The 55195-nt window shown below is 43.5% G+C and overlaps 3 protein-coding genes across 10 annotated transcripts in view; 2 read left to right on the top strand and 1 right to left on the bottom strand.

Annotated features, from left to right (window-relative positions):
• Window positions 1-11316: 11316 nt before the first annotated feature.
• On the top strand, window positions 11317-22350 carry LOC310895554 (uncharacterized protein; the record flags this gene model as incomplete). Its single annotated transcript, XM_083827023.1, has 3 exons — window positions 11317-11390; window positions 14253-15190; window positions 15806-22350. The coding sequence occupies 3 exons, from the start codon at window positions 11317-11319 to the stop codon at window positions 15895-15897; spliced, it is 1104 nt and encodes a 367-aa protein (XP_083683149.1). The 3' UTR covers window positions 15898-22350.
• On the bottom strand, window positions 22092-47219 carry TRA2A (transformer 2 alpha homolog). 6 transcript variants are annotated; one of them, XM_083825410.1, is made up of 9 exons: window positions 46950-47210; window positions 38118-38430; window positions 37704-37837; window positions 35935-36106; window positions 32206-32394; window positions 24624-24739; window positions 24010-24117; window positions 23226-23293; window positions 22092-23055 (listed from the first exon to the last, which is right to left on the bottom strand). In XM_083825410.1, the coding sequence occupies exons 4-9, from the start codon at window positions 35965-35967 to the stop codon at window positions 23045-23047; spliced, it is 525 nt and encodes a 174-aa protein (XP_083681536.1). In that variant the 5' UTR covers window positions 35968-36106; window positions 37704-37837; window positions 38118-38430; window positions 46950-47210; the 3' UTR covers window positions 22092-23044. The 6 variants fall into 6 exon arrangements, with proteins under 6 accessions (XP_083681536.1, XP_083681537.1, XP_083681533.1 ...); XM_083825411.1 differs by lacking the exon at window positions 46950-47210 and adding an exon at window positions 45703-45988; XM_083825407.1 differs by lacking the exon at window positions 38118-38430 and having other exon boundaries at window positions 46950-47219.
• A 4702-nt stretch (window positions 47220-51921) lies between these two features.
• Window positions 51922-55195, top strand: part of CCDC126 (coiled-coil domain containing 126) — a 13689-nt gene continuing 10415 nt past the window's right edge. Inside the window, exon 1 of one of the 3 annotated variants that reach the window (XM_083825413.1) lies at window positions 51922-52056. The gene's annotated coding sequence lies outside the window, so the exon portion shown is untranslated. Of the gene's footprint in view, window positions 52079-52120; window positions 52494-55195 lie in introns of those variants that run through there. The other 2 variants (XM_083825415.1, XM_083825414.1) reach the window with 2 other exon arrangements.

Raw genomic sequence — 55195 nt, 5'->3', positions numbered from 1 at the left:
GCTAATCTGTTTTGCTGCAAGATTTATTTTTTTTTTTTAAAGAAACGAAGCTTGGGAATTCACAATAACAGGACGCATCGCTTGGCCAACATCACAAAATGCTTCACAATCAGATGGTTGGGGGAAAAAAACCCTGCTTATTAGCAATCCCTTTCTTTTGATACTCTGAAAACATCCTGCTAATAAGCTGAAATATTTTCTGTAAAGCTAAATAATGTATAGCTTTGTTTGTCAAGAAGTGTGGGTTGGTTAGTGGTTTCGTGAGTAAATCCAAATCTTGAATGCCAAAAAAAAAGGGCAAATCAACAACAAAAACTTGCTCACGTTGCTGGATAAATCCCCGCTTCCCTTTGCGCACGAGCACGCTCCGGACCAGCTTGGCACCCCAGACCCTCACCCTTTGGAGTGTGTACTTTTACAATTTGAGGCGTAATTCCCTTCGGCAGTCCCAAACCCAGCACGCCGGGATGCTCCTAGAGCTACCGCCTTTTCCAAACCACCTCCGCGGGCAGAGCCGCGCCGAGAGGCGGTGCGTCTTTTATTTTTATTTCATTTTCCATTTCATTATTTCATTTCATTTTTTCCCCCCCCCCTCGAATTCCGACCGCGTCCGCTCATCGCCCACCCAAACCGAGCCGCGGAGAAAAACCACGGCGAGCAGCGGGAGGCGCGGAGCTCTGAGCACTCCGCGAGGCTTTCGCTCCATCAACGAGCAGCCCCGGAGGAGCTCCCCGGTGGGCTCCGCACCGCCCGCCGCCTCGGATTTTGGGGGGCTGCCGGCGGGGGCGGCTCCCTCCGGGGGGTGGCGGAGCGGGGGGGACCGGGGACGCGGGGCGGGGGTCCCCCCCGCCCCGCGTCCCCGGTCCCCCCCGCTCCGCCCGGTCTCGGTGCCCCCCGTCCCCGCCACCTCCGCCCTCGCCCCCCGGTGTGGGGGCGCGGAGCCGTTCCCGCGCGGCCATCGCCCCCCGTGGCGGGCGCGCGCCGGGGCGTGGCGCGCCGCCGCCGCCGCCGCTTTCCCATTGGCTGCGCCCCGCCGGCGGGGCGCCACTGGCTGGCGGGAGGGCGCGCGCCGCGCCGCCGCGCCGCCCCATTGGCTGCCGCGCCGGCCCCCGCGGCGCTGTGGCGCGAAAGCGGCGGTGGCGGCGGCGGCGGCGCGGGAGAGGAGGGGCGGGGGTCCGGGAGGGGAGGGGGCGCGGGTGGGGAGGGGAAGGGGGATGGGATGGGGATGGGGACGGGGACGGGGACGGAGGGGGAGGGCGGGGAGAGCCGGGCCTTTGTCACGCGGTAAGTGGGGGCCGCGCCGGTGCCGCTCACCGGGGAGCGCGGCGGACAAAGGGGCGGCGGGGCCCGGGCGGGGAGGCGGTGGCGGTGGTCCCGCAGGTCCCGGCGGTCCTGCAGCCTCTGGCCTGGGGATGCCACCGGGACCGGCCGCGGGAAGCGGCGGCTCCGTTCACACCGCGTTCGGGCACCGGCTTCGCCCGCCGCGGCTCCGGACCGGGAGCGGGACCGGGAGCGGGGCCCCGGCACCACCGCTGCAGCCGCTCGGAGCCGCCGGGAGCCGAGCTCGGGGCGCGGGGACCGCGGAACTGCGGCAGCCGGAGGGCTCGAGGGAAAAAGCCTCGCAGCCGGCTCCGTTCGAGCTCGGGGGGCTTGGTTCCGTTTGGTTCCTTTTCTTGTTTTTTTTTTTTTTTTTTCCCCAATAAAAAAAAAGAGCTCCTCTACCCATCTGTGTGATTCTGCTCGCCGGGATTTCTTCATTTTATTTTATTTTATTTTCCAAGGGACTTTAGGGTAATGTTGTGATACTAAAATATAACGCGAACAATATTTGTACCTAACCGTGCCGGTGGTGGCTGGGGCTTGGGATGAATCCGCGTGCTCTGGCTGGGAAGCAAAGGCTTCAGTTCTTCATGTTGCCCAGGGATCTCCCCACTCGAGCGCTGGTTGTTGGCTTTATCTTGTTTGCAGCCCCCAAACAATTGCAAACTGGTCTTGCAAAACCACAAAACGTCTTCACGCGCATTTAAAGCACAAAACCAACTCGCAGTCTCGTTTGAGTACACCAGACAGAAAACTTTTTAATCAGTGTTCACCGTGCTTGGTGCAGCTGGATTCAAAATGGGGCTTTAAAAATTGTGCTGCCGTGATATTTCAGCCCGATACCTGAAATCTGAGATCCTCACCGTGGTGGCGGAAGGAGAAGGTAGAGAAAATATAAATGCATGATGTGCGAGCCGGCCAGGCAGATTCAGAAGTTTATTTGATCAAGTGACAGGAGCCATCGCCAACATGGCTTCCCCTGGCCACAAAGTGTTGTGTGGGGCTTTCACGAGGAGCGCAGGGCTGGAAACGAAGGCGTTATTTCAGGAGGAAGAGTGCTGCTCACTGTTTGAATGCGTTTTAACTCAGCTCAGGTGGTTTTTTGTTCTGTTTTTGTTTTGTTTCCTTTGGTTGAGTTTTGGAGAAATCAGGCTGCGTTCCTTGCTTGGCTCCCCTTTTGCTCAAGGAGCTCTTTTTTTTTTTTTTTTTTTTTTATTGCCATGGGGGGAAAAAAAATCCCCAGAAAGGGAGCAAAATGGGTCAGCAACCCAAGCGTGAAATCCCTGCGGAGAGAACAATGCGAGCCTCTTCTCCAGGGGCTGTTGTGCCTGGCTGGGGCAGGGGCGATGTCCCCAGCCTGTGCCAGGGGCACCTGGTGGGAGCTCCCCCAGCCCCTCCGTGGCTTGCAGTTGTGGGAAGGGAGAGGTACTTCTGGGTTTTTAACGCCTAGCACTGCCTAGATTTTGATGCCCAGAGTTTCTTCCAAACAGACACTATTTATTAGTAATATTTTTTTTTAAAAAATGTCTTCATTTCTTTCTCTACAAATTTTGGTAGAACACTGGCCTTTGAAGAAAGACTGAAACATTTTGCTTTTGATTTAAAAAAAATAGATTTGGGGTAAAAAAAAAGTTATCTTGTTTTATTAAAAACACAGTTAGCGCTGCTACCTGCCAAAGTTTCATAGAGTTTTCTTTTTTGTTGTTTTGTTTTAAATTGGTTTAATGTCTTAAAATATATTTATTCTCTAGCCTGAGGTTGATAAGAATTCAATGCCTTCCAGCTCAAGCAAGAGTTTATTTTTGATTTTGATTTTGTCTTTTTACGAATCCTATCAGGAATAAGTGTTCCCCTATCAAGGTAACACTCATGAAACCAGCTGCTTGAATTAGCCATTAGTGCATGTGCCCTCTGAAGAACATGGTCACGATCCTTTGTGTCGAAAAATGCGTTTTCCCTTCCCAGTATATGTTTTATCAGTTGCCCCTTATTATTTTTCCCAAGATCAGAAAGCAACCTAATGCTAAATACAGTTGGGTTTTTGTTTCTGCTCTGGTCCTCAGGCAGTTGAGCCCATGAATTACAGAGCCTATGGCAGGCTTAAACTACCTGCAAGGCTGAAGGCTGAGCTGCAGCATTATTGGCTCCTCCTGCAGACATTGCTGCTTATATCCGAATCATTTCCCTACGTCATTTCAGTTATTCTTTATCTGCTTTTGAATAAGTTAAGCTCAGCCTCCTGGGTTTCTCACAAAAGCCATGCCGTGTAACTGTTTCCGTTGCAATTCACAGATTCACAGATTCACAGATTCACAGATTTTTCTAGGTTGGAAGAGACCTCAAGATCATCGAGTCCAACCTCCGACCTAACACTAAGTACTCCACTAAACCATATCCCCAAGCTCTACATCTAAACGTCTTTTAAAGACCTCCAGGGATGGTGACTCCACCACCTCCCTGGGCAGCCCGTTCCAATGCTTAACAACCCTTTCGGTAAAGAAGTACTTCCTAACATCCAACCTAAAACTCCCCTGTCGCAACTTTAGCCCATTCCCCCTCGTCCTGTCACCAGGCATGTGGGAGAATAGACCAACCCCCACCTCTCTACAGCCTCCTTTCAGGTAACTGTAGAGAGCGATGAGGTCGCCCCTGAGCCTCCTCTTCTCCAGGCTGAACAAGCCCAGCTCCCTCAGCCGCTCCTCGTAAGACTTGTTCTCCAGACCCCTCACCAGCTTGGTCGCCCTTCTCTGGACTCGCTCGAGCACGTCCATGTCCTTCCTGTAGCGAGGGGCCCAAAACTGAACACAGTACTCGAGGTGCGGCCTCACCAGAGCCGAGTACAGGGGCACAATCACTTCCCTCGACCTGCTGGCCACACTGCTTCTTATACAGGCCAGGATGCCGTTGGCCTTCTTGGCCACCTGGGCACACTGCTGGCTCATATTCAGCCGACTATCCACCAATACTCCCAGGTCCTTCTCGGACAGGCAGCTTTCCAGCCACTCATCTCCCAGCCTGTAGCTCTGCTTGGGGTTGTTGCAGCCCAGGTGCAGGACCCGGCACTTGGCCTTGTTGAACTTCATGCAGTTGACCTCAGCCCATCGCTCCAGCCTATGCAGATCCTCCTGCAGAGCCTTCCTGCCCTCGAGCAGATCGACACACGCACTTAGCTTGGTGTCATCTGCAAACTTACTGAGGGTGCACTGGACGCCCTCATCCAGATCATCAATAAAGATATTAAAGAGGACCGGCCCCAGTACCGAGCCCTGGGGGACTCCACTAGTGACCGGCCTCCAGCCAGATTTGACTCCATTCACCACAACTCTCTGGGCCCGGCCATCCAGCCAGTTTCTAACCCAGCGAAGCGTACGCCAGTCCAAGCCCCGAGCAGTCAGTTTCTTGAGGAGAATGTTGTGGGGAACGGTGTCAAAAGCCTTACTGAGGTCAAGGTAGACCACGTCCACAGCCTTTCCCTCATCCACCAAGCGCGTCACTTGGTCATAGAAGGAGATCAGGTTCGTCAAGCAGGACCTGCCTTTCATAAACCCATGCTGACTGGGCCTGATCGCCTGCTTGCCCTGCAAGTGCTGCGTGATGACCCTCAAGATAATCTGCTCCATGAGCTTCCCCGGCACTGAGGTCAAACTGACAGGCCTATAGTTCCCCGGGTCTGCCCTGCGGCCCTTCTTATAGATAGGCGTCACATTGGCTAGCCGCCAGTCAACCGGGACCTCCCCCGATAGCCAGGACTGCCGATAAATGATGGAAAGCGGCTCGGCCAGCTCCTCCGCCAGTTCTCTCAGTACCCTCGGGTGGATCCCATCCGGCCCCATCGACTTGCGCACATCCAAGCTCCGTAGCAGGTCGCCAACCATTTCCTCATGGATAGCGAAGGCCACATCCAGCTCCCCATCCCCTTCCACCAGCTCAGGGCACTGGGTGTCCGGAGAACAACCGGTATTGCCGCTAAAGACTGAGGCAAAGGCGGCATTAAGCACCTCAGCCTTTTCCTCATCCTTAGTAACTAGGTTTCCCCTCGCATCCAGTAAAGGATGGAGATTCTCCCTAGTCCTCCGTTTCGCGTTGATGTATTTGTAAAAGGATTTTTTGTTGTCTTTAACGGCAGTAGCCAGGTTGAGCTCCAGATGAGCTTTGGCCTTTCTAATTTTCTCCCTGCACAGCCTCGCTACATCCTTGTAGTCCTCCTCAGTGGCCCGCCCTTTTTTCCAAAGATTATAAACCCTCTTTTTTCTGCTAAGCTCCAGCCGCAACTCTCTGTTGAGCCAGGCCGGTCTTCTTCCACGCCGGCTCATCTTTGGGCACGTGGGGACGGACCGCTCCTGTGCCATCACGATTTCCTTCTTGAGGAGCGCCCAGCCTTCCTGGACTCCTCTGCCCTTCAGAACCGCCTCCCAAGGGACTCGGCCAACCAGCGTCCTGAGCAGCTCAAAGTCAGCCCTCCGGAAGTCCAAGACAGCAGTTTTACTGGTCCCCTTCCTGGCCTCGCCAAGAATAGAGAACTCTACCATTTCGTGGTCACTCTGCCCCAGACAGCTTCCGACCACCACATCTCCCACCAGTCCTTCTCTGTTTGTGAAGAGAAGGTCTAGCGGGGCACCACCCCTGGTAGGTTCACTGACCAGCTGCGTCAGGAAGCTATCTCCCACGCTCTCCAGAAACCTCCTAGACTGCTTTCTCTGTGCCGTGTTGTGTTTCCAGGATATGTCCGGGAAGTTGAAGTCCCCCACGAGGACAAGCGCCGACGATTTTGCAACTTCTGTCAGTTGCCTATAAAACTCCTCATCCGTCTCCTCATCCTGGTTCGGCGGTCTATAACAGACCCCCACCAGGATGGTAGCCTTGCCGGCCTTCCCGCGGATCCTAACCCACAGGGATTCAACCTTATCATTCCCAGCCTGGAGTTCTACAACATCGAAAGATTCTCTAATGTAGAGAGCCACGCCACCTCCCCTTCTGTGCTGCCTGTCCCTCCTGAAGAGCCGATAGCCAGGCATTGCAGCACTCCAGTCGTGGGAGCGGTCCCACCACGTCTCCGTGATGGCAACCAAGTCGTAGCCTGCCTGCTGCACAATGGCTTCCAGCTCCTCCTGTTTGTTACCCATGCTGCGTGCATTAGTGTAGATGCACTTCAGCTGGGCCATCGCCTTCTTCCCCGGCCTAGCCATTGTTTCCCCCGGCACAGCTCCGACAAGCCTTGTTTGAGCCCCGTCCCCCTTCTTACCTAGTTTAAAGCTCTCTCTATGAGCCCCGCCAGCTCCTGGCCTAGGATCCGTTTTCCCCTTGGAGATAGAGACCCATCTGGGGCCATCAGGCCGGGTGCCGAGTAAAGCTCCCCATGGTGAAAAAACCCAAAATTTCTATGCTGGCACCAGCCTCTGAGCCACCTATTAACCACATGAGCTTTCCATGTCCTCTCCGTGCCTCTCCCTTCCCCCGTAGGGATGGACGAGAACACAATGGGTTAGCTTGGTGTAGGGTTCATATTTTTAGGGATAAAATGGTAGGGAACTTTGATTATGAGATCTGTTCAGATTGGTATTGTCAGCATAAAATGGCTGGCACAGTGATACTATGGAAGGAAATACCTATCTTTTTTTTTTTGTCCAACTTAGGGTTTTCTGACAGTTAATTAGTCAATGAAGTTTGACCTTTTTTTTTTTCTAAAACATTTTTATGTACAGCCCAGTTATTGAAGAAAAAATAAAATAAAATAAAGTAACGAAGTTAAGTAACTAAAACTTCTCCAAAAATAATTATTTAAGTAGGAGAAGAGAGATCTGTAAAAACAAAAATAGTCTGCATCCCCGTAAGGCGTAACCTGTGAAAATAAATACAAGTCTTAGTCTGACAAAATCAAAGAGCATACATCCAGCCCTGCTCTCATGCTAATTAATTCCTGTTTCAAAGCTCAATTTACATCTCAATTGAGCGATCCTTGATACAACTGGGGGGAACATAAATATATCCTAAACTAAGTAGGAATTTCTACAAACTTCAGATTCAAGTTTTTCTTTAAGAAATATTTTTGGTCTCACTGCAGATTTTTTTTGTTGTGTGTATATATATGTATTTGCAGCATTAAACAGTTTAGCCAAGCTTTTAAATGTTTTTGAAGTCTTACTTAAACCAAAGTTTGAAAATCCAGCAGAAAAACAGAAAACAAACTGCACATTTAGGTAAAGCCGTGCCTGCAGGTCTAGTGTGAGGCTACTTTTTGTAAGTCTGCTCTGAGTCCATTGTTTGAATGTATGGTCATTTTGTGGGAGTAAAACCGAGCTCACAGAATGTGCACAGGCACAGCGCTAGAAGGGGGTCACAGAGGCCAGAGAAAAAATTCAGCTTTCTTGCATCAGAGCTGTGATAAAGCCCCAGCCTATATGTAAACATCCACTGAAACTTTCTGATAGGCAGCATTTACAGGCAAGGCTCATATCTACCTTTCTTGCCATAACTTAGCAATGTAAAAACATAGTCGATTTATGCTAGCAACGAAAAGCCAAAATTTGTTTATTTTCGTTCTTTGGATGAAAAAAAAAATAATTGTCTGCAACAGTCTACTTTTTTACACTAAATGATGGATCTGAGAAAATTCAGAAGTTTTTTGTACCCCTTTGCTTCAGCATTGTTTGGGTTTCTAATACTAACAACGCTGAAATCCTGATGTTGAACTCAGGCATGGTTCTGGTCAGAATCTGATCTTAGTTTCTTCTCAAAACAAAAAAATCCAAATGTCAGTTTTGATGGTAATGAAATGTAGACCTAATTGAAATGAGTGCTAAAGCTGCTTAATCAAACCATGAAATTCTGGAAATTTTAGTTAAATTTCTTGCAGCACTGGCAAGACAGTAAAAATACAGAACTTTTCTTTCAAAGTAAAAATAAAATAAAAATAATCGAATCTGTATTTTGAAGGCTACGAATAAATGAAGACCTTTCATGTCAGTGGTATATTTTAATTGTGGGATCGAATACAGCATGTTTATGCTCTGACTTTTTCAGTTTAATTGCGCCCTTAACGCTGCCTTCGGCTTCCAGTAGCCAAAACTTGCCTAAATGCTGCTGGTCCTTGAAATGAGGCAGCTTTCACCAAGCTGTGGCTATTTCCTCGGGGAGCGAGAAGCGTGTGGGCAGAGCCTGGTGGCCCAAAGCTCTCCTGGCCCTGCAAGCCAAAGGCCACCAGGTGCCCACTGGGCTCCTTCGCCAGGCGGCCCCTGGCCTAGCGGAGAGGTTGCACCATGAGCTACGAGCAGGGCTGTGAAACGCTCGTTTTGGGAGAGCCAGAGCAAAGCCAGGCAGTTTTTTGGGGTGAAAACATCCCCATCTCGGTATCTGGCTTCCCACACGTCCTGCTGGGGCTCTGGGAGGCTCCCCGCTCGCCGGGGGGTTGCTCATGGGTGTCCTCCTGCGAGCACCGGGTGCACATCGGGTGTCAAAGTCCAGTTGTCTCAATAATTAGGAAAGAGGGAGCAACCCTTTCTTTCCCACTAGAAAACTACGTTTCTGCCCCATGCATGCCTTCAGACAGCTTGGGAACTCTTCTGAGCAGGAAAAAAATCGTGGCAATCTATAGCCTAAGGGAAGATTTTGTTTTCTCTATAAATTATGAGTGAAAAAGGAGTGAAAAAGATATGAGGTTTTATACCTGAAATCCCCACAAGAACCCTATCCCGTTTCCCTCTGCTGCAAATAAAGTTGCGATTGATTATTTTTATTCTCATACAAAATGCTGGGTTCTGTTTCGTTGCGTTGGTGGTGGGATTTTTTTTTTTTGTTTGATTTGTTTTTTTGGGGGGGTTGGTTTGTTTTAAATGCTGGACGCCTTGTTGCAAACCACTGCCATGAGCAATCGTATCGGTGCCCGCGTTGTCTCGTCCTCAAGCTCCAGCAGCGCCCAGCGCAGCAGCGCAGCAAGCCAGGGCTTGCACCGCAGCTCTGCAGCTGTAGGTCAAGCAGGGAAGGCGCTGAGCACCTCGGAGATCTGGTTATCAAATGACTGTTGCTGCTTGTAAACATCCAGCATGGAAGATCCATACACAGAACTCAAGAACCTGTGCTAGCTCCTGGCATTGCGTTCAGAACTGTTGAATTCCTGAATTAATAAAGCTGATCTTTCCTTTTGGGTTTGCACCGCATGTTGTGCCCGTGGGGTCTTTCTCCTGTATTATTTTGTTTTTTTCTAATGTGTTAATTTAATAATATTTTTTTGCTAACGTATTTTCTGATCAGTTTTTTTCATTCATTTTTTTCAAAACAAACTTTATCGATTATATCTCTTTTTTAATTGTTCATGTTCTTTTTATACACTTTAAGGGTACAAACTTTTGTAAATCTTGCACAGGTACCTCTAAAATTAAGAAATACTCTGAAAGTCAAGAAATAATTACAACAGAGTAAAACAAAAGCTTTTTGTTTTCTTTCGTTTTGTTGTATGAGAGATGAAATATTTCTTGCAATTAAATTCTGAAATACAGCACTTGATATTTTGGGGAGAGCCATTCTTTTCCATAACCCTTTTTATATGATCCCTTCAACAAATTAGGAATAAGTTTTAGACATGGCAAAATTCTGTCCTTATGACCGCACTAGAAATCACCATCAATGATGAATCAAGTGAGAGATTAAAGCCTTTCCTTGCCTTAGAGTGAGAAATTGCATCATATTTAGTTGCTATCTCAAATTCAGGTTTGTAAGAAACTCAATCCAACTGAGAAAACCGCACCAGCAGAAAACAGACTGACACAAAACCCTAAACCCATTTCATCTGGAGGCAATGTTCCCTCTCAACAACAAGATGTTGTCCTAGCACAAGAATGGGTTCCCATATAGGAAATTTCTTTTTTGAAGAAGTTCAACAACTTTGAGAAAGACTCAACAGAGCCGTGCTGCCAGAAGTACCCTTGGTGGAGGTGGTGGGGCTGCATCTGACCGGAGCCACCAAGGTCTGGCAGAAACACGGAGATTTGCTGGCCACTGCGGCTCGACGGCACCCCAGGGGTGATGCTGCCTCTCCTCTGACACAACCCGAAGTGGAATCCACAGGGAAAGGTTCTTTAGGAATCGGGAAATTATCCTTCTTCTCTTCATCACGTCTTTTTTAAAAATAATGATAATAATTAATAATAAAAATAAAAGAACACCAACAGTGCACCCATGGGGGCAAACCTACACTGTTACAGCGGGTGGTAGGTGGCTTCAGAGATACCATCTTAATTCCAAAATGCACGTTTTTTATATTCCAGTTTGACTTTGGAAGTCCTTCAATAGGGGCTGGATAGAAAAGAGTGCTAACGGTTAAAACCCCAGAGATTTAATGAGCTTTACAAGCCCACAAGGTGGGTCCCACAGACACATGGCCGAGCCAACCGATAGCGTGAGGGCAGCAGAGGACCTTGCTGTGACAAACACCCCATCCCCACACAGCTGGGCTTTTTAATAGAAAACTCTTTGGGGGGAGTTGGGTTAACCTACCTCCAGCTGAGTAAGAGGGGCATTTACTGCAATGATCCTACAAAAAATAAAATTTTTTTTAAAAAAAAAAAAGGGGAAGCTTTCAAAATAGTTAGGTGATGCTTCCCTCTCCTTGGTTTTTGCCTTGGAGTTCAGCTGGTACAGGTGACAATTGATGAAGGAGGCTGCTGGAGCGTCACCGAGCCAAGGGGAAAGACACCTTTCTGTCTTGGCAAGGGCAGGGAGGGAAGCAGCGCTACCCCAGCAGGTGTGCGGGGTTCAGGTGGTCCCTGACCCCTCGGGAAGGCAGCAGCAGCAGCTGGGGGGCAGGAGCAGCTACCCAAGGCAGCCGGGTGGCTTCAGAGCTGCTGGGCACTTCGTGTCCTCCCCTCTGGGCTCCCGTCCCCTCCAAAAAGCATTTTGGGTGGTTGCTCTGCGGGGTTCTCCTGCACTAAGATGGTCCCTGGGGTACAGCCTTTCCCCCAAACTTCCCCCAGCTCCATGCCCCAGGGCCGGGGGGGACACGGGATGGGGCAGCCACCAGAGGTGCACCCGGAGCCCTCTGGCCAGAGCTCCTCCACGGGAGCTGCAGAAGACCAGGAGTAAAAACAGCAGCCATCATCGGTTCAGTGCAGTAGCAGAAGGGAAGGCACCAATATTTTCCTTTGCGTTGACCTCACAGAAGGCGCCCCAACCTCTCTGCAAACCACCCCAAAAGGTTTTAGCGCGTGCGTGCTTTACATTAACAATCGGGTCTATACATATTTAAATAGGGACATCATTAAGCTTGTGCCTGTTCAGACATATGCCCCTAGCAGGGGTGCTGGCTTCTCTTGTTTTCTTTGGCTGTGGTCTCAAACAGGAGATAGCAGAGCCAGAGGAAGAGTGTGCACATGTGTGGATTCCCCCCCAGAAAGTGTATTTTACATCCCCACATCGGTAAAACACAACGTCCTTCCCAAGTGCTATAGGTAAATCTGATCCTGGAGAGAATGGCAAACTAGGCAATGATTTTCAGAGCATTTCCTTTTCCTCCAGCAAAAGCCAAAGGGAAAAGGGCAGCAGCCATTGAAACAGAGCAAATCACCCTGTGGCAGCTGTGCCCCCAGACGGGCTACATTCAGCACACCCGGATTTCTGCCACCCCCCAGATTTTTCTTTTTCCCTGAAATGCAGCTCTGCCCTCCCTGGTGTCTGCACATCCACGTTTTCAGGGCAGCAGCCTCCTTCCTGTCCAGCGCAGGTGCGTGATCCTGAACTTTGGTGCCTGTTTGCCCAGAAGCACCATGACAGCCCCCTGACGATGACGATTTTCAGCCCCAGACCCTGCCCTCCTTTGCCCAGCTCACAGGCACTGCTTTCCTGTCTCATCCACTTCTCCTTCCCACCCCACTCCCCTTTCCAGCTGCTGACCCTAAGCTCCCTCCCACTTGCCCTCCTCCAGCTGTAGCACCCTGTGCCCCCGCTCCCCACCTGCCTTCCTCCCCTCTCCTCTTCACCAAGCCTCACCGAGTGCCTTCAGCCCCCCTGCAACTAGCTTCTGCCCTGCATCCGCACCCAGGGCGCATGGCCGCAGCTTACACCTCCTGCCGCCCCGGCTGTGCCACGGGTCAGAAGCTGAAGCCTTTTATCAGGACTCCTACAAGCCAGCCACGTCTCGAGGGCACCCCAGCTGCAGGCTTCCCCTTGCATTAGCTGGTGCCACGCTTGTCCCCACCAGCCCTGATATAACTGTGCTTTAGGCAATAAACCACGCGGAAGGGGCTCTCCTGGTGCAGGTCTCCTCGCCAGGGAGGGTTTGGGGGAGGGCAGAGAAGCCGCCAGGGGTCTGCAGGAGGATGTGGTAGCGGGGACCCCTGGGCCAGGCACAGCACAGGGCTGCTCGCCGCCGAGAAGCTGGCTGGGTGCTGGGGGAGAAGCAGCACGGAGCCCGGGCTGAGAGGAGGAAGTTAAAAGCAGACGAGATCTTTGTGGGTTTGCAGTAACTGGTGTCTGACAGGAAGAGCGAATTCATGCCGGCATAAAGGGAAGAAACAAGGAGGAGGGCAGCAGTGAAAAATCCATATTGTTCACTCAGAAACTTAACAGTCGCCTGACTCCAGAAGAAAAACAATGAGTTGGTTGCAAGGAGAAAAATCAGGCAGTTTCTGTAGCTCTCCCCAACTTAAGGTTTGTTCCTTATTCACTATCGTCAACACTTCGAGATTGTGAACATCACCCTGTGTTCTCTGCACATCTCCGCTCTTTTGAAACTTTACAGGTTCCACAGGTATTAATTCAAACGTTACCACTTTGTACCCGGCAAAATAGCATACAAATGGATTCATCCCACAACAGCTTCCTGTGAGGAGAAACTTCACTGCGGCAGGAGGCGAGAGGAGGTGGCAGTGGGACCGAGGGGCTCTGAGAGGGCTTGGCAGGACGGGTTGTGGAAAACACTGTGATCAAGCAGAAAACTCCAGGAATATCCACTGTCAGGTCACTGCTTGTCCGGGCACAGCACCTTCTGCACCTTCATCCTGCTCGGACCCACCTTCCTCCACGGGCAGGGCTCTCGGCAGGTCGTTCCCTGCCGTGCCCAGGGGTTTCCTCACACTGCTTCTTCAGTAACTTCCACAGCTAACCCTGGGCTTCCCACCTCTCCCTGTTGCCTTCAGCCATGCAGTGTTTTCCCCTCTCCCTGCTGGTCCAGCACCGTTCAGCAGGGCAGCGAGCAGTCCCCTCCTCATACCTCCTTCCCCCCTTTCCTTTGGGGCATCTGCTCTTCTCCCAGTTTCTGGAGCTGATGGATAACATTCGGCTTTTGCCACACACCCAGCAACCCCTGCCTTTCTTATCCCCCCCTTGTAAGTGACACGTTTTCTCTCATCTTTGTCAAGGAGGACCTGGATTTGAGCACAAAGGCAGTGCCAATTTCGGCAAGGCTCCCTCTCGCTGCAGCGGAAGGCTGTCTCCTCAGCGAGGGAAGGAGATGAGAGCAGAGCTTTCCCTCATTAGCTTTGATCTATTGCACCTGGCGAAATTTGGGAAATTCTCGGGCAGCTCTTCACGTTTCCCCTCGCATTCCTCGTGATTAGTAGAAGATCTTCCACGGGTATCATCACCCGGAGAGCGGGCTGGCAGCGTCCCTCAGCGAGCGCCCGCGCTGATATTCCAGCGGCCAACTCGTAAAACTATCGCCGTGGCCAGCGATAGCTCATCTTCCTCACCCAGAGAGAAGGCTGTGGCCAAAGGACCCCGGTGTGGAGCTGGAGGAGGTCAGGGGCCGCTTCTTGCCCGGGGTGGCCGCTCAGCACGCACCCTGCACTGATGCACGCAGCGTTAGCAGCGCGGCGAGCGGGACGGGACGGGACGGGACGGGACGGAGGCACAGCTGCTGCGGCTCAGTCAGCCCCTCCTGACGTGCCCGCCGTGAAAGGCAGCGGGGCTGCGGGGCAGCGCTGGTGGAACTAATGAGCTAAAAGTGGAACACAGGAGGGGACGGCAGCAGGTGGCTTCGGCAGGCGGGAAAAACGAAGGTTTCCATTTCCACATGCCGCGGAGGACGGCGCTAGCTATGTGGGTAGGTATTTGAGTGGAAAGCCTCCCTGCCGCTTGCCAGGCTGGGGGCGAGCAGGGGCTGCTCTCGGGCGCTGGGAGCCTCCCCGTGTCTCCCCCAGCGGCCCCGGGCGGGTGGCCGGTGACGCCTGGGGCTGGGGCCACCGGCGGCTGCCTTGGCTCCGCCGGGGGAGCTGGTGGGACGAGAGCAGCCCTCTTGCTTTTTTTCTGCTAAGCGCTGCGACCGGAGGCTGTCTCAGCGGCAGCAGCAGCAGCTGGGAGTTATGTCTCTCCTTCAGAGCCCACAGAAGGGAGCGGGTTTCACAAGGGGACAAAAAGCCCTCCAGGGACACCACGGGAGCCGCAGCGATCCTGCAAAGGGGTGTGCGGACGGTGCCACGGCATTATCTGGGGAAATCGCCTGCAAGCGGCAAGCGCGGTTCCAGACTTGTAAAAGCATACGCACAGAGCACTACGTGGAAACTTTCCTCCTTCCTCACACTTCTGCCCACAGAAACAACACGTGAAAAGTTTTTCGCTTCTGTAAACACACATACCTCACAGAGGGGATATCTGAAATCTCGGGGTTTGGGTGACTTTGCCTCGCACCCCATAACGGCAGCGGCTGGGACCAGAGGAGCACCTCAGCCAACGAGGGAAGCGCAGCGGTGGGCAGCCACCAGATCGGTTCTGCTCAGCCGCCGCCAGCCTGGCCCAGCTCATCCTCGGGGTAGCGTAGAAGATTTGGTTGGAGAAACAGAGAGCAGAACTGTCTCAAAGGGTGTATTAGTCAATCGGGATTGCTTTTTTAAAGAGGGTTGTGCCTACCACGCCTTGGAAGGGCTGCGTTTGGAAATCGTGCTCGGTGAGTTTTTCAGGGCAGGGAAGGGGCAGGCAGAGGGGAGGGGAGCTCTGGGGAGGATTCCTGCGGGGCTGGGACCACGTGCTGCCACTCCGGGCATCGCCGCACTTTATGTGGTCCCAGCCCCTCTGGTTACGATGGCCGAACCCGCCCGGTTGTGTTTAAGAGCCTGAATAAAATAAATGCTGCACCCTGTTCTGCCACACATCGCAGCCAGTCGCTCTGGTGGGGCAGGAGAAGCTGCAGGGGCCTCCCGGCAGAGCAGCAGGACGGACTCCTGTCCTCGGCCTCATCCTCTCCGTCCTCCCTGCACCTCTGCCCCAGCAGGCTGCCATGTTCCGCAGGGGTTTACAGAAACCGCACACATTGCAGCAGAAAGGGAGTCCCCGTGAACATTCCCTTAAAGGATGGGTATCACCTGGCCCAGAAAAAGCCAAGGGTGCCTTTTAAAAGGTTATAGAGAGTGAATTCAGGCTGGAGCCAGGCGTGCTCCTGCTCATCCGTTCTTCCCCCACCCTGGATGTTCCACCCCTGTCACCTACTTAATCCTCATGATTTCCAGTTAATTACTCCTCCCGTGCATTAGAAATGCCACACACACGTCCCCTTCCTACACAGCAGAGCAAGGCCCCCGGAAGCAGGACACCGAGGAGCGCGACAAGGGAGAGCCGCGCAGCGCCCGCGGTGGGAAGATGCTGGGAAGAGGCTGAGGGAGGAAATAATGGGGCAAGGCCCCGCCTGCTGCGGGGAGTTCATTTACAAACCAGGCATGTCTTTCATACGCCTGGCAATTTCCAGCTACCTGCCTCCATCAGTTAATTAAACTGATTAATGATATTCGTCGTCAGAGAATACTTTGCCCAGGGATGTGCCTTTGGATGAAGCCAGGGCCGGCTGCCTCCCTGCCGCCTGCAGCGGAGGTGCCCAGTTTCTCCGGCCTCGGAGAGCTCAGCTGGTTGTGGTGAGACCAAAGATGCATTAAAAACCAGAAGTTTAAGGGCGGATTAGCACATCAACGTGGATTCTGCAATACTTTTTCTTTTTTAAAGCAATGGTATGGGAGTTTTGGTGTGCATCTCCAACTGCTCTGCAACGTGCAGCGGGCAGGCACTGGAAAAGTGCTTGTCAAGAAGGTACGGGCTGGGAAATGGGGTTCAGCCTCTCCCGCTGACTGAAGCAAGCTGTGTTTTCCTTCATTGCCTGCACCCACGGGAGGAAGAAACCTCTCGGTGTTGTGGTTCCAGAGCCAGATCCTTGAAAACATAGCCTGTCCTGCGACATCTGCTTGGGACCAGGCAGACGGGTCCTTTAGGACACCCCCGTGCAGGTGTGGCCACTCCTGTGCCTTCTGTGTCTGTCAGGGCTGCTTTAGCCTTTACAAACCTGTCTATAGATTTTAAAATTGTTTTATGGATCCTCTCCCAAATTGCCTGTTGTCTTCCAAATAAAAAAATGATGGAAAAAGGGTAATTATCCTCATCTTCATACCCAGAAAGCCAATATGAAACTCTCTGCCCACAGTTACCCACAGAGGCTGAGGCAGGAAATGAACCCAGACCTCTTAAATTCCCGGCACATCAGGCGACTTTATCCCAGCAGAAACTTCCCCCTCCAGGGCATACTCTCAGCTATATCAGCCTCTGGTCCAGTTGTCAGCTCCACTAAGGTTTTGTCTTTTTGTTTTTGAATACCTGTTTTTCTCGTCTCCTTTCTAAGACCCCTCAGACGGCTTGTTGCACGGGCTTGTTCCAGCCTCAAGTTACACACACTGCATTTAACACTGACTGAAAATCCAGACTTTGAAAGTTTTAAAATAAAATGTGGGATAATCCCTGCACTTTATGTTCCACTCTGAGTGAGAGATCAGGGCTGGGTGCTTGTTTTTAGCGAAGCTTTGTGCTCACCACCTTTTCCCTCAAGCACCAGCAGCTAACACAGCGGGGCCAGCAGCCCCTGCCCTGCTCTCGCAGAAAAGTCTATGTCAGCCATTTTAATTATTACTTACACTTATCTTAAACTTGTGAAGGACACAAGGCAGGTTGCCTCTAGCTTAGCCAATCACTCTTTTCTACTTGCTCTAAAGAGCCCGCAGGCCTGCTAGGTCCTCCTCTCTGTCCTGATGCAGTCCACCAGGAAGAGGTTCAGATGTACAAGAATGAAAGGTTTTAGAACATGAAATGCGGGTTATAACCTGTTTTCTCTGCTCTCATTCCCTCTTTTCTGGCCAACAAGCAAGCATTCAGTGCACTGTGCCTGTGCAGTGGAGGTAGAAGGAAGACAGTGAGAGCAGGGGTACAGAGCAGCTACCTTGGACCTGGCTGCTAATGGGAAGCTCCATTACCTGTTCGTTACCTGTAATTAACCTTCTGCTAAGGTGAATGCCTCGCTCAAAGGAAGAAAAACTGTTAGAGGTGTTCATGCCCTCTAGAATTACATACATAGTTCAGTAGAACTGAAGATGTATTTGAAGGACAGTTAAAGTCTTGGCGTGTTTTTTTGTTTGTTTTTAAAAGAGACCAGCTTCTGAACATTTACTACACGATATTGTTAAAACCACAACCTAAAAATGCAACCTGGAAGTTCCTCATAGCAGAGAGGATCCTCAGCCAGGAGGAATTCAACTGTAGAGTGACCATGGGATTTCACAGCTGGGATTTTTCAGTGCAATACAGATTAGCTTTTGGTTCTCAGGATTTTAGGCTGTGCAATTTACCAAGCAGGAGAGAGTGGCTGCCAACAAAGTTCTCCATTCTGTTGCCATTCTGCTACAGTCTGCTTCGTGTCAACATATTCCAGCAGTGCATGTGAGATAGCCATCAAACCAGTTGAATTTTCCCTGATGAAGGCATTTTGTGTATTTGTTATGAGATTAGATGCTGCACGATATTCATAAAGATCCGCCTTGCCAGTATAGCGGAATCGCATATCTCCAACCATGCTTCAGTGAACAACAGGCAGTGGCTTTTTTTTCCCTATGTGAATTGCTACTGTGAGAGCTGGGTGTTTATTTCCACAGAGCCTATGAAAGAGAGCTGAGCTTTTGCAAATTATTGAAGCCTAAGAGCATGTAGGGTGTAAATATCAGTAATATTTAGCTGTCCTTCAGGTCCTTTTTATCTCCGTGAATTTATAAGGTTTCACCATGAAAGAGAGAGGGACAGCTTACAGTTATTAAAGTACAATAAATAAGCATGTTTTTCGTCACCATGGATCTACAAACCAAACCAGCAAGAGTGGCTCGTCGTCATCATGGTGAGAACGTGAACAAAAGAGGAGTAGTGCAACAGCTGGGTCCCAACAGCCCATGCAATACTGGTGACAGTACATCCCATGTATTAAGGGACCAGGTTTACAAGAGAAAAATTCAGCCTGGAAGTTTTGGCTGATCATAAACTACTGAATTTGAGATGTTTAGAGAGTGTGCATGCTGGCCCTAATGCAGTGCTCGAAGGAGGATGAGATGGCAATCTCAGACTGGATGTGAGGAACAGTTGTAATCGATGTTGATTCTTGATGACCACAAGTCTTCTCTATTTTTAATCCCTAATGTATCAGGCAGCTTCAGTAGGAAAATTCAAAAAAAGGGGGGGAGGGGGAGAATAATGGGGAAATTATTAACCTTAAAAAATAATCTTACACAGCAAGCACTGCTAGCCCTTTTTCACATGGGAAAACTTATTTCCACTGTAGCCACCCTTTTTTTCCAAGAACCAATTTTAATAAAGTTTTACATATTTTAGTTAATTACCTTCTTTAATGTTTAGACGGATACCTTTTCAAAATTCGAATATGAAAAGATACCTGCTATTAGACATCAAAGATACAGCCCCTCGTTAATACCAGAAGGGTTAAGAAATCAGCCTGTGTAAGGCCACCGCTCACCTTCTCATCAGGAGATTGTACAATGGACCTGCTTAAATGGCTTACAGCCTCTTCTAGGACACTAGAAATGGGCAGTGTATCTGCAATTTTAAAAAATGAACGCTTAACATCTTTTATCACCTATCTAAAGCAGAGAAGGATTAAGCTTATCTATTACAGTTTAATAAGTTTGACCCAAACTGAGGAAGCGTGATGATGGTCTTTTCTGTGCTGCCTAGACATACTGCTGACCTAACTTCAGGGAAATTGCACTTTCCACCTAAACTTGATCCAAGTGCTGTATTTACAGCTCTGTATGAGACAGAGAAAAGCATCCCTCTGCTGAAACTGACCATCCCTTTCTGGCTGTAGACAGAGGCAGTGCCACCTGAAACACTTCACAGGGAAGGGCAACATACACAGCACGAGAAATGTCTAGCTACTGCAGATGGCGTGGCTTGAAAATTTTGCACTCTCCATCACACTTCTGTTCAGAAGACAAGGAGGCTGACTACGGGCACAAGGGAATTCTGTTCCAACCAGTTGCCCAACACCACCACAAAAGTTATTTTCATAGGAAGCAGCATTATCCCAGACTGCTCCTTTCTCTAGCCCTGAGAGCTCACGTTAGCTCCGGTGGACTGCAGCATCTAAACAGAGTGGGCAGTTTAGCAAGAGCTGGAGCCTCCTCCACAACAGGAACGTAATGCACTGCTGTGGTTTGTTCATTTGGATTCTGTCTGTCCCTATCTACCAAAAGTTAAAAAAAAAAAAAAAAAAGGGTGTAAGTATACATAACTATTCTTTCTTTGTGAAGCCATGCAGTAGAAGGTGCTGGTTTTTTTGTTTTGTCTTTCTCCAAAAAGCATTACTCAGCTGACTAGGTCACATCTCTTTCATATCAACACAGTCAAATGCTTCAGTAAGTACTGCAGGACAGAATGCTTAATGTCGCCACACATTTGAAGGGTAGTTATATAGGACAAACGACATAAAACGATAGCCTTAATAAACATATTTCACCTTATGCTTATGTACATCATCTTAAATACGCACGCAAATTCAGAAGTTACTTTGACCGAACGTGTAAATCCGTATTTCTCTAACTGCTCTTATCAGTTGCGAATTTTCCATTACATAAAGTCTTGGGCTAGCCTGCATAGCAGCTATAGCAGCTGTCGTGAGTATTATCTTGCATTCTATATGCTAAGCCTAGAATTAAGGCTAGAGAAAAAACAAGACAAACTTTTTTTTTCCTGAAGTCAACGTTTAAATATTCTCTGCAATTCAACTATAAAATTACTATTATCGTGTACTAGCACAAAGTAAGCTTTTCTCTAAGTTTTGTTACTTAAGGTTGACTTAATTTTACTTTGTTGCAAAACTATTGTATATGATTAGAGTCATAGCACTAAATACAAATGACTAGAGGAAGTACTTACCTGTTTAATTAGCTGTGATTAGAGACACAGTATGTACAAACTACCCAGGCTGTTTTCTTTCATGAACACAAATATCAACATAAACATATCAAAAGCATAAAAGTACCAACAGCTTATATAATGATGTTCCCAAATACATTCAAAAGCAACTTGAAAGAACGGCTCCCATCCTCTGGGAAAATGCAGGCCGTACAAGCTACAGAAACCTGCTAACGCTGAGATTTCTGCCCAGTTCCAAGGAAGCATTAAACAAATGAAGAAACAGCTACAAATTGTCCTTCCAATTTCAGGACCCATAGTTTTATAAATGGCCATTAAAGTCCCACAGTTATTCATACATTAAATACCTGTACAAATATGTCCAATACTGTAAGAATTGTTTCACCTGTTCTCCAGAATATCTGCATCACATCAGTCAACATGTACCACAAAATGAAACGCTGTTTCCACTTACAGCTTTGTATAGACCAGTGACAAATAGATTCATTAGCTTAAGTCTAACTGTTGGAAGAAACCATCTTCAAATTTAGTTTTCAGACACTCCCATATCTGGCTTTAGCTTCCAGCCAGCAGAACTGACAGACTGCTCCCCAGCTAACATCTCAACCCTTCAGTTAGAGGCCACAAATGCTGTAACCTGGCAAACAGCAGCCGTCTCTGTCTCTCCGTTCCCCAATTATCACAATAACCCTGAGCTTGAATGTGCCTCCCCCAACCAGACCTTCAGCTATTTCCCTGTGCATTCGCTTCATGTTGCCTCACTATTTCTGCACTGTACTCTCTGTAATTTTGAAATTAAAGAAATTCACTTTACTCTTTGGACTCTGGCAATTTGGTTTACTGAGGACAATTTTCTTAGCTTTTATTAAACTACTTGGTTCATCAATAAATAGCAGTAAACTAGAGACCGTGGGTTATTTGTTGAACCTCAATGTTTCAGATCCTTTGTTTTCATTTTACTAAGAGCATTCAATTACAATTTAGGGACAAAATGTAACAGACGAGTAATACTGAGCAAGAATCAGTAAGATCGAACTTGTTTTGTCACCAGTTTCTCACGGCATGTTGTATCAAACCTTTAGAAGAGTAGGGTATGTGTTTGTTTCTTATAATTACTTGTGAATAGTCCCCGGCATTGGCATTCAGGAATAGTGAACAAAATTGTTTCATATGCTTACTCTGTTATAATTATGACAAACACTTTTGGTGGCGTTCCTTGACAGTCAGGATGAAATTATTTTTGCTGTGAGAGCTTGGTAGTCCTATTCCTTTTGCTGTGCCAACATCGACATTCAACCAGCCACATGGTGAGTTATTTCAGAGGGCAAAACTTGCCAGAAATCTAAACAAAGTCAACAGTGTTTCTTCTCCTTAAACCATCTCACCATGACTCCAGCAAGTGCCAAAGATAGTCCAAGAAAAATCTGGACTACCCACTCTGCTTAGCCATCTCATATAACTGCATGCCAATTCCCAGGGAAGACAAAGCTCCTAAGGAAACAGATAAATGCTGACTTTATTACTCATGCAGCAATATCATGTCCTGCTTAACCTGTATTCCAAGGTGACACGAGATGTAGAACAGAAAACAAGAAGCCACATTTCAGTGGAATTAACTTTTATTGAGGGGGGAAAAAAAGGTTTACATGTAGTTACAGGTTTTTCCATCCATACTTTCAAACTCCAAAAAGGACCGGAAACAAAACTTGCTTAAATCATTATTGCAATACCAGAAAGTTTTTTGTTGTTGTTGTTTAAATGAACAGCAAATTATATAACTAATTGCTATGTTCAATAAATATTTTTTTTCCTGCACTAATTAGGGGGAAAAATTCAACCAAGTACAATAAAAAAAAAACACAGAATTTTTATGGTTTTAACTTCAGATGTTATCCACTGTGTAGCAATCCAAAAACTTATGTATAAAATACAGTCTTAAATTTTCTGTGTACAAGGATCTATTTTCCTGGTCAGCCAAATACCAAATTTTGCTCTAGCTCAAATATTCTACACTCAAAGCAACTACCTGACAAAAAAAGAAATCCTCTGGTTCATGACTATCTAAATAAATTTGTCATTACAGGAAAGGCTCAAAGTTGTTATTTGTTTATCAAAGTAAGAGGTAAACATTTTAACAGAAAGATTAACGAGTTACTTGGAGATGCAGGTTTATGTTAAAGTATCTGAGTGTATTACATATGACATGCAAGCTTTAAAAATATTGTTGCTCTCTCGTAATTAGCCAGGAGTCCAATTGGTTTAAAAACAAAATAGGAATGACTTCCAAAATGTATCAACACTTTGGGTTTTCTATTTCATTTTGCTTAAGATGTTTTACTACACAAAAACTACAACAATTACAATATTTAAGAGTATTACAATAAGAAGGGATGGAAAACAGGAATACTTCAACTGAAGGTATGTATACTCTAAATGAACCAAAGTTTTGTAAAATAGCTGGATGGAGAACAAGGGAGGGAGGGAAGCAGTAGGGAAGCTAAGATCTGAACCTTGTATTTAAAAATCATGCCCTCAACTGTAACTCTTCTGATCTTCAATAGCGCCCTGGAAAAAAAAAAAAGACAGACAACATCGTTACTGTGAACAAACAGTATAAATGAACTCAAACACTGGAAGTGCCCAGGTTTTTTGTTTTCAGAACTCCCACTGACCGATTAGACTAATAACAAGTCTTATGCTGGCCTGATTCTATTTATTCCTGTGTATTTACTTACTTGGACTATAGGAACGGGATCTTGATCGTGATCGGTACCGGCTATAGTAAGGCGATGGTGATCGTCTCCTTTAAGGAAAATTAAAAAAGAAAACAAACATCATCATAATGAACGAAGCCTCATTCACATTACTTCTACAGAACAAAACCATTTCCTTAGCACTGAAAGATTTGGCCAGTATGAAAGACTTCAGCTTTATTTGGCTGTGGCTTATAGCTATTTAACAAATGCTTTTATATTTCTCTATCTGATGGGTTTAAAACTATGTGGCATTTCTACAGAACATTAAATAAACTCTCACTAGCCCTGCAAACACCTAAATGCTTTTACAGATGCCTACAATTCTTGTTGTACAACATTCTCTGAAACTAGATAACTTTCAAAACAGTCAGATAGCTATGAAATGTCAAGCATTAAAAACCCCCATCTACAAATAACCTCTTCTTTAACAGCACTGTTTGTCAGCTGTTCCTGATTCTATATACAGTATGCAAGAAGAGTCCTCTTTCTGTCTGTCCACTACATTTGCAAAATATATGCTCTACCTTCTCCAGGTAGCAAAATTCACCTCTCACTTAACTATTTAATACGTAGCTGAATTACAGAGGCACTGAAGATGACGACTACTTTAATCTTACCCAAACTATCGTAACAAGGCTCTCAAACAAAGCAAGCACATATGCTGAATCTTGGTAGAAGCAGAGTAACTTCTTTTTTGCCACTTATCAATTTCCCCCCAAACCCACTTTTCCTACAGAAATAAAATAGAATTAAAATTATGCACCTGTATCTGTAGTCATATTCTTCGTATCTGTCATAACCTCTGTCATACCCTCTATCATAGTAAGAGTCACGTCGACGACCTGCTCCGCCACCACCACCTCCTCCACTGCTGTTAGGAAAAAAAGAAAAGAGCAAGAAGTACTTCAGATTCTACTCTTCATCAAATTAAATAACTCAAACTTTTTCCAGTGTTCTTGTAAATGAGACACTTAAGAAGCAGCAATTAATCTAGTGATTAAACGTTCAAAGAAAAACATTTAAAATAACAAAACAGATAAAAACAACATCAAGGTTTTCAGCCTAATTCACATCAGAATCAAAGGCAAATGGACACCCTAATATTTAAGTAAGCTAAAGGTGCCTTAACTGGCTGTGCTAGATGATTTTTTTAAATAACACATTCAATTTTTAAAATAAATACAGGAAACTACAGTAGGACTTAATAGTGTATCTGGATCAGAGTAACACAATTATATTAATACCTTTGTGAGAAAATATAATTGGCATAACTCTAAAATTAAAAAAAAAGTCTGCAGTTCAGTTTTTCCACCAGATTTCCATCATTCAGTTTAAACTAATTTTAATCCTACTAAAGGAAGCGAGTGAACTCCTTACTGTGTTGGCCTGCCCATGTAGATGCCTGGAGTGGGTGTATGTGCTCTCTTGGTGATTGAGTAATCCACCCGAATCCTCCTGCCATCCAGCTCCATACCGTTTGCATGCTCCATTGCCTGCAAGAAAGAGAAGGGACGGGGGCGTGAAACCTACAACCCACTATGGAAAGCTACGTGCAAAACACACTATTTTCTGTTAGAAAAACAAGCCCCGACCTTGTTTTATTTAGCCTGGTTACTAGTGCCCCACTGTGGCGAACGGCTGGTCTCTGTCCCCCGGCCCGTCCGCCGGCAGTGCTACAGGGCTGCACTGGGGAGCGGGGGAGCACCGTGCCACGCGATCCCTTTTTAAGAAAGCACAGGACTACCCACTAACACAGTCAATTTCTTTGTAGTAGACTTCGCCTACTACCCCATCAGAAAGGTAAACAAAGTCAAAGCAGCTTTTCCTGAAAACTGCATCTTTCCTAGCGCCGTCTCTGACCCAGAGGGGATGGGCGGATTCAAAAGCTGTGCAAAACAGTGGCTTCCTGTAGGGTGCATATGGCCGGATTACTGCTAGTCGGCTGCCATTTCATGCTCTCCCTGCCTCCTGCCATCTCCCTTACAAGGACCTACTCCAGCAGAGCTTAGTAAAATGGCGGGTTCAGCCTACATGGATACCTAATTACAACCTTCCTCCCCACTCACTCTCACAATAGCAGCCAGCCAAAGCAATACGCAGGAGGGTCTGCGCTTGAGAAGCCTCTGCCTTCAGACCCGCTCGCAGCTCGTGCACACGCTCGCTGGGTGTTCTAGCCCCTGCTTCTTTGCTCTTTGAATCAATACAGTGGTCTTTCTCAAACTCAAAATCAGGAAAGTAGTTTTTCAGAGGACCACAGCGTACTTTTGAGATTTACGTTCAGGTGATAGCAATTAAAAAAAAAATAATAATAAAAATTTACAATTAATGCTGGACTTCATAGTTATTAAAATTTTCAAAGCCAAAGTTTTTTTTGATCCTTCCTCACCACTACTCTTGGATCTCCTAAATACTACTTTACAACCCAGTTCATCCAATACATGTTATTTTCATTTTTTTGTGAGAAAAGATACTGTTTTAATCTCAAGTTAAGCAACAGCGAAAAGACAAATCTTGAGTTTAACTGTGAGGCACAATACACAAGCCTCAAACCATGGCAGAGAAGAGCATTTTCTTTTTTTTCTTTTTAAAAATGAAATTAGCAACTGTTCAGAAATGTAATTTTTTTTTTGTAGTTCTCTAAGAAAGATCTTACTGAGTTAACACATAACCTATAGAGGAGAACTCAAAAACATGACACCCACAAGATCTAACTGTCTCCAAACTGGAAGTGACTGAGTTATCACTAACATATTTATCTGCACTTAGGTTGTGCTTTAATAATTCTGTTTATATCTGTACTATATCGCCACCTAGTGAGCTCTGCTCCCACACAGCAATCTAACAACTAGAGTTGGCTAACTACAAGGCTGAGCCTAAAAGCATGTCAAATTTCTCAACATGTATTAAAATATGTTTTGTGAATTAAACATGACCATTAGCTTTAGTTCCCTAGCTTTGAATTTTTTTGAAAGGCCTTGCTCCACAAGGATGAAAGAACTAAAAAATAAATCTGTGCACACATTATGGCCATACATGCACGTAACACTAAAACTGAATGCTGCTAAAAAGCTGGTTGAAAAATCAGCATCATGATGAAAAGCATTTTTCTGGAAAAGTGGTGAAACGCAATGAGTCTTAGAATGAAAGGAACTTTTTGCTTCATGGCACTTTTATGTCTGATCAATAACTTGCAGACAAAAACTTAGCTGATAACAAGCCACCTGAACTCCAGAACACCTGGCACTTGTTTTATTTAGTTAAAAGAACCAGAACCTCTTTAAGAAGAAGGAGGAAGAGTTCTTCGATATAGGGAACAGCACAGAGAAAAGCAGGATACCAGCAGGGTAGCTGATGAATTAATTTTGAGACTTGATAGTTTGTATTGGAAATACCAGGGAATGTGTTGTATTTCAGTAGATAAAGTGAAAACAGAATAAACCACCATAAATACACAAATAATTTTGATGGTATCACTCACATTCAGTCCTTTGCAATTGGAAAATCCTTCCAAAGATGTTTTTAAAATCTCTGCATCATTCTTAACTTCCACATGTTAACTCTTTCAAACAAAGTACTTCAGTTGACTTTATTAACTAATGACTGCTTTGGTATGAAAAAAGTCTATTTTAAAACATACTTCGGACAAGTGATACCAAAGTATTTAAGTTGTACAAAGACTGTCAAAACATATTCATGACCCTACTTACTTAAATTAAATACTTAATTAAATACTTACTTAAATTTTTTCCTTCAACTTCAAGCAGCTTATATTCAAATTTAAGATTTTACAATTTTATTAGAGTAGCACGCTGTATTCAAAACAAATTTCAGTTTGCTTCTCCTGCTACTTTTGGGCATGCATGAACGCTAAGAATATTCAACTTTTGAAGTGAAAAGAAGTTGCATACTTTTTCTAACAATAAAGAAAACACTTTCCAACGCTATAAGGATAGGAAGATAGGAATATATTTTCCAGATCAAACAAAACATATTTAAGAAAAAAATCAAATTACATTGGGGTTTAAAGACAAGTAATGCCTTCTTAGGAGCCTTTAACTGTCAGTCTATTTTTATTTCAACCTTGATTTTCTTCCAAATATTTGAGCACTGTCAAAAGACTGGCACAGCTTTTGCAAGATGACAGTAAGCAAGCAAGCAAGCAACCAGGATTCCCATAAACATATACTACTAGTTTTGGTTGCAAACTCTAAGGAAAAACTGACTTTGTAGGCCAGCATATACATCTCTATGATGGCAGTCAAAAGACACAGAATAAGACTTGTGAATGAAACATATAATAATCTTACATTATAGTTTTAAACCTAGAATAGCCTATCCATAACAAGAAAGTTCTTTCAAATTACTATCTAGGGTGTTTGACAAAGATGAGCAGTTCCCAAACTACAAGGTCATCACCTCCAGTGTCTCAAAACAGTTAGAAAGGAAACATTAAATTCATCAGATTTCAACTCATTGGATATATTGTATTCTAAAGATATTAGAGTTTACGTATAGCAGATTGAATATACTTAAAAAGTCAAACGAGCAATTTATGGTGGGATTCATTTTTAAAAATATTTTCAGGGTAAGAGACTTTTTTTTTCTTTTAAACTCAGAGTTGAAATTTCTCAAGTGGTACTTAAGGCCACCAACAAAAAGATCACTTCCCCTGTCACAGGTGCAACGTGGGATGAACAGACCTAATTAACTTTTTTCCCCCCAAGTACACTGATATCACTAGTTCAGCCCTGGATTTTATGAGGTTGTCTGAAATGATGTTCTGGAAAAAAAAAAGTGGTGGGAAGAAGAAGCAAATGAGGAAACCCAGCTTTCTACACTTACTGCAGCCTGCCAAGTTGAATTCAAGTGTCTATTTCACCTCTGAGCAAGAGTTGTTTATATTCTCTAGTTTGAGGTTGCTTTTTATTTAAATATAATTAGAATAATCGCAAATATAATTTTTTTTCTTTTCTTTTCTTTTTTTTTCAAGTCTGTAACTTGTAATTCCAAATATCTAAGACCTTCTCATGTTCTTTTCTGGTACATCAAGGGTCCTTTTGATACTACAACCACCACTTAAACATTTCTTCAATAAGCTGTAGGAGAAGCTTTAGCCAGTAACAATGCTTCAAAAACTGGTCTGCTTGCACCACAGATCAAATGTCTTGCAAATTAAAATGAAAAACAAGACCAAAACACCTGTAATTATTCTAGTTTTTGGCAACTGAGCTATGTTAACAGCTCAGTTTGTCTCCATAAAGTCTGTCTTGATTGCTAAAAAAACTACTTCAGAAAATTGTTCTGAAAGATGGTCAAAACTGTAAATAGCATCTAAGTTGCATTAGGAACTGGAAATTTCCCATTGCCAACAGCTGTTGTAGTTAATGCTTCTCAGATGAGTTCTCCTACAGACACACAATACTTTCACAGCAGCCTCAGCTTTAACAGCTACGGGTTGATAGTACGGGTTACTGAAAAGCTAGATAGTGGCATATGAAATCCCTGCCTACCACAGTAAGAATCATCTCCCTAGAACACCCACTGCTTTTTACTCGTGATTCTCTTATTGCTAACCCTGAGATAATCATTCTGCCTCCCAACTTTTTTTTTTTAAATCCTACTACATAGGTCTGTATTTTTTCTGTAAACCCTGGAAGAAATGGAAAAGCTTAAACTAATAATAATGTAACGGGCAGGTGAACATCCTTCAAAATTTAGCTAAAATATTTCAAAATGGACACCTCAGTGCCAGTGTTGCAAATGCTGAGAATTATAAAAGAAACTACATCTATCTTCAGAAACAGGTCTTCAGCAGAAACGTATGGATCTCGTTCTCCACATAAGGGTACTGTACTCCTCGTATGTACTTCTGAAGACTTAGAGTAGCAAGACAATGTAAGACAACCCATTGCAACAGACAAAGCCAAAAAGGAGTACCAAATACTAATTTTCTAACTTTATGAAAACAAAGATGTAGCTTCATAAAAAAATCAAAACACATAGCAGCCTTTTAACCAGCTCAAGTAACTGACACGATTTGTAACAACGGTTACTAATGATGACAAAGGTTCCCAACAAGACCTCAGCTGCAACAGAACCCACGCTGGGCTGGGATCTTAAACCAAGCACAAAAGTTTAAACACACTCACAACCCATTTAGTGTCCAATTTGAGTATCAACAGTGTTTGAGAGTGCATCAGCCGAGAGGCTTCCCAGTGCGCTCCTCTTGGAAGGATAACAGTAAAGATGATCTGAAATCCTTGTTGTCCATTCCCCCTGTACTCCCCAGAACAGGGTTCCACACCTATTTAGTCCATCTATGACTGCTGAACTGAACTGCAGCCTTTTAAAGCATCTTATTTAGAGTTTTACATTCCCATTATTCAGAGGCTTTTTGTTTGTTTTCCTATTAAGACAAAATGTATTTACTTGGAACAAAAGCAGCCCAAGTAACATTGCTATTATGCATACCCAACTTTTCAGATTAGATCCATCTTCCACAGGGAATTAGTTAGTGTCCTTCAGTCCTCCTACAGGGCCTGCCACAGATTTTCACGCCTATAGCTAGATCCTCTTTTCCTGCTTATTGCTACTTCAAATCTGTATTCAGAGCCTGTGAAATCAAGTCAAATAAAGTCTTCTTTTTCCCCCGCAATGGGCTGGTGTGGGAAGAGGGAGGAGTGTAAAATCTCTCAACACTTGGAATTTATATAACTGAAATAATTTAGCAAATAGGGCAGGAGAAAAATTTGTTTACATTCCCAATGACTTCAGTTCCCACTCACGGTGCTCATCTTCATTTCTGTATTTCTGATGCTGCATGTAACATCCCATTTTTTTCTTTGCATTCCAGTTTTGTAGTTTCTGCCAAAGCAGCTTCATACTAAACAAATTACTTTATGGTATTTACACGGAACATTTTAAGAAATGCATGGTGTTATGCATGACCATTGCCAATGACAACTAGAAAAAAACTGTACTTCTAAAGACATATGAAGTTTTAAAACAGACAAGATTAGTATATGAATGTGCCAAAATATTGTGCAGGTATTTTAGATACTAACTGTGCTACAGAACGGTCACTGTTTCAAAATCCCACCTGTGAGAAATAAAGTTGTGTTTTTGCAGTGGAAAATTCTACTAACCTTGTATATTCAAAAGTGATTGTGCAGGCATAATAGTGGGAAGTATGTTAAGCAGATAAGGGGAAGGTCCTACTGTTCCAAAATAAGGAGAATAGCTAAGAAAAACAAGATGAGCAGTGCAAAACCAGTAAAAACAACAACAACAAAAAATCCCAGGCCCTTTAGTCATGAGAGAATAAATAAAGAAAACGAAGAAATTAACGGTTGGTCAAATAAAATTCTGTATGTATGGTATAGTAATAAGCGTTGAGTAGTTTGTGAACCTGTAGTACTCGGCCAATTCCAACAGGGGAGTAATTAAGCGTTGGGTAATAGGGAATAAAAGGTTATGATAATACTTTTGCTGGATGCTCCTGCTTGCAGGACGCCCTCCATTGCGATCATAAATAAAAACAGTACTTCACTGAGACCCTCACATGAGCCTGTGTTACTGGCTGCAGATTGTTTCTCATACACCCCAGTGCAAAGAAATACTAGGCTAAAAGGTCAGAACCAGAAAGGCCACTAAACGTGAATCCTACCCATCCTACCAACTCCTCTCTCAACCTGTCAAAGCAACTGTGGGAAAATGAAGGGAAGCTGAAGGAAGCTTCCTGTTCTTACCTCCTCCTCTAGCCTGCAACAACCCCACGTATACAACTTCCATTCTCATTATAAACCAGTTCTCTGTACATCACTTCACCATCTTTTACAGCTGCTTGCCATATCACAATTGCTTGTAGAATCATACCAGAGATCAGTCAAAGCTCAAAACTGAGTCTAGTCCAACCAATCCATCCATGAAACATTTTTCATTAAAGTATCATCAACTAGCATCAGCAATTTTCATTTTTAAGTTACTGATAGTAGACCCGCAGCTGCCACCCTCCCTTCCTGCAGTGCTAGGTGAGAAGGGTCAGACCCAACCATTATGAACATACTTATCTAACATAAACAGAATCAAACAGCAAATCTGAAACATCTGCCCATGACTACTCATCCATAAATGTGATGCCTGAAGTCTGTAACTCATTTTGCAAATAAGAAAGGAGAAAACCCCACAATGAAAGCTTACATGCTAAGTTAGTATTTGTACTTTATTTGTCTTGAAGAATGTGGGATAAAAGAAACTGTCTGACTGAAATAGTTTTTTTTTTTTTTTTAAAGAAGAACGGATACATCTATACTTTTTAACGACAATTTTACATCTACAAATTTTATTAAATTTAATAAAGCTCACAATATCCATATACAGGTTAAAATATTTCTTACTGCAGTGAATCGTAATACAGACCGCTGTTCAGATTCTTTGATTCTTTCTTTACGCATCAATCACACTACTGGCCACTAGTCCAGCTGCAAACAGCTATTTGTGTAACTAGCAAAGTCACTAACTGAAGTATAATTGAGGACAAAAAAACATACTCCCTCAAATGCATGGTGACATACTTTAAAAGAAAACAGTAAAGAGAACCTTCAGAATTTTGATACAGAAAATTAGTTTGAAGAGTTAACTTTGAAAAATTTGGAAAAATCCTGGATGTCTATATCTGCCTAAAGGCTTATATTCATTTTGAAGTAATAGATTATCAAATCAAAGTACCATGTTCCTTAGTAATTCAATACAGACAGCCCAGGCTCAAAATTTGCCTAAACGTCTGAACACTGAACTAATGTGTTTAATCTGTCTAAAAGTGCCACATGATTTAAACATTTTAAATAAATCGCACTTAGAACTTTCTAGTGAATACACACAAATATTTTTTTTACGAAGATATTTGTAAAGACAATGCACAAAGAGCACACCTGTTTGAAGTAGTAAAGTATGAATTTACCTCTTTAGAATCATCAATTCTCTCAAAATAAACGAAAGCAAATCCTCTTGATCGTCCAGTCCGTTGATCATAAACCACATTGACACCAGTCAAAGGTCCATAACGGGAAAAGACTTCACGCAAATCTCTCTCAGTGGTATACAAACTGAGACCAAACACTCCGAGACATGTATTAGGATCTGGATTGGCCTGGTAAGACAAATGTTTAACTCCAATTAAGTTAATAAAATACAACTTATACATTCTTACATTGAAATTTCTCAATTATTTTTAAGTGAAAAAATTAAGCATAGTTTATTACAAACCTTAATATTTCAAGCATTAACATTCCAATCTTAAGGTGTTTCAAAGGGTAGCTCACTTTCTGATTTTCATTTTATAAAAAAAAAACACAAAAGGTAAACTTCTCATGTTGGTGAAAAATTCTGACTGTACACTTGAGAGAAATGAGGCACTATGGTTACAGAAGAGATACAGGTAACAAGAACCTGTTTTATTAGTATTTCTCACTCAAATCACCAACAAGCTGCAGGCAGGATGTCTAAGTGTGTGCTGAAAACTGGTCAGCCAGCCTCAACTCCCATCTTAGCCATTCTACAAGGCCACCACCACCGGTTCTGAATACTGCAGGCTGCCTCCAGTTTCACACCCGAAAAGCAGCTGAGATCCTAAGCACACACAGCTGAACTGTAACTTGCCTTCTACCAAATGGGTGTTCTTCCCAACCCCTCCTCCCTCCAACATTTCCTGTTCAACTATAATGAAAGTTAATATTTAAATTTTAAAGTTTCTCTCTGTTCACTAGTAAACTGGATCAAAACCAGCAGCTTCTCTCAGCTACATACTGAAGGCTGGTTCTGTGAAACGGTAACCGAAAAGTGTGCTCACTTTTCTACAGCAAGACTCTCGATTCTTGAAAATAATGTAGGAAATGGAAATACTCGTACACTTCACTTCAACTAAAGGAAGTCAAATAAGAAATTCTACAGTTGTTCAAGGTACTGCAATTCATTTTCCTATTAGGTTCAAAATTTCTCTACATGCCCCAGAATTCATATAATGCCAATTTAACTTTAAGAATTATCTTGATCAAAATAAGTTGTTGTTTTGGTTTTGTTGTGATTTTTTTTTTCCAGCTAAGTTCCTGGCACCTGTTATACTAGAAGCAGGAATTTAAAATTGGAGCAACAGGCATTTTTTCAGCTAAAATAGTAACTGCAAGTCAACACAGTTAAAATTTGTAGTTGTAGTTCAGATTTTCAAAGCACAGTGCTGTACTGTACTGATGCACAGTAATTTATGCCTCAGAGCTTGCCTTTCATCCTGACTTGAAGAATGAACAGATTGAGATCTCCTGTCACGTTCTCTTATGAACCCCTCTGTACTCCTGGATACCAAGGTGACAATTTTTAGATGACAATTTAGAAGTAAAGTCTTGAATTTCAAAGCTTACTTCCATAAGGAAAGGAAAATTCTGCTTTCAAGTACATAGTCATGAAACAAACTAAGACTAAAAGCTGAGTAAAAGTATTCCATGGTCCCTAGCTGACATTCTACACTTTTAAACAAATTAAGTAACTACATTAAGCCAAATAACATGCATGGAACAGTGGAACATGCACGTCAATTACTGGGTTTTAAACTGCAACATGTAGATTTTCAGATACAGAGCCATGAGAAACAGAATGCAAAATATAAACCGAGAAAAGCATGTCTGTGCAGTAGGTAGGCTTAAGTTTACCCTACTGGGTTCTCCATCTGCAGGAAAATATTTAGGACTTTAAAACTCTTGTTTTCTGGGGAATCGTAACATTAGATAGTGACTGTGACCAAGTTAAGCACATCTTTTTTGCTATGCAAGAAAAAAAGTATTTGGATAGTATTTTTCCATGTAGGAAGTAGCAACTTGATAAGCACTTCTTTTCACAAGAATGTTTAAAAAACATTACAGCTGTGTTTACTTGCTTCTGCCTGAGCAGGTTCAGTGAGTGCATCAGTTTCTCATAACAGGAGATCTGCAACCTAATTTAGCTCCAGTTAAAAAATTATAGCTTGCAGATGTAACAAATTCCCCTTCCTATCTTCTACCAAGACACGGAAGTGATGAAGTACATGATTCACGCATGCTCTCATATTATCTTTCCTTATTTTTATAATAGTATGTTTCAAATTATGTTGTGTTTCTTTTAAGAAATGAACCCTATTATCTTTTCTAAGGCAAGCTAAGTACGGAGAATCACTCTGTGCACCCTAGGCAACAAGTGACAATTACATCACCACTGGAAAGATTTTGACTGTGCAGGATTAAACGACACCTTTAATACTGAGTTTTTGTACCGCCTCCCATTAGCACAGTATGGCAAGGTCAGCAGAAGTGGCAAAATTGCTACCAATTTTCCTAGTATCCTTAGACCTTGCAGCTTAGAGAATTCTAATCTGATTTATTTCTGTTTTGACACTATTAGAACTACTCCTTAGAATGAACATGGAATTCACTCTGAGGAGTTTCTCATGTTTCACAGAGTCATTTCCAAGGCAAAAAAGACTTCACAGCAAAATATTCTAATACTTCCTAAAGTAGTAAAGTAGATTCATTTGTCTTTTACCAGGAAATCTGCTAAGCCTTTTGAAGTTGTTATTTCTGCCAACTTTTTAAGACATTAGATTCGTATTTACAACAGTATGACTACACACTGGCAACAATCCACGAATAGCTTAACTACAAATGTTGCTTCACAACAGCTTAAGCCGCTGTACATTAGCACTGCTGTAGTCTTGCCCTCTTCCACATAATCATCTTCTCCCTCACATTGGTCTTATCTGGTTGTGGTAAGCTGCTTCACTAAGGTGAGCATGCAAAAAACTACATACTTTTTGACAGGATTAATAATAAATAAATAAAGAGAAAATAAAGATGAAAACTAAAAAGGATCGTTTGTGGTCCTCACCAAGGAAGAGGCAGACCCGTGTGTAGTAGTACTCACTCAGATCAGCATCAAGTGATGCGAAACCAGAATCTAAAACACTGAACAAGGAAGGACACTGGGAGAAATCTCTCTGAATGACATAAAAGTAGTATCTTAAGTCAATTTACCTACACTTCCTATCCCTGTCCATACAGACACTAGGTTATTTCATTTGAATTCTGAGAGGACTATCGATCCTTTTCATAGCTGTTTTTCCAGTTTATTACGATTTACAGGTTAGCTAATAACAAATGAGTTTATTTCTTCAAGTTAAACCAAAATCATTACTTGGAAATAAAAAATCACAAGCAATCTTCAACATAATACACTATATGTTATAAACAAGAACACCTGAAAATTTTTTTTCCTTTGCTCCTACAGTTGATCTTGTAAGTATTTTCGCCTTTTTTTTTAAAGGCACGCACAGTTGCCTTTTTTGTGAAGTGTACGCGTGCTTGGAACAGAATAAAAATAGAAAAAGTCCAACTTCTAGAGCAGAGGGAAACAGATGTCACCTATCTACCCATACTCACTTGGGACAGCATGGCTTTCAGTAAGATTCTACAACTACCCTGCCAATGGCTGGCACAAGGTGTAAGTGCCCAGTTGTTAAGGAAAGACTTTGTCCGCCCAACCCAGAAACAATTCCCGTATCCTCCAATAACAAGACAGCAAGTCAAATTCAGCCTGCAATTATCTTAGACTACACTGATGTAAGCAGTGACCGTTTTGTTGATACTCAGCCTTGGGGAACATGACATACTCTGCTGCCTGTGTGCCTTCTCCTGTTGGACATTGGAGAGTGACTACGGCTCCTTCGACGGCGGTATTCTGGCGTGTACGATCTGCTTCGAGAACGTCTCCTATGGGAATGAGAATGGGAATGGGATCTGGAGCGAGTGTAACGTCTGTGCGAATGTCTTCTGGACCTGGATCTTCAACAAAGAGAAAGCTTTTAGTTAGGTCATATGCACCCAATGTGTTGAAATGTAAGCCTTACATTTCCCAGAGAAAAATCTTAAATTCATTTTTCAGAGGCTCACTACAATAGAAATAGTTAAGTTTCTTTTACTTTGTGCATCTTAAGATTGCAGATCTTAAATAACTTGCTCAGTAGCACAATTTTCAATTTGGTCAGAGTGCTTCTGGCATAAAAAACGGATTATATTCACAACAGTCTTCAGAAAGTTCAGAGCTTAGACTTGTATTAGCTTGGCTCCACATGTAACTAACACTTGCATATTGGTACAGAAACCAAACATACCACACTGTAAAATATTGTCTTAACTGATAAACTGAAAGATGTAGCAGTACAACAGTGCTAGGGCATCTACAAATGAAGTTTGAAAATCAGTTGAGACCAAAAAAGCTGTTTAACTCCTCAAGCATTTCTCTGCGGATATCCAGTCAATGATAAACACAATTTTGAACTCGCACAATTCTGTCAAAGCTGCATGATTTCATACAGTTGTTATATCCTAATAACAGGCAGATATCTGGCTAAACACTGCAAGAGAAGAAGCTGTAACATCGGGCTGAACTTAGGAATTTCAGAGCACAGTAACTCTTTTAGACTTCCCTGGTAAAGTAAACAGATAGGGAAGTCACTGATCTCTCCCAGGAACTGGTAAAGAGTAAAAATGTAATACTATGCAAGTCCCCTTCCCCCTCCGGGGCTACAAATGTTTTGTTTTCTGGTTTCTCTCTCCACAGATAAAAAGATTCAGTAGGTCTACCAGTTTTCAACAGTATGAAGGTGCAAGGGAAAATGGAAGAAGAGAAGTAGCATGAGCTGGATATTTTATGACATACTTAGAGGAAAAAAAGACAGACATTCCTCCCGTACACTGAACAAGTTCTCTCAGAACTGAGAACTATAAAACTTTGCCTGCGCAAGCACAAGCAGTGAGAGAGAAAGGCATACGCAGCTTCCAAAAACGAGCTTAAATACTAAAGCTCCCATAAATTAAGAAGCTATCCATGCCCAACTTCAATCATATTTTTTCAGATTTTGTTTAAAAGAAAAGATTCCAGTGAAGGAATGTTAAGAACTGGCCCAAGTAGTGTCTTCCAACATTTCCAATAGTGATGGAGCTTACTTTTTTATCCAACCCAGACTACTTTTGCTGTAGTTCTCACTTGAATTTTCCTTCTTTCCTAAAGGAGGGGTCTACACAAGAAAGACTTCCCCTGAAAAAGATTTTGGGGAAGGGGACATAAGCTTTCACAGAACTGAGCTGTACTCTCTTCTCTCTTCTGGAGTAGTTAAATCTTCTCATTTTAGTAACAATTTCTACTCCACTAATTCTATTATATTACTTCCCTATAAGTACACATACTTCATTACTTATGGAATCTTCCCCCAGCTTTGTCCAACTATACATCCACCAACACACAAATTAACGCAGTTGTCTTAGTGCATTCCAAAAGGTTTATAATTTTTACAAGGGGAAAAAAATCCCAGCAATGTAACAATAGAACAGGCGTAAGCAATAATACTGAATATCAACTCGAACTACTTCCCAGACATACCTCGATTTTGATCTCGACCTAGAGTGCGATTCAGAATGTTTGGAAGCTCTCGATGGACTGCGAGATCCTGACCTGCTCTCCGATTTTACACGAGCAGGACTCCCAGCTGGAGATTTTGACTGGGAGCGAGACTCCTAACGAAAAAGATAGTATTACAAATGGTATTGGTTGTACAAATGCCTAACTCCTAACATTTAAAGTACAGTAATTCTATTATATTGATTGCTCCTGAAAAAACAAATGGTTAGGCAATACCCTCCAGAACAAATTTCATTTTGCTAGCCCACTGTTAATATTGTATGCTTTCCTCAAATAGATCCCTGCTTGAACCAGATCACCAATTCTCTATTAACTAAGTAATCATGCAAATTCATCTACAACTTGATCATACAGACACTGGAACATAAACCATACATTTACTTAACCTAGGACCCATTCATTCTTCCAGATTCTTTTAATTCTACTTCACTCTTGCTTTCTACTTCTCTTCATTCTTCATTGAGTTTTTCATTTTTCATACTTCGTGTATTCTTCCCCAATTCAAACAATTCATTATAGCCTTAAAAAAAACATTCAAGTGCTTCTATCTGACCAATCTTCTGTTCAATTTTTTCCCCCATTCAATTTTAATTTTCTGATCTTTAATACTTTTCATTAGCCTTCTTTTATCTTGATTTATCTTCCACATTCTTGGAAAAAACTCTTCAATTTCTTCACGAACATTAACCTTAATGGAAAAAGAACATTTAGTATATTTAAGCACGTGGGGATTATAAAACTCTGCTGGAGTTCAGATGTTATCTACCAAATTGAAAAGCCAGCAGGTAAAGTGCAAGAAACTACTTTATAAAACAACCTTTTTTAAAAAAAAGCTTTAAAACTGTATAAGTGTCTACGGTCTAACAATGAGCTTACTGAGTTCTCGGTGTTTTACTGTATTTTCAAAGCTACCCTCCTCCCCTTTCAGATTTTTATTCTCTGTACGATACATAGATGAACTAAAAAGCTAATTAGCACAAATATATATTAAAAATATTGATATCAATAACTGAGTTTCCCCCTAATAACAACTATGTACTTCTCAGTATTAAATATCCCAAATTCCACTCCTACGCATTATTACTAGGACACTCATTTCAACAGCACGGCCAAAGATTTCCAGTCAAAATCTATCTATGCACATACTTACTCGCATAATACATGCACATAGATATAGGCAAGACAAATTTTTCTTCCTACTTTCTCTTCCTCATTGTTATCCTGTTTTCCTTGCACACAACTTAATCCACAAAAAACAAGACGTATAATACTGCAGTTCAAAGCAATCCAATAACAGACAGGAGGTTTTTTTTGTTTTCTTGTATGATAAGGCACACAAGAGAAAAACTAGGAAAACAAGCAAACAAAGAGCAGATTAGGATTTCCTCACATTTTAGTGTACACCATTCCTAGGGAGCTCAGCTATTAAAAAAAAAAAAGCTGTGGAAATGTGTGCTATATACCTCTATAATGTCACCAAAAAACATGCAAAACTTGTAATGGAAAAATCGCATAGCAAGTTCCCCTCCCACAAGCGTTACATTTCATTTTCATCATTTCTTCTCCTGCCTGTCCTTAAAATACTTTTCCCAACTTATCTATTTTTCTGTGTAAGTCCAGATTTGCATTTTCTTTTGTAGTTGAATTCTTCAGCACTCTGGACTGAAGTCCTTTTCAAAGGACTCCTTCCTCATATTTAAAGACAATAAATCAACCAGAAATGGAACATGAGAGGCCCCTTATTTATTACAGGAGTATTACAGCTATGCTGCCTTTTCCCCTTTACCCCAATGAAAAGGACACAGGATGCATGGAGAACATCACCTTCTAGTTTGACAGGCACACTAAACTTATCAATGAAGGCCAAATTCAAAGCTGGGCTGTGACGTGGACCCCAGCAGGTCTACGTTACAGGGTATCCCACTGAACCAGCTATCTGCTGGTCTAGCTACAAAAGACTGTCACAGAAAAAGAAGAAAGAACGGGCACTTAAGTAATACCAGATTTTATACAGTGTTCTTATTTTTACATCTGAAATTCACTGTTCATTATTAGAAAACATCCTTTTAGAGCCCCTAACATACTTTTTAATTACCTCTCCTCTAATTTTGTACTCTTCATTGTTTGATAGCCCTCTTTAATTCTTACATTTATACTTCATATCCTGCAATAATTCCCAGTTTCTCCAGGAGTTATTTCCACTCCCCTCCTTAGTGAAAGTGACCAGTAATACAGAAAAGCACTTAATGTGACATCCTTCAGATTTAGAACAGATCCTTCAATAAAACGACAAAGAATTCACTCTCCTCAGTCACTCCTTAATGAGGATACTATACTGTCCATTCTCTTTTTAAATTTGAAAGATCACTTCTTAGACAATAAGGTTGGAAACAAAAAAAAAAAAGAAAAAGAAAAAAACAAGAACAAAACAAAAAAAATCAGATACTGCACAATCTACAAGTGTTGGGAGGTGCCAAAAATATTAAGGACCCAGTAACTCCCATACGATGACAAAATGAGCTTAGCATCCTTATCTGTTCAACTGAAGCATCTTCTGACACTGCCCACAGTTTTTCTAATAGCATCAGTTCTGACAACGGCTCTGTATGAAGTTGCCAAAAGCAAGCAGTACAGCATTTCATGGAGGTCAAGTCCTTTCCGAGCTGGTTGCTCCAGCCCTTTAAGGGCTGCACTCACGAACACGTAACTTTAGAAGCAGAGTGACAGAGGTGACAGCACGAGTTCTTACACATTTCAAACTTCCTCAAACAAAGTAACCGTAGATGTAAACTGCAGCTAAAGAGAGATTACCTGTTAGCAGTTGCATACTGTGTCTGTCACTGGCAGGCAATTACATCTCATCTTCTGATGCAACATAGATCACCTAGTTATATCTCCTACAGTTCTTCAAAAGGAGACACTAAGGGAATCACAATAACCTGGAAGAGTTTAAGGACTTAAGGAGGACACTGAAAAAGTATCTAATAAGATTTATATCAGCAAGACTACAGGTATGGATTAAGAGATTCAGCGCTTCAAGGTGTCACAGAGAGCAATTTTAAAGAATTTTCCTCCTCTATTTCCCGATGAGAAAATAACTAGCAAGATTTGTCTTAGTCTATGTCACAGACAGACCCCACTGTTCTTCATAACCAATTTATACATCCATTCTGCAATATCAACGAGAACATTATATTTCTTAGTGTATCATCTTTAACAACAACAAATAGACACCTCTATTATCCAAACCATTCAAATCCCTAAATTCCGTACTAGTCTTCAAGTAATCTAGATATCCTGATCTTAGATCCATGCTTACCCCAGAAATTAATTTAACTACTACTTAAGAAAGAACAAACTACGATTTCTCTCTGTATCCTCAATATTTACTTATCTTTCTGTTCTAAAGATCCTCAGTCATTTGAGGGCCACAGATCAGACTGCATTTTGTTAAACTCAGCTCCTCACCCCACAACAACCTCACTCTTGATAGTGTGCACGTTGATGTTTTCTGCTTTGTTATGCAACTCTCGAGGTGCCACTCTCACCCTTACAACCTTACAGGCAGATACTCACTGGGACCATTTCAAACCATCTACATCTGCTCTCGCTACAGTCTGTAGGAAAGAGACAGCCAGCTAACTACCTAGCAGTCTTCAGATCAATCCTCCCATTCAAAAGGCATACACTTGTCAATACCACTTTTCCCATGGCAAAAGTGGAAAAAAAATCTTCAGTGTGCTTCCTCAGAGTGAGATATGGTGACTTCCTCAAGCACATACTGGGAAATAGGATTAATGATTCACTAAGAAGTCAAACAAATTACTGTAGGTGAACGCAATCTGAAGACTGCCGCTTCAGCTACTGATTCTCTGGTTAAGAACTGCAGTACTAGAAGCATTTATAGAGAGCACTGAAGAATATTTTCCATCGTTCCTACCTTGTTTATTCCAGAAAGAACAACACTGAAAAAAGTATTATGTACAGGATGCCTCTTCCTACCCTTCCCTAATGCTCACATAAACCTAGGCACTGAATAACTGATCGACAACTTCAGCTAAGCAAGGTGATAGTCACGTCAATGCATTTCCTCCATACCAGTACAACTGTTTCAACCATAAGTGATGCAAGTTATAGCTGCCATTTATCTTCCTCACATCCTTCAAGAGAAATGTTACTTTCCAAAATAGTTACTTGAAAAAAACAAAACACAGTTTTTTGTAGAGTAGAATTACAGAAGTCTTTAGTAAGTATTTTTAGATTTGCACCCATCATCAGAGGGCATGATAAAGACAACAAGAAAAGACAAAAATAGTTTTTACATGACTCTTCTATCCTTACTTTTCTCACATTTTACCATGCCTCAGGCCTCACCATTTCAGAGCACGTCATAAAGGGTTTGCTACATGGCTATCAGACTTTAAAGAGAGACTAAGTAAAAAGAGCCAACTAGGCTTACACTAGGCTTCCTATAGGAAAGCATGGGAAGTCAAATGGGAGGAAAAAAACACGTTATCACCCAGAAATTTCAGTCGGCCTCCACCTTGAGAAGCACCACCTGCACGGGGGACAGAACAGGACAGCAAGTAGTACAGCAACACCATTAAGCTAGCAGAAGATAGCTCAAGGCTTTACAAAAATCTTGCAAAAAAAAAAATCCTGCCCAAACTCCAAAAATAAATGAAGTCCAACTTCATAAGGGAACAGAAAAGCAAAAGCAGTCAAAAAAGAAACTGAAATTCGGTAGCAGCCTACATTCGCTGGATTAAGCTGTCAATTTAGCAGCATCTCTTCCTGAGATGAGACCAGATTACTTTTTAACCACTGCTTTGACAGGAACCCGCCAACTTTCCTCTAAACTCACCAGAAAAGTTACATTTTTGCTTAATACTATGATCTGTCACTCCACACTAAAAATGCTAATCTCTTAATTAGCTATTCTTCCACAAATATTTTAATACATATGTAAAATAAAAGTTTCTTTTCATACAGAAACTGAAGTTGTGCTATCTTATATACATATTTAAATATTTTAAAAATAAAGTTATTGGCATCAGCAAGCTTCATATATTGTTATCAGTGACACTGCTCCAATAAAAAAGTAAAAAGAAGTAGCTTCAGCAATAAACCTTTTGAAATATATGCTTATCTCTTCACTGAGGCTTGAATATACACCTGTCCAAGGAAGGGTTCTGTGGTCACTCTTTTGTGCAGGTAACAATCTAGAATCTATTAAGTTGATTAAACAAAAAAAAAAAAAAAAAATCAACTTCCGTAAAAAGTTTCCTTTCCCATGTTTGCCATCAGAAACCACAGCACGATCACAGCCTTCCTCCCAAGCTAATGCAGAACTACAGAGCATAAGCAGCCTGTCACGCCTGTATTTCAAGAGGTAGGAAAGCAGCGTGCCTTCCTTGCCACTGAGGTGGCAGATTGCCAATACAGGTGTCTGAACCAAAGAAATGATCTCAAGGTTGATCAGGTTTAGGTAGCATCGGAACATACATGAATTTAAACATTTTCTTTATGAAGCTTGCATGCAAAAACCACAAGACACATTCAGAGTTTAGCTGACCCAAAAGCCGCTTGCATGCGTACGAACTACACATCCTTCCTTCAACAAAATGGCTCACGCGTGAAATGATCTAGGGTTCAAGTGCTTTATTAGACTGAAATCACTGAGATTCTGGCAAGAGCAGGAAGAGGCCTCTCATTAGAGCCACGAAAGACGATCAATGTGGAGATGTAAGATGGAGTTCTGCCTTCACTCTGATATAAAGTTTTATCTATTTAGACAAAGAGCCCATTAATATTGGTAGAGAACTAGTAAACTTTTAAGATTACAGCAGAAGCTCAAAAAAAATTGATCGAAACTGCAAGTGGAGTTTCCGTCCGCATCTGTTCAGACTACAACTCTTCCACTGCTCTAGGAAAGCTTTTAATAAAGCTGCATCACAGAACATGCACCAGATGAACAATCTGTTGTTACAAATAACTGGACAAATATGAAAGGAACTAAGATCTAAATCCTTACAAAGCTATCATCTATCAACAGTAAGAGATAAAAAGCCTCATTTGTCTAACCTGCTCACAACGAACACTTAATGGTGATAAAATCCTGCACCTTTTGCAAAACTCACGTCATTGGACAGAAACATGACTTAAAATCTGTTTCCTTCTTCGAGTCCATAAACTTATATCTAGTATGCCCATTATATTTCTAATTATTCTGTCAATTTCTTTCCATTAAATAACCATACTTGGGGGCAGGATTTCTTCTCTTCCACCAGCCACATTCTTAATACAGAACTTGCTGAAGCAAAATTGATGTAAAAACAGAGCAAACGTTAATTAGTCTGAACATATCTGATTAACATTTGCTTTGGAAAAAAAAAATCAGTAAAGAAATGAGCGAGTTCAGGAATAATAGTTTAAATCCCTACAATTTTAACCAACACCTTATAAATGCAAGTTTTCAAACAGTACAGATTATGCAACCTCACTGAAAAGTTATTTCCAAGATTATCCTCAATTTCCTCTTCACATGAAGTGACAGCATGATTTTAAAACTGCAAATTGGAGGCAAGATACGTGGACATCTTAACACTGCTAAAACATGCTTTATTTTAAACAGAGTAATTCCTGACATTTATTTTTGTTAAAACTATTTTTTTCTTCACATGTAACAAGCAAAACAGGGAAAGACTTTCTAACTCATCTTCCATGTAAAGATTTATTTTTAAGAATTCTTTTGGTTACTGCTGATTCAATATGCACCTTCGCCTTGTTGTCAGACTTCATCACTACTTTGCTACTTTCAAGAACTTAACTGGAAGTGTCTTGGGGATGAGATGCATCTATACGGACAGAAAGGGACTTCGACTAAACCCCCCTTTAAACATCACACTAGTTAGTATTTAAGCTGAATGCTGAGGAAGGTGAGGAGGACTAAAAGTTAGGTACTCAGAAATCTCTTTTGTGTCAATTTGGAGGAAAGCAGGTTCTTTACCCCCGCTGCCTTCCCCCCCCCCCCTCCCCCCAGTCTCTTTGCGGTTCCTCCTCCCATTGAACTCTTCTGCTATACTCTCTCCATCCCATGTGCCTGCACATAACTGAGGCCCGAGGACATTCGGCGCATCAGAGTTCTGTCCAACTGGGGATAGGAGATTAAACACTGACTACCCCCAAAACTTACACGCTTAATTTTATGAAATATATATTAGGCTGCAACATTATATATATATATAATTTCAAATATTCGTCGTCTACAAAAAACTTATTAGTGAAATAAAAAAAAAAACTGCTTAGGAATGTTCCTAACTGGAAAAACAACAAAAAAGCCGTAAGTGAATCCTGTTCCGTTCAGTTATGTTTAAAAAAGAACATTGAGCAAGAGAGTGCCACTTGCTAGACTGATTCAGAAATTCCGGTATTAAGGAAAGAATGCAAGTTTTCCAAGTGAAAACTCAATGGGGTCAGCAGTTCTGTCCAACAGGTAAATTTTCCACCTCAAAAACAAAAAAAAAGCTTAAGCCAACTGAGAAGCAACAGTCAGAGAAACGGCTATGCAGGACTTCTCTTACTTCAAATACTGTCAAAACATTAATTTTACTTCTACATTTGGCAGGAGAAGGTATGCAGAAATACTGAAGCTAAGCAGCTGTATCAGGTTCTTTTAACACTAAAAATAGATCCATCACAGCACCTAATACACACATTCTCTGGAGGAACCTAACATAAATAGTTATAAGAAAATAATAAAAAAATATAAATTTTGCTATAAACTGGGAGACTGAAGTAACAAATTTTAAAAAATGAACAACAAAGAATACTTATGCTCAACCTTCTCTGAGTTAGCTGGCTTTCCTTTCAGAGATTAGTTCATTTATCTGAAACGAGCATAGGCATACAGCCGTCTTTGTCCAGCAACTAACACAAGAACAGATTTTGTTTACCTCACCTGAGGAACCAGCAGCAGTCACTGGGCAGGCAGGTTCAACACATTCAGCCTGGGGACTGGGTTTTTTTGCTTGTTTTCTTTATTTTTTTTAAAGACTAACATTACAAAAAGGCTACAGTGTTTCTGTAAAAATAATTATTGGAATGTGACTCTGGTCGTTTAAAAATTCATTGCTCGATTCTCCAGGCAACAATCTTAGGTAACCATATTACTGAAAAGCTGCTATCGCTGGTTCATCAGAAAAAGTCACCAAAAGGATGCTCAGGTGTTCTTCTAAAGCAACTCTCTAGGAGAGAACAAAAAAAAAAATCTCTGCAAAATTAAAAAAAAAAAGTAAATGGTGATGGAGTGAGAACAACACACGTTTAATTTCTGTTTCAAGCAGCTCCTAATTCCTGCCTGCCCTGCTCATCGGTAGGGGGAAACACACAAAAAAAAAAACAAACAAAAACAAAAAAAGAAAATGGAAGGGACCAGTCAGAGGCCTACAGAAAAACCGCAGCCATCGGAGGGAAGAGAGAAGGAACAGGCCTAACAGGGTTACCAAACCGCAGCGGCTCCTTGAGAGAAAGTCTTCGGCAACACGCGATCGGTGCGTGCCAGGGGTTTAACAGCGAGGGCCGTACCTCCCCGGTGCCTTCTGAGGCCCGGCCCCGGGGCTCGGGGCACACACGGGTGCTGGCTGCGGGCCGGCAGGCAGGAGAAGCGCTCACAAAAGGATCCGGTCTCTCCTCGTTCTGCGGGGCCCGCGGGCAAGGGGGGGGAAAGGGGGGCCCGAGCCTGGGCCCGGGGGGCAACGGAGCACGGCGGTGGGGGGGCAGGAGGCTGAAGGGGACCGGGAGAAAACGGGGGCTGGGCAAGGAGCTGGGCCCTGCTGCCGGGGGGGCCGGAGGAGGCAGGATAGAGGCACAACCCCCCCCCCCCCCGGGAAGGGGGATGGCGGCGGAGACGTGAGGGGAGAAGGAAGCGTGCGAGGGGGGAGGCAGCGGGCTCAGCCCCCAGCCGGGCCGGTTCCCTCGGCGCCGCCGGGTCGTTAAATACAAATAATAAAATAAAAAAATAAAGAAAAACGGGGTGGTGGGGGGACACAGGGCGAGGAGGGAGACGTGAGTGGCTCACGGCCCGGCCAAGCCTCGGGCTCCCGAAGGGGCCATTTTAGAGAGCACCGCGCCGCTCCTTGCGCCCCCCTCACCCCCCCTGCCAGGGCGCCCCCTCTCAGCACGGCCCCGCCAGGGCCGGCCACTCACCCTCCCCTCGAAGTTGTTCTCCTCCACGTCGCTCATGTCGGCAGGGTCCCGGCCACGGGGTTGGGCTAGGCTAGGTTAGGTTAGATTAGATTAGATTAGGGCGAACGGGGACGCTCAGTGCCGAGCAGCAACCGCAGCCGCTCCCGCTAAGCGCCGCTGCCGTCAGCGCTCCCGCCGCCACCTCCCTCCCGCCGCGGCCGCCCCGCGCCGAGTCCCGCAGCAGCGCAAAATGGCGCCGCCGCCGCTCCGGCTGCGCCCGGCACGGCGCGGGGGGCGGGGCGCGGCCCGCCTGTCACAAAGGAGGCGCCGAGCGCGGCCTCGCTGTGAGGGGCGGCGGCTCCGTGTGGGAAGGGGGGGCTCGGAGCTAGCGGTGGTCGCCTCCTCCCCGTGAGGTGAAGGGAGAGCCTTCGCGGGTCTTCCTGCCCTCCTTTCTCCCCAAAACTCCAAACCCGCCGCCCCGTGCCCGCACGCTGCCGGGGGGCATCTGGAGGCACTCAGTTCCCCCGCCGACTGCCGGGGCTCCTGTCCCTGTCCACAGCCAAGCCCGACTTGGCTTCTCATCTTATTAACATCACACACTCGCCTCTTTCTGGCAAATTTCAAGTTCCACGCCACTGGAAAGAATTTTAAACCTTGATTTAGGCCCCCCTTACCAGTGTCGTTTTGGTATGACGAATGGCTGCTTCATGCTTAATGCTGGAAGATTGCTGTCATTATAAGACTTTGGAAACAAAGCCATGAGATCCATCTTGAGTACTTCTAGGAAAGACAGGCCTACACATTCAGTAGTAGTCTTGAGGTTTTTCTTTTAAACAGAACATTACTGAAAGGCCTTTCTCTTCACATCACCTTGTTCCTCCCTGTCCTGCATGGTTTGGGCACCTCTTCCTCCAGCACACACAAATAATGGCAGCTACCCCCTTGCAGGCACCAGAAGCTCAGCAGCGAGACCAAACAGGTGGTTGCTTAGGTCAGAAAATTGCCAAAGGTGACCAAATAGTGAGGCTTGCTTTGCCTATGCCAGAAGGCCAGGAGAGCGGGTCAAGGTTAGAGGCCAGCTGCCCCTGCAGAGCTAAGAGCTGCCTGGTTGTGCCGTCATGTCCATGTTGGCAGACGATCACAGAATCACAGAATCACAGGATGTTAGGGATTGGAAGGGACCTTGAAAGATCATCTAGTCCAATCCCCCTGCTGGAGCAGGAACACCTAGATCAAGTCACACAGGAACACATCCAGGCAGGTTTTGAATGTCTCCAGAGAAGAAGACTCCACAACCCCTCTGGGCAGCCTGTTCCAGTGTTCTGACACCCTCACCATGAAGAAGTTTCTTCTCATATTTAAGTGGAACCTCCCATGTTCCAGCCTGCAGCCATTGCCCCTTGTCTTATCATTAGATGTCACTGAGAAGAGCCTTGCTCCGTCCTCCTGACGCTTGCCCTTTACCCATTTATAAACATTAATGAGGTCACCCCTCGATCTCCTCTTCTCCAAGCTAAAGAGACACAGCTCCCTCAGCCTCTCCGTATAAGGGAGATGCTCCACTCCCTTAATCATCCTTGCGGCTCTGTGCTGGACTCAAGCAGTTCCCTGTCCTTCCTGAACTGAGGGGCCCAGAACTGGACACAATATTCCAGATCTTCAGCTCACCATTGCCATAACCAAGGGCTGACCAGTTTAGCTGAGTGCTCACAAAAATGAGAATTCCCAAAGAGGAGTGGGGAGTTCAGAGGGTGATCAGCAGGAAAGGGATGGTTACCTTGAAACCAAATGCCCTTGCTCTGTGAAGCACGCTCCTGAGGCTTCAAATGGCAGTGCTGTCATCCCCACCTGGTTCTCCCTCCTCAGCCCGTGACACAGGATTTCCAATGGCATCTGTAGTAACACAGCCACACCAGCAAATTTGAAATGGAGAGGCCAAAATATTGCTGCTCATCCATACACAGCTCAGTGCAGAGGTTCCAACAAAGCCTTGACGTTATATTTGTCTATATGGAAACGGTTTGTATTGTGTCCTATGTGGACCCATGAATGAAGTTGGTTATTCCTTGCGTTTGTTGTAAATGAAGGGCTGGAACGGTACATGCTAGCTCTTCCTCTTTTTGCTTGGTAAATCAGATGCAAATATTTAAAAAATTAAATTATGCCACAATGGCAAAGAAGGTAGTATTTCAGGAAGAGCTTCCTCTACGTTTTGTGAAATGTTTCATTTTGGCTGAAAGCTTCTTGCGGGTCATTTATTTCAAAAGTTTTAGTCAGCTCCTTAGCCAGTTCTTGTTTAATTGCAATTAAATTTTCCTTCCTAAAAGACTAGACTATGTTTTAGCCTCAGCTGATGTCCTACTTTCCAAAAGACATTCTCAATCCATATCGTAATGTTTTTTGTTGTTGTTTTGTTTTGTTTTTTACCAGCTCTACACCATTCAGCTCCAGTAGATAGCTTTTCTCATCTCCCCTTCAAGTGTAACTTATTAATAAGCATTTATCCTACTGCAAGATCACACACTGTTCTGGCATAATCTGATGTTTATCCGAGCTGATGCTGCCTAATAACCTAACTGCAGGAACAAAAGGGAAAGGACGCAAAGGGCATGCTTAAATCCTAACAAGAAAATGCTTACTAGTCTTCTGCCACCAGGTGGGTCACTGAAAAAAATGCAACCAAGGATCTATTGAAAATAAGTAACAGTCACACTTAAAAAATGAGCTGGAGCGGGAGGAAAGGGCAGAACATAGGACAGGAATATACTTTTTGTTAACACATACGTGTATAAGACCCAGCCATTGTGTCTGCAGCTCCTAAGCACTATTAGTGTACCCATTCAAGATTATTTACATTATTCCAGCAGGAAATTATTCTAAAATGTTCTGGCACTTAAACCTAACATAAAGATGGCAGAAACTGATACAAAGAGCTGTTTGTAACAAGTCTGATCAAGTTTACATTTTAAATTGAAAACTACAAGCTCTCTTTACTGTGTTTTCCATAACGACTCTGTCTTCATTGTTCCCTACAATAACTTCACCACAGTTTCCTATAGTATAAAACCAATAATTATTTGAAATAGCATATATTTTCAGGTTCGACTTTCACAGTCTATAAGGTGGTAAAGATAAGGGGAAAGAGTATATTGTGAAATGCACATTCATGAAAGATGACCAAATACATGAGGCCTTCAGGCAGTAAGAATTAAGAATGTTATAAAGAGTCAAGAGTTCCTGTCAACAGAGGATATGTTTATAATGGAGATAGATATCTTAACACAATTCTGTGACCTCCACCAGCAAATCTTCCTGTGATTACACCATGGACAGATTTCCCTTTCGCCCCCTAGTAAGCTCTAAATATCATATAATTTATTTGCAAAGATATTACAGCTGTTCACTGCATGTCTGTGAAAATAAAGGATTAATCACTGAGCAAATAGTGCAGTAATAAATGGCAGTAAATAGCTGCAGTACATTTGTCATGTGAAGTCCATTTCAGACCATCTGGTTTTGATCTTTTCTTGATATTAGAAGAGGAAATCTTAATGAGAAAATACAGAGACTGATGAGATGATTTGGCTTTAGGAAATAATTCTAGCAACACATTTATTGGTGCTGCACAATATATAGTCAATCTGTTCACTGAAAAGCTTACTTATCAAATATTTCAATTTCTAATTTTTGCCTCTCCTCCCTCAGTGTTTTATAATTTAGCAAAAGACTTTCCATGGGATGGATTGTATAATTAAAAATATATCGTTCCTTTAATGCAGCTTCTTATTAATTCTCTGTGGAAATATAGCCTCCATCCAATTCAACAATTGTATAATTTTCTCATATTGAAACGAGCTCTCAAGTGAACGCCAATATTTCCATACCAATATATGTCCTGAAAGACTCCAAAATAAGGGACTGCAGACTAGTCAACATTAGAAGTCACGGAAGTAAATATTTTTATATGCACCCGATTTACTGGCTGTCGTGATACTACCTGCCAGCAGTTTTGTCTATTTTCTTCGGTCTAGGCCACAAACCTCTCTGATATATTAATATTCCTTTTTCTACTGGAGGAGGTGATTATATGCTGAATTTTTTCTGCATCTAATCCATGCAGAAAACCAACAAACAAACAAAAAAAAGTTGAAAAATACAGAGGAGGAAGGTAGCTTCTGACAAGCACCAGAAAGAAGGGAAGGGAAGAAATGTGCACCCATAGGGAGATGGAGTGGAGTGGTGGTGTGACCAGCAAACTAAGAACACTACTTCTTGTACCTATGTTTACGTTACATATGATGGCGCTAATGCGGATAGAACCATGTTGCAAGCAAAACCTTCCAATACTTGCACCTCTTTATTGGTAACTGGTTTGTTAGCTTGTCTAGCATCTTCACTGGTTAATTGATATCAACTTCCTCACATACTACATTGTAGGAAGAGCATAACGTAACTTGCTAGCACAGTTCTATGCTCACAGTTGATTTATGTGAATATTATGGTGGAAATTTAAGTACTGTCAAAGCCGTCAACAGCTTCTGCAGTTGATTACAAGAACTAGACTGCAGATAATGGCAAACCATCCATGTATCTAACCAGAGGGACCATGCTCACTCGAGACTACTGTCAAAATTAATTTACACCATTAGAGGGCAGAAGTGACACCTTTCCCATTTTTGTATACAGTCCATAACTTCTGGGGAAAATTTTTACTTGTAGATGTCAATGGGAATTTATAGTCACAGCTACATAGTGTTCCAACTTCACAATGGGCTTCCCATTTGGAGTCTGATAATAAATGTTTCCTGGAATAACTACAAGACTTCATAGAAGGGCTTGGGTTGGAAGGGGCCTTTAAGATCATCTAGTTCCAAGCCCAACAGGAGAGGCGCTCCAGCCCCAGCAGCGCCCCCTCCACCCCCCTAGTCCTGGCACGAAACCCCCCGCCCCAACATGGCGGCGGGGTACAGGGGCACAGTCCCCTCCCTGCGCATGCGCCGCACTGGGGCGGGGCAGGAGGAGGGCTGCGGGGCAGCGCGGGAGGGGGGAGTGGGGGGGGGGAGCGGGCTGTGCGCCGTGACGCAACGCGTCGCTGGGCGGGCGGAAGCGGCGCGAGCGGCTCTGTCAGGTGGGCGCGGGGGGGAGCAGAGGTACCGCGCGCGGCGGCCGTTAGGCGACCGTTAGGCGGCCGTTGGGCTGAGGGGGGTCGCGCGCCGCCGCCGTGAGGCGGCCCCGTGAGGCGGCGGGGGGCATCGCGGCCCCGTGTCCGGGGAGGGGGCGCGGGGAGGCCTCGTCCCGCTCCCTCTGGGGAGGTGGGAGGCCGGGGGGCGCTGAGGGGGAGCCGGGGGGCTGCAGCCGGGCTGCGGTGGGCAGCAGAGCCCCGCCTGTCACGGCGCCTCGGCGCCCCCCCGCTTCGTTCTTGGTTCGTACAGGTGCTTCAGTGCGGTGGGCTCTGCAGGCAGCTGGCTGAGTGCTGCCGTAGGCTGGGTAGCCCCGCTTCACGGTGTCCTTGGGTGGTGAAGGAGCAGCGAAAGAAAAAGGGGATTTCTTGGGTGTCGTGCACCGGTAAATACACGCACGTGATTAAATTCTTCTCTAAAGTCCACTTAGTTGTATGAAGATGGTTTTTAGGCTTGTAATCATCTTGACTGTGGTACTGCAGAGGTTTGTAACCCTTAGCATATTTTCATGTACTTGCATGCAATGTTCTGTAAGGTGGAAGTGTGTCGTTCCCGTTGGTTGGGTAGATGTAACTACTGATGCTAATTTCTGACAACGTCTATTGAATCTTATTTTTTATTTTTCAAGTGACTTGTTTTGAAATACAAAAGCAGGAATTGAAACATGTCAACCTAATATAACTTAAGCAAATCTGGAACTCTCTGAGGACTTCCAAAAATATTTTGTGGTTTCCTTCCTCTTTCCAGTGGCTCTTTTGTCATAAACTGTGACTGCAGTGACGCTGCAAGATTTATGTCTTTCTCGTACGGTAATGACCTAACTTTCAAAGAGGCTAAGCGTACTTACAATGATGTGATGGAACATGGAAGAAAAATAGCTTGCTTAATCCATATTCAAGCAAAAACAGATTCATTAGGAATGGTAGTCTTTTATTTCTATAAATATTTGTAATGCATTAGCACATCTCTTATTTACTTTTGTAGTCTCATTAATCATTTATTATTAATAAGCTTTCTTTTCAGTTTCCTAATCCCCTGTGCTAGTATCCCATAAATTCTCTTTTATGTATCTTGTCATCTGAAAGATACTGACAGCTAGAATGGAGTGTAATTTCTGGGTTTGTGTGCCACAAAGCAATGCAGAGAGGAATTCTTGTTTCTTTTGACATGATGCGGAGTTTCTTCAGTGCAGTCTAGAACAGGCTAACAAATATTTGGGGTTTTGATACCCAAAGTCAGTAGATTATGGAGAGGGGGGTAGTTTTTCACCTTGAAAAATGAACTTTGTAGGAGTTGTGACTTTTTTTTTCGTGAAGCCTTCAGGATGTGGGCATATTGAACATAAGAATGCGTGTGATTTGTTCTAACTAATTGGGATGTAGTGTTACCTTGGTGCAAGTGTCATGAATTGCTGTTTCATGAGAATATCAAAGACAAAATGAAGATAACTATGCTGTAAGCAGCATATTGCTTTAGTGTTATAAGTGGAGAGATTGCAGTTCTTAGTCATGTGAAAATTTATTGCTACTTTTGTTCCCATTTTGAGGGCTGGAAATACCCATGTGTATAAAACTTAAATTACTGTGGCCTCTTTTTGTTATTTTGTGTGTTATAATATGTGTGTTTAATAATTCATATCAGGTACTTGAGAACTCCAGAGGCTTAAGCAATTATGATGGAATTCATTTGGTCTAGTAAATAGGTCTCTTTTCTAAAGCTGTTACAGGTAAAAATAAAACTACCTCCAGTTCTTCTAGATTTCTTTTTTGTCTTCTTTTAGAGGCTTCTTGTGGCTTTTAGCTTCTTGAAGGAGGCATTGGTATGGCTAATCCCATGTTGTTTAGCTTGAGGAGTGGATGTCACGTAACCGCTAAAAGTAAAATATTCCCTGTGGAGTTCGTGACCACTTTTCTGAGAATAGTTAAGGGCACTAGTTTTTGCATCTTGCCCACACTGTGAGTAGGATAAGTGCATGCTGTCAGCTTAAATCGTCAGCTGTGTAGACAACATTATCTACAGACTAGTCGGTGTCAAAAATACCCATTAAGTTGTTTCCAGTAGCTGTCAAAAATCTGCTGTGGAGCTCAGTCATTCCGATGAGTGTGTTTTGTCCTGGTACATGTTTATTGCTAAAATGTACTTTATATGGTATTTGTTATTTGAAAAGCTCTTTCAACTGTGACTGAAATCTTGCACCGTTAGGTGGGCTGCGTTTTCCTCAACTGAGCGTTACTAATAGTCTCCTAACCTTTCTTGCGTGATTGTCAGATTTACAAAAATTATTTCTTTTACCATTTGCCTATGTCATTTGCAAGATGAATTTTGAACTAAATGGGTAGTTCGTCTAATTAAAAGAGGGTCTACATTAATACTAGACTCAAGGACTTCAAACTTACTCCACTAAAATCATTTTTCTGTGTGGTGGTAACAAAGAAATAAGAGGCTACCTTGATATAAATACCCAGGTGACGGTTCTGGGTATCTTCTCCTTCACTTGAACAATGACATGTTTTGCCGTGCCCACCACTCTGGTGCTGTGGTTATCTACTGCCTGTCACAACTGTTAGCGATGCTAAGGTAAAATGACAGGCCAATCTACAAATAATAAAAAGAAGGAAATAAACTGTCTATCACTTCCCGTATTTTTATTTTTCTAAAGTCTTCAAATGGATCAGCCTCCGTGGAGGGAGCATCAGTCTGAGGCCTGGTCTATATTGGAGTTTTACCACTGAAACATGTTTTTGGTGGATGAGTATTGCACATGCCTGTACTCAGAGTTCTGCAGGTTTCTTGAAATAAAACCAGGTGAGTTAAATTCTTCCACTCTTTCCCGGTGGTACAAGCGCTCTTTTGTTGCCTTTCTACAGGAACAGTGTTTGTGTGGATGCTGTGTACACGTATAACCAGTTCTACAGCGGCAGTCTTTCCGCCATTGTAGCAGTCACTTTGCTAGTTGGTTTTTAATCCGTACCAACCCTATTTTTTTAGGTCTTTTAAAAATGTTCAGTGAAAATCCCTTTCCTCTCCGTAGCCTACACTAATGGTTTTGCAAGTATGGCTCCCTGTAAAAATAGCTAAAATTAGCTG

This window comes from Anser anser (assembly GCF_964211835.1).
Source record: "Anser anser genome assembly, chromosome: 2".
Lineage (NCBI taxonomy): Eukaryota > Metazoa > Chordata > Aves > Anseriformes > Anatidae > Anser > Anser anser.
The sequence above is the reverse complement of the archived record's forward strand: the minus strand, read 5'-3'. Positions and strand labels throughout refer to the sequence as shown.

What these genes read in the sequence shown, in the direction of transcription:
- TRA2A (XM_083825407.1), bottom strand. Translation starts at nt 46,985, where the DNA reads ATGAGCGACGTGGAGGAGAACAACTTCGAGGGGAGG. An exon ending in AGGTCGAGATCAAAATCGAG is followed by an intron (nt 36,107 to 37,703) that starts GTATGTCTGGGA and finishes TCTTTGTTGAAG; the next exon opens with ATCCAGGTCCAGAAGACATT. An exon ending in GAAGGCACACAGGCAGCAGA is followed by an intron (nt 32,395 to 35,934) that starts GTATGTCATGTT and finishes TTGTCTTACCAG; the next exon opens with GCCAATCCAGATCCTAATAC.